This window comes from Rattus norvegicus, chromosome 2 (genome assembly GCF_021556685.1).
Source record: "Rattus norvegicus strain SHRSP/BbbUtx chromosome 2, alternate assembly SHRSP_T2T, whole genome shotgun sequence".
In the NCBI taxonomy this organism is placed as follows: Eukaryota; Metazoa; Chordata; class Mammalia; order Rodentia; family Muridae; genus Rattus; species Rattus norvegicus.
Genome location: NC_141535.1, coordinates 18,869,432 through 18,941,520, shown reverse-complemented (window position 1 = coordinate 18,941,520; position 72,089 = coordinate 18,869,432). Strand labels below are relative to the sequence as shown.

The 72,089-nt window shown below is 37.5% G+C and overlaps 1 pseudogene; it reads right to left on the bottom strand.

Annotated features, from left to right (window-relative positions):
• Window positions 1-44,086: 44,086 nt before the first annotated feature.
• Vdac1-ps1 (voltage-dependent anion channel 1, pseudogene 1) lies at window positions 44,087-44,975 on the bottom strand (annotated as a pseudogene).
• Window positions 44,976-72,089: the final 27,114 nt, after the last annotated feature.

The following is a 72,089-nucleotide window of genomic DNA, read 5'->3' as shown; positions in this document are numbered from 1 at the left end:
TTGTATCTTTACAATGTGAGATAAATGGCCTGTAATCCCAGTACTAGGAAATTGAGTACAGGAAGACTCAGATTAATGCCAACATGAGCTAAATACAGATACTCTGCCTCAAAAGGAATGGATCACTAACACATGATACTGTATGGCTAAACTTCAAAAACAATATGAACTGAAAACGCATGACAGAAAATGTCACAACATGTAGAACTCTATGTAAATTAATATCCAGGTAAAGATACCTTTAAGGAAAAGCAGCAGAAGATAGGGTGGCAGGATATGGAGGGAAGGATGTGGAAAAAAAATGAGTAGCAGTTGCTAATGAGGGCATGTTTCTTTCTGGGTGTTGAAAATTTTCCAAAGTTAGGTTGTGGATGTAAAAGTATGAATATATTTTAAATATTGAACTCTAGAGAATGTGAGACAAAATAAACCATTTCTTTCTTACATTGTCATTGATATATTATCATGGCAGTGAGATAAGAAACACAAAAATATTTTAAAAGGGATCTTTTTTATTTAGTTGTCTAATGAATAAAAAATGAATCATGCCTCTAGTGTCAATTTTGTATTTCATAAGATATATTTATAATTGTAAATGTGAATATATATGTATATATTTTTTTCTGATACTGCAAATTCAGACCAGCACAAAAGAGTTCATTCAAAGGCTTCCACAATCAATAGTATTATTATAATTCTTAAAATATTATCCAGCATTTTTCTCTTTGACCCAATTACTGAAAAGATATAGCAGGGACTTTCTAAAATCTTTCTCTTCCTGCTCATTCAAATAAAAATCATAGCTATTGGATTATTCAGGCACCAAATACAATATTGAAAACTAATCAGTTTTAATTAAATCTTAATAGAAAATACCATTAAGGTAGTCAAACATCACTGAAAATGAAAGCACTGTTAAATTTCAATGATAATGGATCAGCAGGATTAACATAAGGAAAATGGCCATCTTACCAAAAGCAATCTACAGAGCCAACATAATCCCCATCAAAATCCCAACACAGTTCTTCAAAGACTTGGAAAAAGCAATTCTCAAATTCATCTGGAAAGGTAAAAAAAAAATCCAGAAGAGTGAAAACAATTCTTATCAATAAAAGAGTGGCTTAGGGAATCACCATCCCTAACCTCAAGCACAGTGTAATAATGATAAAAACGGCATGTCCAGAGACAGACAGGTTGATCAATAGAAGAGAATTGAAGACCCAGAAATAAAGCTACATACTTACATGTACTTGATCTTTGACAAAGAACCGAAACATATACAATGAAAAAAAATGCATCTTCAATAAATTCTGCTGGTCTAACTGGCTTTATGTATGTAAAACAATGAAAATAGATACATATTTGTCACCTTGAACAAAGCTCAAGTTTAAGTAGATCAAGGATTATAACATAAAACCAGATACACTCAATCTAATAGAAAAGTGGGAAAGAGCCTTGAACTCATTGGCACAGGGGGAATTTCTTAAACAGAAATTTCTGAAACAGGAATTTCTTAAACAGAGCTCCATTGGCTCATGCTCTAAGATCAAGAATGGATAAATGGGACCTCATTAAACTGGAAAACCTTCTGTAAGGTAAAAGACATAGTTAATAAAACAAATCAGCAACATAGAGATTGGGAAAATTTCTTGAATAACTCTACATCCAATAGAGAGCTAATACCCAAATATATAAAGAACTCAAGAAGCTAGCCACCAAAAAAATAACAAACAACCCAATCATAAAACGGGGTATAAAACTAACTGAGAATTCACAACAGAGGAATCTCGAATGGCTGAGAAACACCTAAAGAAATGTTCAAAGTCCTTAGTGATCAGAGAAATACAAATTAAAATGAACCTGAGATTCTACATTACACCAATTAGAATGGCTGAGATCAAAACCTCAGGTGACAGTACATGGTATTGAGGATGTGGAGAAAGAGGAACACTTCTCCATTGCTGGTGTGATTTCAAACTGCTATCACCACTCTGGGAAACAATGTGGAGGTTCCTCAAAAAGCTAGAAATAGATTTACCTGAAGAACCCATAATACCACTCTTGGTAATATACCCCAAAGATGACCTTCAGGCCACAGGGGCACATGTTCTGCTATGTTCCTAGTGGCCTTGTTTGTGATAGGCAGAAGCTATCAACCAGATAGCTAGACAACCCAGATGTCCCATGACAAAATAATGGATATAGAAAATGTGGTCAATTTACTCAATGGAATACTACTCAGCTATTAAGAATGAGGACATCTTGAGTTTTGCAGGCAAATGGATGGAACTAGTGATCTAGGTGGGAAAGGAGACAGGGGGAGTAGAAGTTGTGAACATGATCTAGTATTGGGTGAGTGAAAAGGGGTGAAGCTCTGAGGGCCAGCAGAAGGAATGGAAACAGGAAACTTGGAGAGGTAGGAGGTGGGGAGACTCTCCAGAATGTACCACAGTCCTGGGACTTTAGAAAAAGTGGCCTACAGTGGGATGCAGGAACTTGTAGAGTTCACCTCCAACAGAATGACATCAACAGAGGGCATCAAGTGAGGGAAATTTTCAAAGTGAAAATTCTGACCCATAATTGTTCCTGTCAGAAAGAACTGCAGTGACAAAAATGGAGAAGAGCCTGAAGACAAGGAAGTCCAGTGACAGGCCCAAAGTTGAATCCAGCTCTAAGGGAGGCCCTGAGACCTGACACCATTACTGAGGCTATGGGGCGCTCACAGAAAGGGACCTATCATGAGTGCACTCCACAAGACCCAACAAGCAGTTTACACGGTCAGATGCAGATATTTGCAACCAAACAATGGACAGAAGCTGCTGACCCCTGTAGTTGATTTAGGGAAAAGGTGGAAAAAACTGAAGAGGAGGAAAGCCTATAGGAGGACCAGCAGTCTTAATTAACCAGGACTCCCGAGATCTCTCAGACATTGGATCACCAACCTGGCAGCATATACCAGCTGATATGGGACCCCTAACACATACACAGCAGAGGACTAACTGGTCTAGGTTCGGTGAGCAAAGATGCACCTAACCATCAACACAATGGAGGCCCCAGGGAATTTAGAGGTCTGGTGTGTTGTGTATTGATTGTTAGGGGGGGGATACATCTTCATGGAGACAGGGCGTGGGGAGGAAGTATGTGATGGAGAACAGTCAGTGGGTAGACCAGGAGGAAAATTAAATATGCAGTGTATAAAATAAAATAAAATAAAATAAAATAAAATAAAATAAAATAAAAAATGGATTCCTGACTGCAATCCCTAGACAATTTATCTAGCACATATTTTTTGGAGTATATGCTTCTATTTAGCTATTGAAATATTTCTGATAAATTTTGTATATTTAAAACATTCAAATCCATGGAAATGAAAAATAGTTAGACCAAAGTTTTCCTCATACAGTACTTTATTTTACTATGCAAAATAGTCCATTGGAAGCATAATTGAGCGAAGTTGTTAAAGACTACATTAAAAATCCATTTCATCACAACTGCACAACTTTTGAGTGGATGCTCAATGGTATTTCTAATATAAGTGCTGCTCAAAAGAGCTACTTGTAAAAGTAAATTTAAGAATTACTTTAATAATTTTACCATTTTTTGAGTATATACACTTTAATTCAAGAAGGACAATTAGGTAGTCTGTTCAGAACATTTTTAATTTCAGCATTAAATTCTTAGTCCTTTAGTCAATGTACTGTTGTTTTATGTCACCAAATACGGTTGCTTTGATATGCCAAGTATTGCTATCACAATTTCATTTTTGTCCTATCTCTATTCTTCATTTTCCTCTCTGAGTAGTTGATCTTTGCTTCTTTTTGGGTTTTTCTTTTTCCAAAACTTTATCTGCCTGCCTACCCAGTTTCATCCCTTATCACTAGATAGAAGAAAAAGGATAGAGGAAAGAGAGAGAGAGAGAGAGAGAGAGAGAGAGAGAGACAGAGACAGAGACAGAGACAGAGAGACAGAGAGAGACAGAGAGAGACAGAGACAGGAAGGGGAGGGAGAGAGGCGAGACAGGGACAGGGAGAAGGACAAGGAGGGGGAAGTGGAGGAGGAGAGTAAGGCAAAGAAAAAGAGAGAGACAGAGGGAGATTTAGGAGGGTGATCTGAATTTACAACCTTTCCTTTTGTTTCTTCTTTGAGCACTAACTACTAACAAACTGCAACACCCCCTAAACAACCACTAACCACCAAGCCCACCTCTCAGGATTCTAGCAGTTATGTACCCTCTGCAAAGCTGCCAAATGTCACACAATGTCTCGGTTTCCTATAGTTGCTGCCTCTTACTCTTTTTTTATTGCCTCTGTGCCTCTCCCACCTTGCCCTCCTCTGACTTTACCTTCATTTTTTTCTGTTCTTTATCCTTTCAGAGAATGCAGGTAAAGAAAAAAAATCTCAAAACAAACAAACACACAAACAAGCAAAAATATCCCAGAGGAAGTCTATGCTGAAAAACTGTGATTTGATTTTTTCAAGCTGTAACCTGACACAGACACAAAGACTTACACACATGCACACACACACACACACACACACACACACAAAATTGTGAGCACACATGAATGCACACACACAAATAATAGATATTTATATACACACGAAAAAAAGTAAAGAAACAATGCTTTCTAGTTTTGTTGTTATTCTGAATAAAACATCATTTTACTAAGAAAGACTGAGAATTTCATTTAGCCTTACTTTGCTTTCAATGTCATTAATAAGACCTCTTCTAGATGTTGTTTATAATGTAATAAACTCAAAACATTTAAATAAGAATTAATTTTGAAATCAAAGAGAATGCTACCATTTCTCCTGAGCATATGATGATTTTAAAGGCATAGAAATTGGCCTTAATATACTTGATTTTTAGTTGTATGGAAATGTCCACAAAATCATTATTCAAGCATGTGCTACAAAAGTTTCTATTCTGCCTCCAGGATTATAACTGTGATGGATATGCTCATGGACATGAATATGTGCATACTTAGGTGAGACATCATTTTCCTTGCAATCATATCTGCATTATCATTCTTACAAAAGTGTGACAAGTAGTAGGCAGAGCTGTTGTTTTCTGTGTAGGAGGAATATCTACATGAAGTAAATCTTTAGAGGACTACCTAAGATCATTCTCTTACATGCCTTGATCTTAGAAAAGCACTAATAATCTGTGACCTCTAAGGAAGGCAGGGAGAGCAAACCAGGAAAATTATTTTCAGATAATAGGGGCTTCTGTGTCCCCTGCTCTATAGTGAACCCACTGTCCTGCAGAGAACAGATTTTCTTCTCTTTGTTTTTCATGATCACACTTGTCTGTTTCTGTTACCATGGTAATAGTCAACACAAAAATGAAGTATTTAGAAAGGAATTGGGTATTTAATTTTTTAAAAAGTTAAGATTTTTAAAGATGATAAATGTTTGTTTTAATTTATTCTTTATAAGCAAAAAAGGAGAAAATAAATAATGTTCCAGTCATCAGTTAAAATCTGTGAGACTGTTTCTAATTCTCAACACTAAGTGATTATTTATACTCATGAAATATATTACTAGTGGATTGGCAAATTTCAAATCTGAGGAGCAGACAAACTTAGAGATGTTCACAGAAATTCCGGGCAAGTCGGGATCTCAGTTTCTCAGAATCTCAGTTTCTTCATCTTTAAAGAAGCAGTACATTTTTTTGTGAATAGAAATGAAGTTTAAATGGCACACAGTAAGTATGGAATCAGTCTGAAAATTATAAATACGATTGCTGCAATCATAAAGCAAAGGACAGGTGTTGGGGATTTAGCTCAGTGGTAGAGCGCTTGCATAGCAAGCGCAAGGCCCTGGGTTCGGTCCCCAGCTCCGAAAAAAAGGAAAAAAAAATAAAAAATAAAGCAAAGGACAACTAACATTCATCATAACTATTGAACAAAATCACTTGGCTTAATTCCAAAGCCTTCAGGAAAGACTAAATATGGATCACTTTTGGTTACTTTTGCTTATGTAGAAACATTCACTAGGCAACTTCCTTTTATTATTTAGAAATTTTTAACAGTTTAAAAAAATATGGGATTAACATAAATACTTAAAACAATGTGCATCACACACAAATAGAAAAATTATTTTGTTGTTGTCAAGTCTACATGTTTTCAGAATATATTATGCAAATAGCTCAATGAGCAAATAAAACAAACACAGGCAATGTCCTCAGGGATTTTATGTTATCTGTCGAAAGTATGCAAACCTAATTATTTTTTCATTTCTTGTTTTCATGACCAAACTTTTACAGTGTCAGATAAACAAAAGCTATATAAATTAACATTACAAAGAATAAATCAGAATTCACAGAAATATATTATGCAAATTTATTTTAAAGGTCTGAATTCTAAGTTCTAGTATTAGAGCAGAAAACTGTATTACATATAATTCAAAAATAGTAAATAATTGAAATTCAAAGTATGTTCATTTTGGCCTTTGAAATATAGTGAAGCACAGTGTTTCTAGAAGAAAAATAGGCATCAAATTATATTATAAAATAAGCACAATGAAAAGGTACAACTCTGTGTGAACAAGGACACATCCTTAAACATGACATGAACAGAAACAATAGCTCCAAGTTTGAAAACACTCACATGATAGTCAATGCAACATTCATTCTCAAAGTGGAATCAGGCATCAAAAATCAAAATCTGCCAGTAGAGCTTGATGGCTTGTGCTTTTTCTCTTTTTACACTTTCTTTAAAAATCGTAACAGTGTTTTTGCCCTTCTTGTCCTTATGTTCTTTATTTGAATTTTTAAGACTGTAATGTGATTTTATTTCTGCCTTCCCTTTCCTTGCTCCAATGCCCGATACTGTATTTTTCCTCATTCCCTTTCAAATTTATGGTCTATATTTTCACTAATTATTAATATATATGTGTATATAAATATATATGTAGGAGATATATAGCTAATCCCTCACCAGGATATGTAAAATGTTATTTTAATATATGTTTTCAGGCTGAGGATTTTCCACTGACAAACCAAAGAGTGTCTGGAACTCTTTGTGTAAGGCTGGAACTCATATGCTTTTCCTCTTCCAGTTTGCCATATTCCTAGGGGTTCAAGCCTATTTGGCAGTCATATTGTTGAAACTTTATGGGTATATATCTAAAAGTATTATAAGACATGTGTCCATGATCCTATGGCTTTTAGAGTCTTCTCCTCTTCTCTTCCACAATGTTACCTAAGCCTTAGGTGTATGAGATGCTTTAAAGATGAATCCATAGCCCTCTGCTGTGATTAGTTGTTAGTTGCTTTTCTGTAATAGCCTTTGTCTATTGCAAAAAGATGTTTTGTTGGTGAGGAGTGAATGCTACTTATGTCTGTGGCACTAATTTTCTCATGGCCTTTTTCCTTTGACAATTGTTACATATACATAATACATATGTATATGCATAGATGGATACATAATACACACATATGTATGTATTTTTCAAACATATATGTATGATATAGTTCATATACTTTCACTTTTATGTATGGGTTCTTTTTTGCATTTTAGTGTTATACTTTTTACATTGCATTTTCTTTCTTTTTTATTGGACATTTTATTTATTTACATTTCAAATGTTATCCCCTTTCCCAGTTTCCCCTCCCCAAACCCTCAATCACATCCCCTTCCTCCTGCTTCTATGAGGTGCTACCCCACCCATCTACTCACTCCCCACCCCTACACACAAACACACATTCCCCTACACTGGGGCATTAAGCCTTCACAAGACCAATGACCTCTCCTCCCATTGATGCCTGGCAAGGCCCATCCTTTGCTACATATGTTGCTGGATCCATGTGTCATCCATGTGTACTCTTTGGTTGGTGGTTTAGTCCCTGGGAGCTCTGGGTTGACTGTTTGGTTGATATTGTTGTTCAATCTATGGGGTTGCAAACCTCTCCAGCTCCTTTAGTCCTTTCTCTAACTCCTCCATTAGGGGCCCCATTCTCAGTTCATGGTCGGCTACAGGCATTGGCCTCTATATTTGTCAGGCTCTGACAGAGCCTCTCAGGAGACAGCTATATCAAGCTCCTGTCAGCATGCACTTCTCAAAACCAGCAACAGTGTCTGGATTTATTGACTATATTTGGGATGGGTCCTTAGTTAGGGCAGTCTCTGGATGACCTTTCCTTCAGACTCTGCTCCATACTTTGTCTCTCTATTTCCTTCTGTGAGTATTTTGTTCTCCCTCATAAGAAGGACTGAAGCATCTGCACTTTGATCTTCCTTCTTCTTGAGCTTCATGTGATCTGTAAATTGTATCTTGGATATTCTGAGCTTTTTGGCTAATATCCACTTATCAGTGAGTTCATACCATGGGTGTTCTTTTGCAATTGGATTAAGATTTCCTTGTGGAGTTCTGGCTGTCCTGGAACTCATTCTGTCCACCAAACTTGCCTCAAACTTACAGAGTGCTACATGTCTCCCAAGTGTAGGATTAAAGATATGTTCTACCATCACCTACCTATGACCCGTATTTTAAGGACGATATAACTGTCTAATATTTTTTCTAAAAAAATTCATATATGGAGGCAATGTATTTTTATCCTATCCTATCTCTATTTTCCAACCTCCCATAACAACACTCTCTGATATTTTCCTTTCACATTTTTATATCATCCTCTTTCTAATTTGATATTTTAACTGAGTTGGTCTAATTAATGTTATCTAAACTTATAGAGGAGTTTGACATCCACTAGAATACAATCAATTTTCTTAAGCAGTTCCATTCCTCAAAAATTATTCTTTCCTCAGCAGCCATGTTAACAACCAATACATATGTATTAGGGATGGTATTTTATAAGTGTCTCTGTAATCCATGCTGGAATTCTGAATGGACTGGTCTTATACAATTCTTGTGCAGCTATACTTAGATATTTTGACTATAGGAATGAAAGAGACATGTGTACACAAATCAGCAGTTCATTTCAAAGCAGTCTTGCATATCCTAATACAATTATATTCTTTCTACTTCCTCTCTCTCACACACACACAATGCCCCTGCAGCCTTTTTGAAGATGGAAATAACAGTGATGTAATTAGGAATTATTTAGGGATGAGTTCTCATAGTCACTTATCCTCATTCTATAACAGCTTATGAGTGTCTACATTGACCATATCCCACTGATATAAAAACCATCTTTGTAAAGGTGGAGAACAATTCAGGACAGTGAATATAAACATCAATATTTAGAAGAGAATTTGGTGGTATGAAGATTTAGCCAAATGTCAATACCTAGGACCTCTACTATCCTTCCTTGGTCAAGGATTTTAATGATTGGTTTTACATCACCCAGCATTATATATCTCCAGAGAATCAGACCTCAAACATGATCTCTATCTTAGTGATTATCCACAAAATCACCATGCTATTTCTACATAGTAGTCATATTTTACCTAGCACATGAGACCTCATTTGTTCATCATGAGTCTTATTTTCTATGACTAGAATCCTATTCAGAAAGTACTCCATCTTCCTATAAGTTTTTCTATTTATTCTGACAGTTTCTGGGTCAAGTCTGAAGTTTGAAATATTTGATCCCCATGAAGTTGAAGTTTATAAAAGACAAGAATCACAGCTCAATTTTGTTTCTAGAAATGTTGACAACCATTTCTTAGTACCATTTTTGAAGAAAATGTTTTTTCTATGTATATTTTTGTAATTAACATTTCTGTTGATGTGATAATACACCATGATCAAGGCAAATTATAAAAATTTGTTTATCTGAGGCTTATAGTTTAAGTATATTAAGTTTCTCATATTCATGGTGGGGAGCATAGCAGCAGGCAAACAGACAGGCTACTGGAGTAAAATATGAGAGCTCACATTTGATCACTAAATAGGAAACAAGTAGAGCAAACAGACAATGGCATGGGCTTTTGAAATAAAAAGCACCATCACAGTGACACACCTCTTCTAATACAGTGAGACCTCAGATTCTTTTCAAAGTTTTTCACCAAGTTGGAATTGAGTCCTGAAATATATAAGCATTCTCAGTTTCATGAGGTCATTTTTTGTAATTCTTTACCTTATTCCCTGAGCCACTGGTGCTCTATTCAGGAACTTTTCCCCTGTGCCAGTGTGTTCAAGCTTATTTCCCACTTTCTTTTCTATTAGCTTCAGTGAGTCTGCTTTTACATTGAGGTCTTTGATTCATTTGGACTTGTTTTGATTCAGAGTGAAAAATATAAATCTATTTGCATTCTTCTATATATAGACATCCACTTAGAAGAGCAACATTTAGGGAAGATGCTCTCCCAGTTCCATTGCATGTTTTTGGCTTAATTGTCAAAAAAATAAGTGTCCATAAATGTGTGAGTTTCCTTCTGGGTCTTTAATTCTATTCCATTACCTTACCTTTCTGTTTCTATACAAATGTCATGAAGATTTTATTACTATTTCTCTGTAGTTAAAGCTATAGGTTATAGATGGTGAATACCTCCAAAAGTTCTTTTACTATTCAAGATTTTTTTGACTATATTTACAATTCAAGTTCTTTTGGCTAACTACCATTTTCTGGATTTGTTCTACAAAGTTGAAAATTGTTCTTTCAAGGTCTGTGAATAATTTTCTTGGAATTTTGCAGGAGACTGCATTGAATCTGTAAACTGCATTTGGTAAGATGGCCATTTTCTTTCTTTTTTTTTTTTTTTTTATTAACTTGAGTATTTCTTATATACATTTCGAGTGTTATTCCCTTTCCCAGTATCCGGGCAAACATCCCCCTCCCCCCTCCCCTTCCTTATGGGTGTTCCCCTCCCAACCCTCCCCCCATTGCCGCCCTCCCCCCACCAGTCTAGTTCACTGGCGGTTCAGTCTTAGCAGGACCCAGGGCTTCTCCTTCCACTGGTGCTCTTACTAGGATATTCATTGTTACCTATGAGGTCAGAGTCCAGGGTCAGTGCATGTATAGTCTTTAGGTAGTGGCTTAGTCCCTGGAAGCTCTGGTTGCTTAGCATTGTTGTACATATGGGGTCTCGAGCCCCTTCAAGATCTTCCAGTTCTTTCTCTGATTCCTTCAACGGGGGTCCTAATCTCAGTTCAGTGGTTTGCTGCGGGCATTCGCCTCTGTATTTGCTGTATTCTGGCTGTGTCTCTCAGGAGCGATCTACATCCGGCTCCTGTTGGTCTGCACTTCTTTGCTTCATCCATCTTGTCTAATTGGGTGGCTGTATATGTATGGGCCACATGTGGGGCAGGCTCTGAATGGGTGTTCCTTCATTCTCTGTTTTAATCTTTGCCTCTCTCTTCCCTGCCAAGGGTATTCTTGTTCCCCTTTTAAAGAAGGAGTGAAGCATTCACATTTTGATCATCCGTCTTGAGTTTCATTTGTTCTAGGTATCTAGGGTAATTCAAGCATTTGGGCTAATAGCCACTTATCAATGAGTGCATACCATGTATGTCTTTCTGTGATTGGGTTAGCTCACTCAGGATGATATTTTCCAGTTCCAACCATTTGCCTACGAATTTCATAAAGTCATTGTTTTTGATAGCTGAGTAATATTCCATTGTGTAGGTGTACCACATTTTCTGTATCCATTCCTCTGTTGAAGGGCATCTGGGTTCTTTCCAGCTTCTGGCTATTATAAATAAGGCTGCAATGAACATAGTGGAGCACGTGTCTTTTTTATATGTTGGGTCATCTTTTGGGTATATGCCCAAGAGAGGTATAGCTGGATCCTCAGGCAGTTCAATGTCCAATTTTCTGAGGAACCTCCAGACTTATTTCCAGAATGGTCTTACCAGTCTGCAATCCCACCAACAATGGAGGAGTGTTCCTCTTTCTCCACATCCTCGCCAGCATCTGCTGTCACCTGAGTTTTTGATCTTAGCCAATTACACTGGTGTGAGGTGAAATCTCAGGGTTGTTTTGATTTGCATTTCCCTTATGACTAAAGATGTTGAACATTTCTTTAGGTGTTTCTCAGCCATTCGGCATTCCTCAGCTGTGAATTCTTTGTTTAGCTCTGAACCCCATTTTTTAATAGGGTTATTTGTTTCCCTGCGGTCTAACTTCTTGAGTTCTTTGTATATTTTGGATATAAGGCCTCTATCTGTTGTAGGATTGGTAAAGATCTTTTCCCAATCTGTTGGTTGCCGTTTTGTCCTAACCACAGTGTCCTTTGCCTTACAGAAGCTTTGCAGTTTTATGAGATCCCATTTGTCGATTCTTGATCTTAGAGCGTAAGCCATTGGTGTTTTGTTTAGGAAATTTTTTCCAGTGCCCATGTGTTCCAGATGCTTCCCTAGTTTTTCTTCTATTAGTTTGAGTGTATCAGGTTTGATGTGGAGGTCCTTGATCCACTTGGACTTAAGCTTTGTACAGGGTGATAAGCATGGATCGATCTTCATTCTTCTACATGTTGACCTCCAGTTGAACCAGCACCATTTGCTGAAAATGCTATCTTTTTTCCATTGTATGGTTTTGGCTCCTTTGTCAAAAATCAAGTGACCATAGGTGTGTGGGTTCATTTCTGGGTCTTCAATTCTATTCCATTGGTCTATCTGTCTGTCTCTGTACCAATACCATGCAGTTTTTATCACTATTGCTCTGTAATACTGCTTGAGTTAAGGGATAGTGATTCCCCCTGAAGTCCTTTTATTGTTGAGGATAGCTTTAGCTATCCTGGGTTTTTTGTTATTCCAGATGAATTTGCAAATTGTTCTGTCTAACTCTTTGAAGAATTGGATTGGTATTTTGATGGGGATTGCATTGAATCTGTAGATTGCTTTTGGTAAAATGGCCATTTTTACTATATTAATCCTGCCAATCCATGAGCATGGGAGATCTTTCCATCTTCTGAGGTCTTCTTTAATTTCCTTCTTCAGTGTCTTGAAGTTCTTATTGTACAGATCTTTTACTTGCTTTGTTAAAGTCACACCGAGGTACTTTATATTATTTGGGTCTATTATGAAGGGTGTCATTTCCCTAATTTCTTTCTCGGCTTGTTTCTCTTTTGTATAGAGGAAGGCAACTGATTTATTTGAATTAATTTTATACCCAGCCACTTTGCTGAAGGTGTTTATCAGCTTTAGTAGTTCTCTGGTGGAACGTTTGGAATCACTTAAATATTCTATCATATCATCTGCAAATAGTGATATTTTGACTTCTTCTTTTCCGATCTGTATCCCCTTGACCTCCTTTTGTTGTCTGATTGCTCTGGCTAGAACTTCAAGAACTATATTGAATAAGTAGGGAGAGAGTGGGCAGCCTTGTCTAGTCCCTGATTTTAGTGGGATTGCTTCAAGTTTCTCTCCATGTAGTTTAATGTTAGCAACTGGTTTGCTGTATATGGCTTTTACTATGTTCAGGTATGGGCCTTGAATTCCTATTCTTTCCAGGACTTTTATCATGAAGGGGTGTTGAATTTTGTCAAATGCTTTCTCAGCGTCTAATGAAATGATCATGTGGTTTTGTTCTTTCAGTTTGTTCATATAATGGATAACGTTGATGGTTTTCCGTATATTAAACCATCCCTGCATGCCTGGGATGAAGCCTACTTGGTCATGGTGGATGATTGTTTTGATGTGCTCTTGGATTCGGTTTGCCAGAATTTTGTTGAGTATTTTTGCGTCAATATTCATACGGGAAATTGGTCTGAAGTTCTCTTTCTTTTTTGTGTCTTTGTGTGGTTTAGGTATAAGAGTAATTGTGGCTTCGTAGAAGGTATTCGGTAGTGCTCCATCTGTTTCAATTTTGTGGAATAGTTTGGATATTATTGGTATGAGGTCTTCTATGAAGGTTTGATAGAATTCTGCACTAAACCCTTTCTGGACCTGGCCTTTTTTGGTTGGGAGAACTTTAATGACTGCTTCTATTTCCTTAGGAGTTATGGGGTTGTTTAACTGGTTTATCTGTTCCTGATTTAACTTCGGTACCTGGTATCTGTCTAGGAAATTGTCCATTTCCTGAAGATTTTCAAGTTTTGTTGAATATAGGTTTTTATAGTAAGATCTGATGATTTTTTGAATTTCCTCTGAATCTGTTGTTATGTCTCCCTTTTCATTTCTGATTTTGTTAATTTGGAAACACTCTCTGTGTCCTCTCGTTAGTCTGGCTAAGGGTTTATCTATCTTGTTGATTTTCTCAAAGAACCAACTTTTGGTTCTTTTGATTCTTTCTATGGTCCTTTTTGTTTCTACTTGGCCATTTTCTTTATGTCAATCCTACCAATCCTTGAGCAAGGGAGATCTTTTGATATCTTTGTTGAATTCTTTCTTCAGCGACTTGAATTTCTTGTCATACAGGACTTTCACTTACTTGGTTATAATTGCACCAAGGGATTTTATGCTATTCATGGTTATTGTGAAAAGTATGGTTTCACTAACATCCTTCTCTGCACATTTATCATGTGAAGTATTCTTATTTCTTAAACTTTGTATACTTTCCCTTTGCTGAAGGTATTTATCAGCTATAGGAGTTCTTTGGTAGAATTTTTAGGGTCACTCTTGTATACTATGTTATCATCTTTAAATAGTGATTTGGTTAGGCAAAGGACACTGTCAATACTACAAAATTCAGCCTACAATTGGGAAAAGCTCCTCACTAACCCAACATCAGACAGAGGACTAATATGCAAAATGTATAAAAAATTTCAAGGAAATAGACTCCAAACAAGTAATTAACCCAATGAAAAAATGAGGTACAGAGATAAACAGAGAAATCTTAAATGGCTGAGAATCACTTAAAATCTCATCTTTGAAATCAGCAAGAACGTTTCAAAAACCAGAAAATCAAAAAGGTGAGACTTCCTGCCTTCCACCTGAAAGTATTTCCTTCTTTTGTTCTAGAGCTTTTAGGTGTTTTGTCAAGCTGCTGATATATGCTCTCTCCTGTTTCTTTCTGCAGGCACTCAGAGCTATGAGTTTTCATCACTCAGAGCTGAAATCAACCAAGTAGAAACAAAAAGGACCATACAGAGAATCAAAAGAACCAAAAGTTCATTCTTTGAGAAAGTCAACAAGATAGATAAACACTTAGCCAGACTAAGGAGAGGACACAGAGAGTCTCTCCAAATAAACAAAATCAGAAATGAAAAGGGAGACATAACTACAAAATCACAGGAAATTCAATATATTAATTAGATCCTACTACAAAAGCCTATATTCAACAAAACTTGAAAATCTACAGGAAATGGACAATTTCCTAGACAGATATCAGCTACTGAAGTCAAATCAGGAACCGATAAAACATTTAAACAACCCCATAACTCCTAAGGAAATAGAAGCAGTCATTAAAGGTCTCCCACCAAAAAGAGCCCAGGTCTAGATGGGTTCAGTGCGGAATTCTATCAGACACTCATAGATCTCATACCAATACTATCCAAACTATTCCACAAAATTGAAACAGATGGAGCGCTACCGAATTCCTTCTATGAAGCCACAATTACTCTTATACCTAAAACACACAAAGACCCCACAGAGAAAGAGAACTTCAGACCAATTTCCCTCATGAATATTGATGCAAAAATACTCAATAAAATTCGGACAAACTGAATCCAAGAGCACATCAAAACAATCATCCACCATGATCAAGTAGGCTTCATCCCAGGAATGCACGGATGGTTTAATATACGGAAAACCATCAAAGTGACCATTATATAAACAAACTGATGGAACAAAACCACATGATCATATCATTAGATGTAGAGAAAGCCTTTGACGCTGGAGAGATGGCTCAGTGCTTAAGAACACCGACTACTCTTCCAAAGGTCCTGAGTTCAAATCCCAGCAACCACATGGTGGCTCACAACCATCTGTAATGAGATCCAATGCCCTCTTCTGGTGTGTCTGAAGACAGCTACAGTGTACTCAAATATAATAAATAAATAAAATATTAAAAAAAACAAAAACAAAAAACATTCTTTAAAAAAAGAAACACAAAGAGAAAGCATTTGACAAAATTCAACACCCCTTCATGATAAAAGTCCTGGAAGGAATAGGAATTCAAGGCCCATACCTAAACATAGTAAAAGCCATATAGAGCAAACCAGTCTCTAACATTAAACTAAATGGTGAGAAACTTGAAGCAATCCCACTAAAATCAGGGACTAGACAAGGCTGCCCATTCTCTCCCTACTTATTCAATATAGTTCTTAAAGCTCTAGCCGGAGCAAACAGACAACAAAAGGAGATCAAAGGGATACAGATTGGAAAAGAAGAAGTCAAAATACACTGTTTGCAGATGATATGATAGTATATTTAAGTGATCCCAAAATTTCCACCAGAGAACTACTAAAGCTGATAAACACCTTCAGCAAAGTGGCTGGGTATAAAATTAACTCAAATAAATTAGTAGCCTTCCTCTACACAAATGAGAAACAAGCCGAGAAAGAAACTAGGGAAACAACACCCTTAATAATAATCCCAAATAATATAAAATACTTGGGTGTGACTTTATCCAAGCAAGTAAAAGATCTGAATGATAAGAACTTCAAGACACTGAAGAAAGAAATTGAAGAAGACCTCAGAAAATGGAAGTATCTCCCATGCTCATGGATTGGCAGGATTAATATAGTAAAAATGGCCATTTAATCAAAAGTGATCTACAGATTCATTGCAATCCCCATCAAAATACCAATCCAATTCTTCATAGAGTTAGACAGAACAATTTGCCAATTCATCTGGAATAACAAAAAAACCAGGATAGCTAAAACTATCCTTAACAATAAAAGGACTTCTGGGGGAAATCACTAACCCTGAACTCAAGCAGTATTACAGAGTAATAGTGATAAAATCTGCATGGTATTGGTACAGAGACAGACAGATAGACCAGTGGAATAGATTTGAAGATCCAGAAATGAACCCACACACCTATGGTCACTTGATTTTTGACAGAGGACCGAAAACGACCATTGAATAGAAGAAAGATAGCATTTTCAGCAAATGGGGCCGGTTCAATTGGATGTCAGCATATAGAAGAATGCAGATCGATCCATCCTTATCACCCTGTACAAAGCATAAGTCCAAGTGGAACAAGCACCTCCACATCAAACCAGATACACTCAAACTAATAGAAGAAAAAATGGGGAAGCATCTGGAACACATGGGCACTGAAGAAAATTTCCTGTACTAAACACCAATGGCTTATGCTCTAAGATCAAGAATCGACAATTGGGATCTCATAAAACTGCAAAGCTTCTGTAAGGCAAAGGACACTGTGGTTAGGACAAAACGGCAACCAACAGATTGGGAAAAGATCTTTACCAATCCTACAACAGATAGAGGCCTTATATCCAAATTATACAAAGAACTCAAGAAGTTAGACCGCAGGGAAACAAATAACTCTATTAAAAAAATGGGGTTCAGAGCTAAACAAAAAATTCACAGCAGAGGAATGCCGAATGGCTGAGAAACACCTAAAGAAATGTTCAACATCTTTAGTCATAAGGGAAATGCAAATCAAAACAACCCTGACATTTCACCTCACACCAGTGAAAATAGCTAAGATCAAAATCTCGTGTGACAGCAAATGCTAGGATGATGTGGAGAAATAGGAACACTCCTCCATTTTTGGTGGGATTGTAGACTGGTACAACCATTCTGGAAATCAGTCTGGAGGTTCCTCAAAAAATTGGACATTGAACTGCCTGAGGATCCAGCTATACCTCTCTTGGGCATATAACCAAAAGATGCCCCAACATATAACAAAGACACATACTCCTCTATGTTCATAGCAGACTTATTTTTAATAGCCAGAAGCTGGAAAGAACCCACATGCCCTTCAACAGAGGAATGTATACAGAAAATGTGGTACATCTACACAAGGGAATATTATTCAGAAATCAAAAACAATGACTTTATGAAATTCATAGGCAAATGGATGGAACTGGAAAATATCATCCTGAGTGAGATAACCCAATCACAGAAAAAATACACATGGTATGAACTCATTGATAAGTGGCTATTAGCCCAAATGCTTGAATTACCCTAGATGCACAGAACACATGAAACTCAGGAAGGATGACCAAAATGCGAATGCTTCACTCCTTCTTTAAAAGGGGGACAAGAATACCGTTGGCAAGGAATAGGGAAGCAAAGTTTAGAACAGAGGCAGAAGGAACACCCATTCAGAGCCTGACCCACATGTGGCCCATATATATGTATACAGCCACCCAATTAGATAAGATGGATGAAGCAAAGAAGTGCAGCCCGACAGAATCCGGATGTAGATCTTTCCTGAGAGACACAGCCAGAATGCAGCAAATATATAGGCAAATGCCAGCAGGAAGCCACTCAAGTGAGAACGGGACCCCCATTGAAGGAATCAGAGAAAGGACTGGAAGAGTTTGAAGGGGCTCGAGATCCCATATAAACAACAATGCCAACCAACCAGAGCTTCCAGGGACTAAGTCACTACCCAGAGACTGTACATGGACTGACCCTGGGCTCATAGATAGCAATGAACAGCCTAGTAAGAGCACCAGTGGAAGGGGAAGCCCTTGGTTCTGCTAAGACTGAACCCCCAGTGAAGGTTATTGTTGGAGGAAGGGTGGTAATTGGGGGAGGATGGGGAGGGGAACACCCATATAGAAGGGGAGGGGGAGGGGGATTTTAACCTGGAAACCGGGAGGTATAACAATCGATATGTAAATAAGAAATTCTCAAATTAATAAAGATGGAAAAAAAAAGGTGAGGCTTAAAATATTTTAAATGGGACCTACAGACACAAAGTACATCAGAGTGACTAAATAGCTTGGAGAATTGATTCATGTTCATTTTATAAAACATTCCAATTTATGATATTAAGAATATACTTCAGAGTACTAAATTGGTATTTAATATAGAATTTAATAAGCAAGTATGACAATAATTCAGTTAAACAAAATGTATTTTATACTTACTTATATAGTTATGTTAATGGTGATGTCAAAATTACCAATATTGTGAAGAGATTGTTGCAATGAATATGGATTTTTAAAATTTATGGTTGGTATACATATCAGGATTCAAAATTTCCTGTCCATAAATACAAACTGACCACAACATGTTCTCAGTGCATATTAAGATTGCTGTGACATCAAGTGTATTGGAGACAGAGTGAAAAAAATTCAAGTTGAATAAAATAGTTTTACTTGGCAAACTTACTCATCCTTACTCATAACAAAATTGCAAATCAAAATGACTCTGAGATTACACTTTACACCAACCAGAGAGGTTACTCAAGCAACAATACATGGTGGTTGAGAATGCAGAGAAAAGGGAAACAATCTGCTATTGCTGGTGGGATTGTAAACTGGTATAACCATTTGTGAAATTAATATGGTAGTTCCTTAAAAAATTGGAAGTAGTTCTACCTGAAGACACAGCTATACCTTCCCTGGGCATAGTTGCTCAGCATACCACAAGGGCATGAGCTCCACTATGCTCATAGCAACTTTATTTGGAATATCCAAAAACTTTTAAGTAACCCATATATCCCTAAACTGAAGAATAGATAGTGAAAATGTGATAAATATATCCAGTGGAATATTATTTACCTATCATAAACAATAACATCATCACTTTTTCAGTCAAATGAATGGAGCTAGAATGCATCATTCTGAGTGAGATAACCCAGACCCAAAAGTACATGAATGGAATGTACCCACTGATTAGTGGATATTAGCCAAAACGTTCAGAATACCCATGACACATCTCACAGACCTAAAGACATTAAAAAAGAAGGAAGGCTTCAATTTAGGATGCTTGAATTCCACATCGAAGGGGGAACAAAATAGTCATGGGGGTCAGAGTGAAGGAGGAATCTGGATGGGAGAGGAGAGGGTGATAGGAATATCAGGAGAGGATTAAGCAGCAAGGGGAGAAATAGAAAAGAGGCCCAGAGGGTCAGGAGAATAAATGGAAATATGCAGCTGCCAGGGGAGAGGGCAGGAGAAACCTCTATGAAGTTTTAGAGACATGGGGTGAGAGAAGCTCTAAGGAGTCAAAGCACGTGACCTTAGTCAAAATTCCCAAGAGTGAGAATATGGAAACTGAAGGGACAGCCTCCAGTAGCAGACAGGACCCCTGTGGAGGGATGGGGACAACATCAACCTACATGTAAAAAGTTTGGACCCAAAATTTGTCCCGTCTAAAAGAAATGTAGGGACAAAGATGGAGCAAAGGCTCAAGGAATAATCCACTAGAGACTACCTCAACTGGAGACCCATCCAATGGGCAGGCACCAATCCCTCACCCAATTAATGATACTATGTTGTACTCACAGACAAAAACCTAGCATAGTTGCCCTCTGAGAGGTTATACATAGCAGCTGACCATGATAGATGCAGATATCCACAGGCAAACATTGGACAGAGCCCAGGAATGCCTATAGAAGAGTTAGGGGAAGGATTAAAGAACATGGTAAACCCACAGGAAAATGAACAGTGCAAAGAATCTGGATCCCTGGGAATTCCCAGAGACTAAGCCACCAACCAAAAAGTACACAAGGACTAATCCAAATCCCCTGGCACATATGTAGCAGAGGAAAATCTTGTCTGACCTCAGTGGGAGAAGATTTACTTAATCTCGCAAAGATTTGATGCACCAGGGTTTGGGGTTATGGAGGAGGTTGCCCTTTCAGAGGTGAAGGGAGTGGGTAGAGGTGAGGAATTCTGAAAAGGGAACCAGGAGGGAGGCATCTGTGATATAAATAAATAAATCAGCCCCCTCGATTCCCTCATCTCTCATCTCCCATCCTTTGTTTTTTATTGAAACAACTTTTCAGGTAGTAAATTTGTATCACAGTTTCTCTTCTTTCATCTCCTCTCAAATCCCATTCTCCTTCATACCTTTTAGCTCCATGCCTTCTTCCCCTCTCTCTCTCTCTCTCTCTCTCTCTCTCTCTCTCTCTCTCTCTCTCTCTCTCTCTCTCTCTCTCTCTCTCCTTTATACATACCTCTTCTTGCATATGTCTCATGGCTCTAGAATTTCTAACATCATTGGGTCTCCACAGCAATTGAGGCATCACTTTCTCAGTTTCACAAAATGTCTCTTTAGAGCTTCCGACCTTCTCACAGTTTCATTCAAGGACTCACCTACAGCATAATTTAGGATCAGTGAATATCTGAAACTAGACAGAGCCATGTTTCCTGCCTCTAAAAATATCATGATGTGGATGACAATATCAATTTCAGCTGTCTACTCAAGATAGTCCCTTAACTCATTGAACTTCATTAGCACCAGGTTTTGATTAGAGCTGCTTTCTAAAACTAGAAATCTTGGGCTGTATTTCACGAGTTTAAGGGTTAGGTATATGGGATCTTGAAGTCACTGCTCTTTTCATGAGCATGCACAGAAAGCATCTTTGTTACGGTGTTAACCTGCTTAACAAATAAAGCCTCCATTATAGCACAGGGTTGGCTTAATAAAGCTTTATAGTGCACATTTTCTCTCCATCCTGTGTATTTTTAAAATTTATTTTTTACCATACTTGATTGTTTTATCAATAGTAGACCTGTATTATCAATAATAACTAAATCACAAAATCAACATTATATTTTTTCAAATTGAATCCATCAGATAATTTAGGACTTGTTTTTAATTTAGTTTCATTGAAGTACTCAATGTATGGAAGTATATAAACATTCAGATTTTTACCAAAATATCACAAGAATGGCTTTTAGCCTGGATGCTAATATTTTTGCCCTCCAAAACAACTTGAGATGGCTTTCAACTGCTCACTGTCTTCTAGCCTCATACAAGATGATCTTTTAAACTCTGCTTAAAGGATTAACCAAATTTTGTAGTCCAAATTTCCAAGGTATTTTAAATTCTTCCAAAAAAATTAAAAAGAAAAGAGAAAGAAAGAAACAAAGAAAATGTACCATGGTAAGTTTCTCCATAGCAATAACTCATTCTCTGTACTAACTTCTATTTTTGTAGTTATGTTTTTGTTGCTATGATAAAACTGCTAAAATGATTGAAAGCTACCTACTGGAAAAACAGCTTTCTTTGGCTTTTAGTTCATAAAGATAAGAATTCATCTTGGCAAATAAACACATAGCTATTGGTAAGCACTGTGGTTATAGCAGGAAGCTGAGCATTCATATCTTCAACTAAAAGCACAAAACAGAGAAACTGAAATATAAGTGGTTTGAGTCTTTTTTTTCTAAAAGTCTGTTCCCAATCATGTACTTCTTCTACAAAGCTTGCAATTCCTAAACTTTATCGAACAGCACCATAAAATGAACCCAAACCTATGGGAAGCTTCCCTATTCAGAATATCACAGACCCTATAGACTCTACCCAAATCTGTATCAGTAAAATATGCACAAAATAAATAACACTTCTATATTAAAAACATATCGACAAACACATTGAAGAGAAATTACCAAAACAATCCTATTCATGATAGCTATAAAAATAAATAAATTGAATGCCTTGGAATCAACCTTCCAAAAAAATGAAAGACTTCAAAATAAAAATTCCAAGTACCCAGGTAATTGGGCTTAAATGACTTCCCCTTATTTGTACCCAAATTCTTTGAGAAAAGTATTACATGAAGAGAAGCCTAAAGCAATTATACAAAAATTAAAATTATGGTATACATGATTAGTCCTACTTAAATATTTTAGCATAGTAATTGATTTAGTATTCTATTCCATGTCCTTAATATGAGATTTACTATTTCAGTTACATTTCTATTTCTGTGAAGATAAACCACAAACATACCAATTTTTTTTTGAGAAAGTGCTTAATTGCAAGCTTGCTTAAAGACACAGAGGGCAAAATCACATCTATGATGGCCATGATCATGACTGCAAGCAAAATTTTGTGCTAGAGCAATAGCTGAAAGCTAACATTTTATTCACAAATAGCACACACACACACACACACACACACACACACACACACACACACACACAGATAGACAGACAAAATGAGAATCATGGAATAGGAGGGACCTGAGTCAGACATTGTACTTTGAATCTCAATCCCCATCCTCAGTGACATATCTTCTCCAACAAGGCCATTCATCCTAATCCTTCACAAAACAGTTTGATCAACTATGACCAAGCATTTAAATATATGAACCACTGACATGTTCTCATTTAAACTGACTCTGATATACATTGTGACAGCACTTATAATTCTTTTTGTTTTTAGTTCAACATTCCATATTCAACTTTACTAATCTCATTTTTCAGATAAGTAAAAATGAGAACAGTGAGATTAATACTGTGTCCCAAATATGAATTATTAAAACAGAATGTTGTCTTTCTCATGGCTAGTTTCACAGCTTATGCATTTTCACTTTATCACTATATTCAATTCATCTTTACAGTAACAAAATGCTGCTACAGGAATACTAGTTAATTTATCTTCATTTTTACCTATGCACTGCCATATGTCAAAATTTAGGCCTGCCAGTCTTCTGTCACTGTGATGAAATACCTGATAAAAATCAAAATAATGTAAGAAAGATTTCAACTCTTTAAAATTTAAGTATTTTAATCGTTGATCACTTGGTTTTAATGTTTTCAGGCCAGTGGTAACATGGAATATCTTGGCAGGAAGAAAATGATATAGTGATGCTGCTGACTTTTAAAAAATAATTTATTTATTTATGTTACATACTGAATACATGTTTCCCCTCCCTCCTTTTCTCATAATCCCTCCATCATTCACCACCCACATCTTCCTGTCCTCATGTCCTCTCTTGCCATATCAAGGTGCAGTTGGCATAGAAGCATCTTCGGCTATTATGGCTAGGCAAAGCAGCCCAGTTAGAGCAAAGGAATCCAAGGTACTACTGCTCAGTTTATAGTAACCAGGAAAGAGAATGAAAAGGGGGTAAAAATGAAGAGAATCAGAACTCTTATGATCCACTGACCTATACCTCTGAATACTACATCATTGTATATCAAACCTTATACACGTGAGTTTTAAATGGGTAGTTAAGATCCAAGCAATACCAAGTAAGGGAGTTTTAAAATAATGTATTCCAGTTACTGACCCACCAGCGGGTCCAGTTATTCAGGGTTCTGAAGAGGTGCTACCTGAGGGTCAAGGGGGTGAGAAAAGAAGGAAACCAAGCAAGGTTCTGTTGTGAAGGTCTCATTTATTGGGGTGAGCATTACATCTTATAAGGCATTCAGATAGGGGGAGTGACCTTTGTGAAAGACAAAGGAGGGAGGGGCGAGGGTATTCAGGTAGTGATAGCAAGAAGCAGAGAGGTCAGGCGGTAAACGAAGAGGTCAGGAGGTGGAGACATCTAGTGTTTTCTCAGGAGACATCTGGTATTTGCTCCGGCTGAAGCATTCCGTGATTGTTATCTTCCTGTGCCACAAATTCATGGGAGAGGCTTTTGTCCAACAATCTCAAGACTTTTTGGCAGTCATCTTAGGGCTGAGTATCTTTTACCATACAGCCCAGAGTCACGTAGCCACTTTGAACTATACAGTCACAAAGCGGCCAGGCCCAAATCCAATACGGCTCCCTACAAAGTTACTATTTAATATTACCGAGAATATGTTTAATGTATACTATTTTTCTGGACCATTAAAATTCAATTGTGACAGGCAACAAAGTAAATTACTGTCATCTGAAAGAAGAGGAAAAGACTCACTTTGTTATTTTTACTTAAAAGATCCGAACCTTTTAAAGATATATGCCTTACCTTTCACTAAAGAGAAGAGATAGTATAGTAAGTTAGTGTTGCAGTAACCTCTCCAAATGGAATATGCCTGCGCAAAGAAAACACAACTCGATTAAAGTAAGTACAAGTTTGCGCATAGATTGGGCAGATCTACAACTACACTATCCCCAGCCCTGAAATCCCTCATAACTTGAAGTTTCTCCATGCCATGTCCTTCAGCTCCCTCTTCCTCCTCTTCCTCTTCTTCCTCCTCCTTCTCCTCTTCTCCCTCCTCCTCTTCTTCTTCCTCCTCCACCTCCTCCTCCTTTTCCTTCTCCTCCTCCTTCTCCTCTGACCCCTTGTTTCTCCTCCTTCCCTCCAACTTCCCTTTCCCTGCCCATTCACCAGCTCTTGTTTTTATTTTACAAATTAGACTGGAGAAGGTTCTGATAAAGCCACCTAAGTCCAAGCAGCCTTCCTTGGGGCAGCAGAATTAGGATCAAAATACAGATAACTCCAGGGCAAACAACAACAGGCTAGGATTGATTTTCATTAAAATACTTCAGACAAAAACCATTGTCTTTCAGTTTTCTGTTCATTTTCTTTCTTTCCACTTTACAAATTTGCTAGAGGACAAATCTTTCTTGTGTCTCCTTGTAGTGATCTTATTAATTAGAATGAATATTTTAAAGATTAAATAAAGTAAGCATGTAAAACTTAGTACTGACTTGACTTAGTAAAACATGGGAAATTTCAATAAAATTATAGCATCTTAACATTTGTAGATTAGTATAAATGTTATTCAATATTTAAAAATAAAAGTTCATTAGTCATGTTTGTAGTCGTTATTTTTCTTTGCTACGTAGACAATACAGAATGAAGAGTATAACCTGGACTACAGTTGAAGAGCACAGTGTATTATAGTGGGAAAGTCAAAATTGTAAGAGCTCTAGGCAGCCTCAAAATCATGTGTGTCCACAGTCACACAATCATGACAGTGATGAATGATGATGCTCAGTTCATTTTGTCCTGTTTATTTAGTCCAGTCCATTATTCCATGAAAGTGTCCTATCCATATTTAGAATATATCTTTCTACCTTCATAACGCAAATGCAGAAAATTCCTCATAGCCATATACAAAGGTCTGTTTCTACGATGATTCTAACGTCAAGTTGAAAATCAAGATGAACTATGAAATGCACCCTCATAATCACAGTGCTTGGACAAATGAATTAAGAAGACAGCTTTTGTTACATAAGGAGACATACTCTAAGCAAAATCTAAACAAAATCAACAAAACACAAGAAACAAAAGGGCAAAGATTTTTTTTCTCTTACTCTTTAGGCGTTTTTCTTCTACTTTCTTCAGATAATAAAAAAAGAAAACATTGTGAAAATCTATTGCCACTGTTCAGTATAATTAATTTTATATTTTGTGAACAAAGACTAGTTTGTATCTATCCGTTCAACTTTCTCTTTTGAAGTCTTAAGTTGTTTAATATTTTACTTTAGTGGAAAGTAACAAAATTCTAGCCACACAGATGAATCAACTCATTTATTCAGCATTATTTTAATGAATACCCAATATGCCTCAGAACCTGCCCATATGTTTGAACTGAAAAGATGATAAAATAATTCATTTGATTATTGGATACCTTTTGCCTTTTAGAATTCCATTGGTACCCACATTAAAATTAAGGATAAGTACAACTTTGCAAATTGATGTATATTTTGTTTAAAGTCTTAGCCTCCTTTGAATCCATGTATCCTTTCAACATGAATTTATATTGCCTAAGAATAAGGACTTGTCTGGAACATCTAAAATAATCTTATTTATTACAATGTAAGTATAAAATTGATTTAGATATTTCTACTTACATGAAAAAACTATTTTGTGGTGACTTGTAATTTTCTCACCCAAATTGCCTCCACGAATTAAATGATTCTCAGTATCCTATTATTTTTTATAAAGTTGCTCATATTTTGATATAATTATTTTATGTGCATAGCATTTTGTTTCATGTATGAATATGCACTGAGTTTAAGCCTGATGCCCACAGGCCAGAATATTGTGTTACATCACCCCCTGGAACTAAAGCTACAACATTTTGTGAGCTATCATGTGGATACTCATAGCAAAGTTGAGTCCTCTGAATGACCAGAAAGAATATGTATTTATCTCTTAGTCTCCAGTGTCCTCATGCTTTTTATTCAATCTTAAAAGTTATTGTGTGAGCCAGAATACAGCAAATACAGAGGCGAATGCCAGCAGCAAACCACTGAACTGAGAATAGGACCCCCATTGAAGGAATCAGAGAAAGAACTGGAAGAGCTTGAAGGGGCTCAAGACCCCATATGTACAACAATGCCAAGCAACCAGAGCTTCCAGGGACTAAGCCACTACCTAAAGACTATACATGGACTGACCCTGGACTCTGACCTCATAGGTAGCAATGAATATCCTAGTAAGAGCACCAGTGGAAGGGGAAGCCCTGGGTCCTGCTAAGACTGAACCCCCAGTGAACTAGTCTGTTGGGGGGAGGGCGGCAATGGGGGGAGGGTGGGGAGGGGAACACCCATAAGGAAGGGGAGGGGGGAGGGGGATGTTTGACCGGAAACCGGGAAAGGGAATAACACTCGAAATGTATATAAGAAATACTCAAGTTAATAAAAAAAAAAAAGAAAAAAGAAACAGCAAGCCAAGAAAAAAAAGAGTTATTGTGTGGAAATCACATTGCAAATAAGTATTCCACTTGGTATGTTTCTGAGCTTTGATGATAGACTATTTTTTTTTTCTTAAGTAGAGGTACTATTCCTTCTAAACTGAAGAATCTTATATCTCAAAAAAGAGATATGTTATATATAATATTGGCCGTGTCCCATGCATCTGGATCTTGGAAACCTAACTGGAAACAAGAAGAAATGGACAGAAGTAATATAATCCTAGGTTAAAGTGGGGCATAGGTTCAGATGGAGACATACCATCAGCTGAGAAATTCAACATATTTATTGTATAAGAAATAAGAATGGAGTTGGTTAATCTTCATAGGGGTTCATTGTATAGAAGCACTTTTAGGTAAATATGGTCATGTAGGACAAGAAATTGTGATTTGTATTCTTTGCACATACTATTTTTAGTTAAAGGCTAACCATCAACATTCATTTTCAGTCTTGAGGGAGGCATTACGACTCTGCTAGGACTGATCCAGTGAAGATCTGTTTATTCCCATGAGTCTAGAATATTGGGTTCTTTGACATGGCATATTTGTATCAACAATATGCAATCACTTAGCCATTCTCCATATATATCATCATTATTCGGTATATTAGGAGTCAGAAATCTATATTTGCTACTGAGTCTAAATTTTGCCCAGTTTATTGTCACAGCAAAAATGTATATACTAATACCCTATATCTTATACAAAACCTCTTAATTCCCCAACGTTTTTTTCCTTCTAACACCAAAATTTGTGAAAGTATCTGATTACAAAGAATATATTTCTCTCTTCTCATTTATATTTTGTCCAGAAAGGTTTGATATCCCACTGCCACACTACATATAACTAGCTTAGCAACTACTAAATTACCAACCTTAAATAAACAGCAGAAGATCAGAAGCAGTCACGACTCATTAAACATCTTTTGTTTTTTTCTGATAGTTTACCCTTCCTTTACTCCTATCTTCTTGTTTTCTTCATAAAGGTTAAATGATTGTGACATATTGTCAATAAAATATTAAATTTTGTTACAGTAACCTGTTTCTATTTAATTTTATTATCATGTATGGATTATTGGAGTCATTAATTATTTAAAGTATTGTAAAGGCGTTGAAAGGTAAAAATGACAGCTATAATCTTATTGTCAAAATATATATCCATCTAATTTTACAAATGCATACACACACAAGCAAACAAACACACTCGCACATACACACATACACACACACACACACACACACACACACACACACACACTCTCTCTCTCTCTCTCTTACACATGCGTGCATGTGTGAACAGATAGCAAAGAGCCTTGCAGGTCTTCCAGAACTCCTGAAGCTTTCATTATTTTCGTAAATATTTTTATTTTACTTATTTTTATTTATTTTTATTATTCTCTCATATATTACCTCCTGCTTACAGTTTCTTTTTCTTCCTCTTCTCTGGTATCTCTTGCCTACCTCCTGTATCTGCTAAATTCACAACCTCTCTCCTGCTACTCAGAAAAGAGCAAGTCTCCAAGGGAAGACAATATGGCAGTTTATCAGAAAATTGGACAAAGATCTACCTCAAGACCCATTTATACCTGTGCATATCCCCTAAGGATATGCCATCCTACCACAAGGACACTTGCTCAATTATGTTCATAGCAGCTTTATTCATAATAGCCAGAAACTGTAAACAACCTAAATGTCACTGTACAGAACAATGGATAGAAAAAATGCTGTGAATTTACAGCATGATGTACTTCTTAGCTGTTAAAAATAATGGCATAGTAAAAACTTGCAGGCAAATAGACAGAACTAGAAAAAAAAATCATCCTGATTGAGGGAACCCAGACACAGAAAAACAATGTTAGTAAGTATTCATTATAAATGTATACTAACTGTAAAGTAAAAGACAAATCATGTTATGGTCTACAGACCCAGAGTGGCTAAATAGCAATGAGGGAGAAATGGTAAATGGTACTCAGGAGAGTTAAATTAAAATGAAATCTGACTCTCAGTCTAAGTAAAAATCTCAGCTATTAGAGGGTTTCTTTCTGAGCACAGCTGATGTTCTGAGCAGCTAGGAAATAGTGAGTGAAGTTGTGCATTGAACCAATTCTTACATCAATAGGTTGAAAAAACAAATGGATATGAATAATATACAGACAAAAAAGTACAATAAAACTGTTGACCAATGAACATATATAGAAAACAGTAGCCTGAAGCTGAAATGTTATTCCCAACTCAGTTGGTAACACAAGAAAATTGAATTGAAATAAAAGAGAAGCAAAGAAATGTTATGAAAAGTAGGTACCCAAAGATTTAAACTAAATACTTAAGTTTATAGAAAGATGGAATTCCATCAAGGTAGAAAATGAGCCTAAGAATAGTTGAATATCTAAACAATGCATTTTAAAATAGAGATTATAAAATAATATCTTGGAAAACTTTTAATGATGTCTGATTCTCTAATAAACAAATATGTTCAAGAATATACAGATTCTAGAAGAAGATAAGGAAAAACTTTCTCCTATTAAAATTATCCTAGAGAGTCAGTAACTGACACCAAGGGTAAATAATTCGATGATATAAACATACAGTCAATCTCATAAACATAAAATCAAATAATTATTTTTTCCTCTAGTTCTTCTCTTGTTGAATATTATTTTATTTACATTCCAAATGTTATCCTCTTTTCCAGTTTCCCCTCCAGAAACCCACTATCTCACCCAGCTTCTATGAGGGTTCTCTCATAGAACCCCTCCTTCCTACCTCCTCGACTTGACATTCCCCTGCACTTCGACATCAAGCCTTGACAGGACCAAGGGCCTTTCCTCCCACTGGTGCCTGACAAGGCAATCCTCTACTATATGTAGCTGGAGCCATAGGTCCATCCTTTTGTACTCTTAGTATGCTGTTTTAGTCCCTGGGATCTCTGTGGGGTCTGATTGGCTGATATTGTTCTTCTTATGGGCTTGCGAACCCCTTCAGCTCCTCCAAACTTTTTGTCTAAGTCCTCCATTGGGGACCTGGTTCAATGGTTCACTGCAAGAATCCTCCTCTGTATTTGTCAGACTCTAGCAGAGCCTCTCAGGAGACAGCTATATCAGGTTTCTATCAGTATGCATTTCTTAGCATAGGCAATATTGTCTGCTGCACTGCTGGGAGTCTAGCTCTCTCCTGGTCACATCTGAGCACAGAGAGCTGTGGCACTGGGTCAACTCTGGACACAGACAGAAACCGTAAATAATTTTTAAAATGACCTCAATACCTATGACCTTGCTAGCTTTGTAAACATGGGCTAGGCTTTCAGCAACAGTCACATTTTCCTTTCTGTTGAGTAGGCCGTATGTCCAGTTAGATAGCATTTGGTTATTTAGGACATCTGAGTGCTGCTTAATGCACATTCAATGGTATTTTCCCATAGTAATCATTGACATAATTCATCAGTGTTGCAACTGTCAATGATGCTTTAATTGCTTCACTCTGTTATTAGATTGTTAAGTAGCCTTTGGTACCAAAGAGGGTAAAGTGTAAGAAATATGCTTTCATGTCTGATACACCTTGAATCATCTAACTCTTGCATCATAAAGGGTCAGTATCTGTAGCAAAAAAGACCCACAAATACATAGCTGATTTAAAAACAAACAAACAAACAAATAAAACAACTCTATTCCAAAAACCCCGAGGGAGGGAGAGCGTGACACCCAGAAGTGCAGGCAATCCAAAGACTGCAGGACAGGATAGACTGACACTTCTGCCTACATTTTCCCACATCCCTGGCACAAGAAGAAACTGCATAGTGTCTCTGGACACAGGAATATAGAAGCAGTCAACTGCAGGAGCTCCACAGGCCAGACTGTGTCCAAATCTGAACAGAACCAGTCAAGCAGTTCCCTGCACCCAAATCCTATAGAAGGGAGCTAGACCTTTAGAGGGTCAGTCACTCCAGGGGAACCAGAGGAGACTACTCTCTGCCCACATTTCTGACTCAAGAGGAAATCGGCTAGTGCCATCTGGGCCCCATGCGCACATGGAACTAGGAACAGGACGGGCAGGGCCCTTCTGGTTGATGCCCTCACAGAGAGCTGAAAGCCAGTTCTGAGCAGTAACTACAGGCCAAGACCAGAGGTAAGACCAAATTTCTGTTCCAAGTGACTTGTCTGATGGACTCAGGATACACAAAGGCAGAATTCCTCTGGGACTGGGCACTTCCAGTTTCAAGTTGGTGCCTGAACCTCACGGATGCCTGCAGCACAGCTCCCTGATCCCAACCCCTGAGAGAGAGAGCTGAACACCAAGAAGTACAGACAATCCTGAGAATGCAGGACAGGAGAGACTGACAATTCTGCCCACTTTTTCCCACATCCCTGGCCCAAGAGGAAACTGCACAGTGCCTCTGGGCACAGAAATATAGGCGCAGTCAACTGCAGCAGCCCAACAGTCCAGTTCCCAGCACCCAAATCCTGTGGGGCTCCGGAGAGGAAGCTAGACCTTCAGAGGGGCAGACACTCTTGGGAAACCAGAGGAGACAACCCTTTGCCCGCATTCCCAACTCAAGAGGAAAACTCCTTGTGCCTTCAATGCCCCCTGTGCACAGGGACCTATGAGAAGTAGGGGCAGGACCCTTCTGGTTCCAGCAAACATAGAGAGATGAAAGCCAGCCAACAAGAATGACTACATGCCTGAGAGCAGAACACTCTTTTCCCATAACTGGCTGAAAGCAAACAGGAAAACTGGTCTACAGCAGTCCTGACACACAGGCCTAGAGGACAGTCAAGCCACTGTCAGAAACAGCAAGACAAGCTAACACCAGGGACAACCTGATGGCAAGATGCAAGCACAGGAACCGACACAACAGAAACCAAGAATATTTGGCATCATCAGAGCCCAATTCTCCCACCAAAGAAAACAATGGATATGCAAACACACCAGAAAAGCAAGATCTAGTTTTAAAATTCCATTTTTATCATGATGATGGAGGACTTAAGAAAGTCATAAAAACTCCCTTAAGGAAATACAGGACAAGACAAGTGAACAAATAAAAGCAATAAAGAGGATACAAAAAAAATCCCTTAAAGAACTACTGGGAAAAATCCCAGCAAATCAGTAAAAGGAAATAAACAAAACCATCCAGGAGTTAAAAATGGAAATAGAAACAATAAAGAAAGCACAAAGGGAGACAACCCTGGAGATAGAAAACCTAAAGAAGAGATCAGCAGTTATAGATGCGAGATTCACCAAGAGAGTACAAGAGATAGAAGAGAGAATCTCAGGAGCAGAAGATACCATAGAAAACATTGACATGACTGTCAACGAAAGTATAAAATGGAAAAAGGTCCTAGCCCAAACATACAGGAAATCCAGGAAGCAATGAGAATGTCAAACCTAAGAATAATAGCTATAGAAGAGAGTAAAGACATCCTACTGAAAGGACCAGTAAATATCTTCATCAAAATCATAGAAGAAAACTTTCCTAACCTAAAGAAAGAGATGCCCATAAACATACAAGAAGCTTACAGAACTCCAAATAGATTGGACCAGAAAAGAAACTCCTCCCATCACATAATAGTCAAAACACCAAAATCACAAAACAAAGAAAAAATATTAAAAACAGTAAGGGAAGAAGGTCAAGTAACATATAAAGGCAGACCTATCAGAATTACAACAAATTTCTCACCAGAGACTATGAAAACAAGAAGATCCTGGGCAGATCTCATACAGACCCTAAGAGAACACAAATGCCAGCCCAGGTTACTGTATCCAGATAAACTCTCAATAAGCATAGATCAAGAAACCAAGATATTCCATGACAGAACCAAATTTCTGTCATGGATTACACAATATTTTTCTACAAATCCAGACATAAAACGGATAATAAATGGCAAGGCCCAACACAAGGAGGAAAGCTATACCCTAGAAAAAGAAGAAACTAATCTTTTTTGCAAAAAAAAAAACAAAAAGAAAAGAGGCACACAAACATAATCTCACCTCCAAGTATAAAGATAACAGGAAGTGAGAATCACTATTCCTTAATATCTCTCAACATCAATGAACTCAATTCCCTAATAAAAAGACACAAATTAATGGACTAGATACATAATGAGGAACCAGAATTTTGCAGCATTCAGGAAACACACCTCAAAGATAAAGACAGATACTACCTCAGAGTAAAAGGCTGGAAAACAGCTTTCCAATCAAATGGTCTGAAGAAGCAAGTTGGATTAGCCATTGTAATATCAAATAAAATCGACTTTCAACCAAAAGTCATCAAAAAAGATAAGGAAGGACATTTCATATTTATCAAAGGAAAAATCCACCAAGATGAACTCTCAATCCTAAATATCTATGCTCCATATACAAGGGGAATTACATACATAAAAGAAACCTTACTTAAGGTAAAAGCTTGCACTACTGCACACACAATAATACTAGGAGATTTCAACATCCCACTCTCATCAATGGACAGATCATGGAAACAGAAATTAAAAAGAGAAATAGATAGTCTAACAGAAGTTATGAATCAAATGGTCTTAACAGATATTTATAGAACATCCTATCCTAAAACAAAAGGATATACCTTCTTCACACCTCATGGAACTTTCTCTAAATTTCACATATAATCAGTCACAAAACAGACCTCAACAAATACAGAAAGATAGAAATAATCCCATGTGTCCTATCAGACCACCATGGACTAAGGCTGGTCTTCAATAACAATAATGAAAGAACACTAACATATATATGGAAGTTGAAAAATGCTCTACTAAATGATAACCTGGTTAAGGACGAAATAAAGAAAGAAATTAAAGACTTCTTAGAATTTAATGAAAATGAAGATACAACATAATCAAATTTATGGGACACAATGAAAGCTGTGCTAAAAGGAAAACTCATAACTCTGAATGCCTACAGGAAAAAACAGGAGAGAATGTATATCAGCAACTTGACAGCACACATAAAAGCTCTAGAACAAAAAGAAGCAAATACACCCAGGAGGAGTAGATGGCAGGAAATAATCAAACTCAGGGCTTAAACAACTAAGTAGAAACAAAAAGGACTATACAAAGAAACAACAGAATCAAAAGCTGGTTGTTTGAGGCAATCAGCAAGATAGATAAACCCTCAGCCAGATTAACCAGAGGGTACAGAGAGTGTGTCCAAATTAACAAAATCAGAAATGAAAAGGGAAAAGAATAAAAGAAAATTATAAAATTCATCAGATACTACTACAGAACCTTATATTCAACAAAACTTGAAAATCTGGAGGAAATGGACAATTATCTAGACAAATATCAGATAGCAAAGTTAGTTCAAGAACAGATAAAACATTTAAATAACCCCATAACTCCTAAAGAAATAGAAGCAGTCATTAAAAGTCTCCCAACCAAAAAGAGCCAGGACCAGATGGGTTTAGTGCAGAATTTGACCAGACTTTCATAGAAGACCTCATACCAATACTGTACAAACTATTCCACAAAATTGAAACAGACTGACACTACTGATTTCCTTCTATGAAGCCACAATTACTCTTATACCTAAACCACACAAACACTCAACAAAGAAAGAGAACTTCAGACCAATTTCCCTTATGAATATTGATGCCAAAACACTCAATAAAATCTTGCAAACTGAATCCAAGAATACATCAAAATTATCATCCATCATGATCAAGTAGGCTTCATCCCAGTTATGCAGGGATGGTTTAATATACAGAAAACCATCAGCGTAATCCACTTTATAAACAAACTCAAAGACAAAAAACCACATAATCATTTCATTAGATGCTAAGAAAGCATTGGACAAAATTCAACACCCTTCATGATAAGTGTCCTGGAAAGAACAGAAATTCAAGGTCCATACTTAAACATAGTAAAAGCCAAACGCAGCAAACCAGTAGCTAACATTAAACTAAATGGAGAGAACCTTGAAGCAATCCCACGAAAATCAGGGACTAAACAAGGCTGCCTACTCTCTCCCTACTTATTCAATATATAGTTCCCAAAGTCCTAGCCAGAGCAATCAGACAACAAAAGGAGATCAAAGGGATAAAAATTGGCAAGGAAGAAGTCAAAATATAACTATTTAAAGATGATATGATAGTATACTTAACTGACCCCAAAAGTTCCACCAGAAAACTACTAAGCCTGATAAACAACTTCAGCAAAGTGGCTGGGTATAACATTAACTCAAACAAATAAGTAGCCTTCCTCTACACAAAAGATAAACAGGCTGAGAAAGAAATTAGGAAAACAACACCCTTCATAATAGTACCAAATAATATAAAATGCCTCGATGTGAGGCATTTAACCAAGCAAGTGAAAGATCTATATGATAAGAACTTCGAGTCTGTGAAGAAAGAAATTGAAGAGGATCTTAAAAGATGGAAAGATCTGCCATGCTAATAGATTGGCAGGATTAATATATTAAAAAATGCCCATTGTACCAAAAGTGGTCTACAGATTCAATCCAATCTCCATAAAAATTCCAATCCAATTCTTCATAGAGATAGAAAGAACAATTAGCAAATTCATCTGAAATAACAAAAATCCCAGGATAGCTAAAACTATCCTCAACAATAAAAGGACTTCCGGGGAAATCACCATCTCTGACCTCAAGCAGAATTACAGAGCAATAATAAACCATCTTCTGAAATCTTGTTCAATTTGTTTCTTGAGAGGTTTGAAGCTCATGGATTGGCAGGAGTAATATAGTAAAAATATCCAAAATAGCCCTTCAACAGAGGAATGGATACAGAAAATATGGTACATCTACACAATGGAATTGTACTCATTTATCAAAACCAATGACTTTATGAAATTCATAGGCAAATGGATGGAACTGGAAAATACCATCCTGAGTGAGGTAACCCAATCACAGAAAAACACATGGTATGCAGTCATTGATAAGTGGATATTAGCCCAAATGCTCGAATTACCCAAAATGCACAGAACACATGAAACTCAATAAGGATGACCAAAATGCTGATGCTTCCCTCCTTCTTTAAAAGGGGAACAAGAATACCCTTGGGAGGGGAGAGGGAGGAAAGGTTTAGAAAAGACACTGAAGGAACACCCATTCAGAGCCTGCCACACATGTGGCCCATACATATACAGTCACCAAATTAGATAAGATGAATGAAGCAAAGAAGTGCAGGCTGACAGGTACCGGATGTAGATCTCTCCTGAGAGACACAGCCAGAATACAGCAAATACATTGGCAAATGCCAGCAGCAAACCACTGAACTGAGGGGGGTGCCCCTGTTGAAGAGAAAGGACTGAAAGAGCTTGAAGGGGCTCGAGACCCCATATGTACAACAATGCCAACCAACCAGCTTCCAGGGACTAAGCCACTACCCGAAGACTATACATGGACTGACCCTGGGCTCCACCTGCATAGGTAGCAATGAATAGCCTAGTAAGGGCTCCAGTGGAAGGGGAAGACCTTGGTCCTGCCAAGACTGAACCCCCAGTGAAGGTGATTGTTCAGGGAAGGGAGGTAATGGGGGTAGAATGGGGTGGGGAACACCTATATAGAAGGAGAGGGGGAGGGGTTAGGGGATGTTGGCCTGGAAACTGGGAAAGGGAATACCAATTGAAATGTAAATAAGAAATACCCAATTTAATAAAGATAAAGAATGACAGTATTAATCCCAAATTTTGTAACAATATAAGAAATTCATACCAATGGAAACCTTAAATCTGTATCAAAATAAATTTTGTACCAATGTAAGAAATTAAAGAAAAACATTCAAAATTAAAAGAAAAAATCTAGTTTGACATTTCATCTTACAACAGTCAGAATGACCCAGATTATATAAGAGACTAAAAAGAGATGGATACAAATGAGAGTGGAGGTGAAGAGAAATTGGGAGGTGTTGCGGAAGTAGAAACCATAAATAGGACATATTTCATGAAAAGTCAATTTTCAATAAAATAAAATTAAAAATAAGGACAGAAGTACATTTAGTTTTTTGGGAATTTTTAACGGAAAATATTTTAGATTTGGTTTTGAAACAAAATTCAATAGATACTTCAGGCTGATTTCAAATTTAGAAAAAATTTCCTGTATTAAAATTTCAAGTACTACTGTATGTGCATGTTTGTGTACATGTATACAGAAGCCAGAGGTAGAATTTCTTCACATTTTCCTTTTCCTATTTTTTTTTTTTTTAGAAAGAGAGAAAGGATCTCTTTCTCTGAAGCTGTAAGTTTACCCATTTGATGATGCTTACTGGTCACTTAAATGAAAAGCTGTACTTGACTCAGCATCTTTACTACTGGGATTACAGATGTACAGTAACTAGATTTTTATTTAATGGCGTGTTTCTGTGTGTTTGTGTGTGCGTGTGTGTCTGTGTGTGTGCCTGTGTGTGTTTGTGTGCACACATACCCATGTGTGAGTATGTGCTGTATACATCTGTGTATGCTGTGTGTGTCGGTGGGTGGTGTGCTGAATTAATCTGATCTTTTGTCCTCATGACTCTGTGACAACTATATCACTGATTCTGACATTCCTCAGTCTTTTACCACAATTTTTTAGCAGTTTCATTAGAAAACTTCTTATGAGTTTCTGCTTTTTAGCTTCAATTGAGTTGTTGTGGTTTATACTTGGATGTTTTATGAGATCTAGATTGGATAAAAATTTAAATATTAGGTAAATTAGTTCATTAAGAAACAACAATAATATAATGTTTAGAAAAATAGTAGTAAATTATTGGAAAAGTAATTATCTGTATTTGATATGTTTTCTAGAGACTATAATATATGGAAGGCAAATTCACTGAGGATTATGGATTTCTGGGTTCTTGCATTATAGTACTATGTAAATTTTAAAAGATATGTTTAAATACAAATTAATGAGAAATTATTTAAGATAAATTTTGAACATGCTAATCAGCTATTCCAACCTGATTGTTACTCTAGATTATACCAAGATTGATTATACGATAGGGAGGTCACCATAAGTGCAAGATTTTTATTTTTTAGAAGTAGTTAATGACAAAAATCTTTAATATGAAATAAAACACACTTTATAATTATTTGCATTAATCTGATAAAGTATCTTACAATTTTAAATAATACAGATTATTTTTCATTTGGACCTTGGTCATTTTCTTATTTGGTATAAATACATATCAAGGTATAGATATTGATATTTATTTTCTATGTCTTTAGATAAAAGCTTTAACAAATTCAATATGCAATAAATTAAGTATGCCTTTTATTCTGTTCAGTGTCTCCAATAGGTTGCATTTAATAAATAATATATATACATATATATGTATTGTACTACTGTAAACGTTGAGTGACTAGTTTTTGCAGTTTTCAAAGACATAAATTAAGATGAGACTTGCTTTTGAATGTTTTCTTCTGCTTCCCACATACTCAAGTGCTAAACTAAAGGCAGGATGCAAACTCTGTTCTTTTTTTTTTCTTTTTGCATCTGAGTTTAGTACATTTTGTAATGGAGTTTCTGAACTTAGTTTTCTTTAAAGCCTTCTAGTTCATTGATCATTCATTCAACATTCTCCCCTTTGCTCACAAAGTAGGAAACTCAATTTCTATGATGGTTAATGTAACTTTTGACAATTTAATGAAGAAATTTCTCAAGAGTCAGAGGGTAAGAAAAGAGATGGTTTTTTCCTCATATCAGAAAGCAGCACAGAAATGATAAATATGTGGTTTTCGGTCCTCGGTATTGTAACCTGGCCTGCCTGGCCTTAGTTAAAAATTGGTAATTATATCAGAGAATTCCCTATACAATTACTATTGTTTTTTCATTTTCTCGTTGTTTGCTACCTCTATTAAAGAGGACTAAGAAGTGTCTACAGCTAGATTGAAGCAGAGTCTATGCTTTCTAACATCTATTTTCTTAGGACTGTACTTCCTCACCTTTAGCTGTTCAGGGAAATTAATTTAAATAATTAACTTATAGAACAACTTCAATCTGCATTTTACTATATTGGGAAAACATGGATCAGAGACATAACCTTGGATTAAAAAAATGAAATGATGGTGATTGAGCTCAGTCCCTGTTTCCTTCATAATTTTATTTAAACATAGCTTAAAGCATATATTTTTAAAAGGCAAGAAATGGTACTCTATAGCACTCAAAAATATGTCCCAGACAGACTCAATTGTCTAGACAAATTCTGATATAATGACAGGTAATATCCCACGTCTCAGAACAATGCTTTAGTAGTGACCTACAAGTACAAGCTAATTACAGTAACTATAACTACATGATCCAAATGATGCTGAGTACATTATCTGAAGAAGTATGAAAAAGGCATGTTTCTCATTCAACCAGAAAGTCACTATGGACAAAAAAGGTAAATGTAATCACAAACCTGCCTAAAGAGAGCTAACATCCATCAGGAAGAACTAACCAAATGACAACTTTGAAATGCCAATCATGAGCTGGAGTTTCATGCCTTTTTCCTGGATGAGACTTTAGTTCATTTTTGTTTTCAGATATATTATAGAATTTTATGAGCCCAAACCATACTTTATTCTGCTGGGTCCTGTCTCTTCTTGTCAAAGTATATTTTCTTGAAAGCATCTTGTACAAACAATGGGAAGAAATATTTCATATGATAACTTGCAAGTACCAGTATATTGATTCATCTGGACCAATAATATGATCTATCATTTGGGTTCATGGTAAGTGGTGAATTTTCTATCTAGAAATGTATATCATTACAGAACCTTCACACTTCACAGTAACTAAGAAAAGGCATGATGATTACTTACTTACACTAACCTTGTTCTATGTCAGTGTTTTTCAACATGTCAGTTGAAAATCCTTTGGTGGGCCAGATGATCCTTTCACAAGGGTTGCATATAAGATATTCTGCATATCAGATATTTACATTCCAATGCATAACATTAGCAAATTACAGCTATAAAGTAGCTATAAAAATAATTTTATTGTTGGGGTCACCACAACATGAGAAACTGATTAAAGAATCACAATATTAGGAGGCAAAGAACCATTAGCCTTGATCTCAGATACTTTTTTTCTGTGATGTTTTTATAAGAAACAAAAAATTATTTTGCATCAAATTCCGAATAAGGTCAAACACTCACGTGAAAGGAGAATATCATCGATGTTGGTTAAAGTTTGTTTATGCCCATGGTGTCTTTTTTTTAATAACCTTATTACTGCATTGTGTAAATGAGCCACATTTTCTTTATACATTCTTTAGTTGAGGGACCTGTTGATTGTCTCCAGTTTCTGGCTATTACAAACAAAGCTGCTATGAACAGAGTAGAACACGTATCCTATTGGGATGGTGGAGAATCTTTTGGGTATATGCCCAGGAGTGGTATATCTGGTTCTTGAAGTCAAACTGTTTCCAGTTTTCTCAAAAACCACCAAAATGACTTCCACAGCGATTTACAAGTTTATACGACTGCCAACAATAAGAGATCATTCCCCTTTCTCCATATCCTTTCCAGCATTTACTGTCCTTTAAGTTTTTCTTCTCCATAGAATGTAGGATTGAAGCATCTACATTTTTATCTTCCTTCTTCTTAAGCTTCATATGGTTTATGGGTTGTATCATGGGTACTCTCAGTTTTTAGGCTAATATCCACTTATCAGTGAGTACATACAATGCTTGTTCTTTTGTGTCTGAGTTACCTCACTCAGGATGATATTTTCTAGTTCCATCCATTTTCTTGAGAATTTCATGAAGTCACTGATTTTAATTGTGGAGTAGTACTCCATTGTATACCCCATATTTTGATTAGGCTATTTGATTTATTGGTGTCTAAATTATTGAGTTCTTTATATATTTTTGATATTAACCCTCTGTTAGGTATAGTGTTCATGAAAATCTTTTCCCAGTCTGTAGGGTACAGTGTTATTCTATTGAAAGTGTCATTTGACTTAAAGAAGCTTTTTAGTTTCATGAGGTTCCATTTATTAATTGTTGATCTTAGTGCCTGAGCCCTCTTTTCAGAGAGTTGTCTCCTGTGCTGCTGATATCAAGGATATTCCCTACTTTCTGTTCTATTAGATTTATTGTATCCAGATTTATGTTGAGGTCTTCGTTCCAATTGAAATTGAGTCTTATACAAGGTAATAAATGTAGATCTATTTGTATTCTTATACATGCATACATTCAAGAAAACAGCACCATTTGTTGAAGATGCTCTCCATTTTCTATTGTAGGAGATACACACCATTTTTAGTGGCAGGTTCCATTCCCAAAAGTACATGGTCCACACAAAAAGAATTCAAAGGCATCGGGCATCTTTGGATCTTCTTTTTGTTAGAAGGTCTTCCTTTCTCTCTCTTGTTTTCTTTTTCTTTCTTTCTTCATACCTTACGTGTCCTTTACATATGTATTATGCTTCCAATCTTTTGATTTTACAGCATTCCTATGGGTATACAAGTGTGTGTCTTTGTGTTTATGTATACTTCTCAAGGATTTCTAAAGCTATTTTTCTTCTGTTTCTTTGTTTGAGGTCCACCCTGAGCCTGAGAGATGATGCTGTGAAAGGGGTGAATGGGAATAGCAGGAGAAAGACTTGAAGTCAATGTTGTAAGCCAATAGCACTGTAATCTGCTTGAGCTAGCTCTCTCTGTCAGAACAAAGCCAGCTTTTATTTACTACAATTGCATAAACTACTTCCTTAGAAAGTGTATATCAGTTTAATCATTTACCCTAGATGGTCTATGGAGATGATTCTAGCTGAGACTCCTAACAATGAGAGGTATGGATCCCAAAGAGACCACTCCTTGTAGTCTCACATTGGACAGATAAGGAGAGCAACCAGCCAACAAAACTTTTGATCCAAAATGTGTCCTGCCTATAAGGTATACAGGAATAAAGGTAGATCAGAGACATCGGGATTAGCCAACCAATTACTACCCCAAATTGAAACTCATCCCGTGAGCAAGAACCAATCCCTGACACTAATAGTGATACTCTATTATGCTTGAAGTCAGGAGCCTACCATAACTGTCCTCTGAAAAGCTCCACCAAACAGTCAAAGGAAAGAGATGCATAGACTCACAGTCAAACATTAGATGGAGCTCACAAAGTGTTATGGAAGAGTTGGGGGAACGATTGAGGAACCCAAAGAGTACAGCGACACCACAGGGAAACCAACAAAGTCAAACAACTTGGACTCCTGGGAACTCCCAGAAGCTGATCCAACCACCAACCAAATGGCAAACTCAGGCTGGAACTAAGCCATCTGCACAGATGTAAGAGATGTGCAGCTTGGTCTTCATCTGGATCCTCCAGCAAGTCAAGTGGAGACTTTCCCTGTTGCTTGTTTGCATGCCTGCAGATCCTGTTCCCCTAACTAGGCTACCTTTCTGGCCTCAGTGAGAGAAGTATCACCTAGTACTACAGTTACTTGATATGCCATGGGTGAGGAGGGAATGGGTGGAAAGGATGGTGGGGTGGAGGGACAGATGGGGCGTGGGGGGTTGGGAGGTGTGGGAGAGTACTATGTGTGCTGTGAGAACAGAGAAATGAGTATGGATCTGAGTGAGGAGTACTGGGAGGAAAGGGGGGCTGATGTTGGAATGTACAGTGAAGGAAGGAAGGAAGACAGAGAGCAGAAAGAGAGAGAGAGAGAGAGAGAGAGAGAGAGAGAGAGAGAGAGAGAGAGAGAGAGAAAATTGCTGGTTACCATTAGTGAGATTGTTGGAGAAACTAATTTTTCATTTGCAAGTGGCTATCAGTTTGAGACCCCTTACTGGGTTCCCATCTGGTGCAGACTCGTGTGGGCCTTGTACATATTTCCACAAACTCTTTTAGATTCTTACTCTGGTTGTAGGGCATATGTATATTGCATTTAACACACTGGTATTAAGAATATATTTATAGTCTAAGTTCTCCTACAAATAATATATATATATAATCATAATTAACTTTCATTTAAACTTATCCTTTTTCAGAGTTAGGCTTGATTTGTTTTTTGTTTGTTTACTTGTTTTGTTTTTTGTTTGTTTTTTGAGGTTTCTGTATTTTATTCAAGTTTTATTTTAATTGATGTTAATTACAGCATTTGAAGGGGAGGAACTAATTCCACACAAAGTGGAAGACTGTATAATGTACTCATTAAACTGCTAAAAATAGTGGTGTGGCTACAAGAGGAGTCAATTAAGACCCTTGTCAGGGTGTGACCACAATCTCCCACCCAGCTCAGAGCTGGAGAACCAGGAAGCTATTTCATACTCTGGTGCAATGGTGGGAAAAAAGGAATTAAAAATAATAGAAGAAAGAAAGAAAACCACACCACAACACAAGGAAGAATTAAGGCCTGAATGATTGGTTCCATCATGCCACCCTCTTCACCCTAAAGTGTCACATAAAAAATAGCTAACCACACCCTAAAGACTACTTTGGTGAGAAACAGGTAACGGATGGGCTAGGATGGGAACAGAGCATAACCTTCTGTCTAACCAAACATCCCTTTCACATAGGTGTGTATATGCTTCCAAGCAGATAGGATCGGGACACCGGGGTTCAATGTTCAGGAATTCACAATTTCATGTGTGGACTGGATACAGATTTACAAAGGGTTCACACACTCCCAGCTTCCACATGTAGCCTGGCATCTCTAGAGGTGCTCCTCCCTAACCCATGCCTACAGCTAAAAAGGACCCTTCCTGGAATGGGGTTTCCGCAGTACCTCTGAAATGGTAAACACCTTAAAGCTGAGTCATCCTTAGCCTGGAGGTCTAACGTGGTATTTATCAACTCTCGCATACCCAATATATAACATTAAAATGTACACTAAATTCTGAAGGTCGCTATGCTGCAAAATAGCTTAAAATTAATCATTGTACAATATTCATTTTTGCTTGAAATTCTAGTCCTAAACCGAGCTTGTGGCCAACCGCATTGAGGTTCTTGACATCCAGCAGGACTGTCAGCATCAGTTTGACACCTGGTTTTAGAGTCTGCCTGTACCCTAAGCCAATTAGACTGGAGTTGTTCACTTTGGCCGAAAAGCACGCATCAGGGTCCACCTGATACTTGGATGCTATTCCAAAACGAGTGTTACTGTTTCCTTCAGTCCACGAGAGAATGACAGCAGTCTCCAACTTCGTGTTCACCTTCTGGTAAATAAAGCCACCAAACTCCGTCCCATTATTCACATTAGTATGAAGCTGGAATTCGCCCATCCTGTAGCCAACTGCAAAGTTGCTCTGAGTCACTCGGGACTTTGAGGTCCCAAAAGTCATCTAGTTGCCAGCCAGCCAACCCTCAGAGCCAAGCACCAGGGTACCCCGGATTGAGGGCCCAGCGACGTCAAAGTCCACATCATAGCCCAGGCTGTCAAACTCCCTCTTGTACCCTATCTTGATTTTAGCATTTTTCCCCCAGTGTCAGGTGAGAAAGATGAATCAAAGGTCAGATTCAGTCCATGAGCAAGCTGGTCTTCCACGGTGATCTCAGTGCCCAGGGTGTTATCTGTGTTCCACTTCTCAGAAAACGTCAGCCCATATTCGGTCGCTGTACTTGGTTTCCAGACCGCCATTCACTTTAGTGATCTCCATGTTGGCAGAGCCTGAGCTAGTAAATTCCAATCCATTCTCAGACTTCGTTTACAAATCAAATTTTATTAAGCCACTTGGTGAAGACGTTCCTGGTGGACTTGCCAAGATCAGCGTATGTAGGAGGGACAGCCATGTTCTCAGAGGCAGTGATGGCAGGAGGAGCAGCAGCTACCGCGGGGGATCGATTTCTTTATTTATATTTCATTGTGTTGAGTTAAATTGTAGTTGTCAAAATGTTAACATTAGGCTGCCGCTGCAGAGAGCCCCTGGGCAGCACCCCACGAGCGAACCTGAGCCTCGGGACCACAGGTAAGACCAAATTTTCTGCTGCAAGAAAGCTGCCTGGTGAGCGTGGGACACACCGAAGCAGAATTTCTCTAGGACCAGGCACGTTCTGTGTTTACCGGAAGTCCCACACCTGCGGATCCCGGCCCGCAGCAGCTCTCTGCTCCCAGACCTGGTGAGAGAGAGACCCAACCGCCTGGTCAGGTGGGCACTCCTGAGGCTGCAGAGCGGAAGAGACCACCAACACTGCTCACCCCTGCCCACATCCCTGGCCCAAGAGGAAACTGTATAAGGCCTCTGGGCTCCCGTGGGGGAGGGCCCAGGAGCGGCAGGACCCCTGCCTGAGACACCAGCGGAACCTGAAAGAAACAGACAGGATAAACAGTTCTCTGCACCCAAATCCCATGGGAGTGAGAGCTAAACCTTCAGAGAGGCAGACAAGCCTGGGAAACCAGAAGAGACTGCTCCCTGCACACACATCTCGGACGCCAGAGGAAAAAGCCAAAGACCATCTGGAACCCTGGTGCACTGAAGCTCACAGAAGGGGCGGCACAGGTCTTCCTGGTTGCTGCCGCTGCAGAGAGCCCCTGGGCAGCACCCCACGAGCTAACCTGAGCCTCGGGACCACAGTAAAGACAAAATTTTCCGCTGCAAGAAAGCTGCCTGGTGAACTCAAGACACAGGCCCACAGGAACAGCTGAAGACCTGTAGAGAGGAAAAACTACACGCCCGAAAGCAGAACACTCTGTCCCCATAACTGACTGAAAGAGAGGAAAACAGGTCTACAGCACTCCTGACACACAGGCTTATAGGACAGTCTAGCCACTGTCAGAAATAGCAGAACAAAGTAACACTAGAGATAATCTGATGGTGAGAGGCAAGCACAGAAACACAAGCAACAGAAACCAAGACTACATGGCATCATCGGAGCCCAATTCTCCCATCAAAACAAACATGGAATATCCAAACACACCAGAAAAGCAAGATCTAGTTTCAAAATCATATTTGATCATGATGCTGGAGGACTTCAAGAAAGACATGAAGAACTCCCTTAGAGAACAAGTAGAAGCCTACAGAGAGGAATCGCAAAAATGCCTGAAAGAATCGCAAAAATCCCTGAAAGAATTCCTGGAAAACATAAATAAACAAGTAGAAGCCCATAGAGAGGAGACACAAAAATCCCTGAAAGAATTCCAGGAAAACACAATCAAACAGTTGAAGGAATTAAAAATGGAAATAGAAGCAATCAAGAAAGAACACATGGAAACAACCCTGGATATAGAAAACCAAAAGAAGAGACAAGGAGCTGTAGATACAAGCTTCACCAACAGAATACAAGAGATAGAAGAGAGAATCTAAGGAGCAGAAGATTCCATAGAAATCATTGACTCAACTGTCAAAGATAATGTAAAGCGGAAAAAGCTACTGGTCCAAAACATACAGGAAATCCAGGACTCAATGAGAAGATCAAACCTAAGGATAATAGGTATAGAAGAGAGTGAAGACTCCCAGCTCAAAGGACCACTAAATATCTTCAACAAAATCATAGAAGAAAACTTCCCTAACCTAAAAAAAGTGATACCCATAGACATACAAGAAGCCTACAGAACTACAAATAGATTGGACCAGAAAAGAAACACCTCCCGTCACATAATTGTCAAAACACCAAACGCACAAAATAAAGAAAGAATATTAAAAGCAGTAAGGGAAAAAGGTCAAGTAACATATAAAGGGAGACCTATCAGAATCACACCAGACTTCTCGCCAGAAACTATGAAGGCCAGAAGATCCTGGACTGATGTCATACAGCCCCTAAGAGAACACAAATGCCAGCCCAGGTTACTGTATCCAGCAAAACTCTCAATTAACATTGATGGAGAAACCAAGATATTCCATGACAAAACCAAATTTACACAATATCTTTCTACAAATCCAGCACTACAAAGGAAAATAAATGGTAAAGCCCAACATAAGGAGGCAAGCTATACCCTAGAAGAAGCAAGAAACTAATCATCTTGAAACAAAACAAAGAGAATGAAAGCACACAAACATAACCTCACATCCAAATATGAATATAACGGGAAACAATAATCACTATTCCTTAATATCTCTCAATATCAATGGCCTCAACTCCCCAATAAAAAGACATAGATTAACAAACTGGATACGCAACGAGGACCCTGCATTCTGCTGCCTACAGGAAAAACACCTCAGAGACAAAGACAGACACTACCTCAGAGTGAAAGGCTGGAAAACAACTTTCCAAGCAAATGGTCAGAAGAAGCAAGCTGGAGTAGCCATTCTAATATCAAATAAAATCAATTTCCAACTAAAAGTCATCAAAAAAGATAAGGAAGGACACTTCATATTCATCAAAGGAAAAATCCACCAAGATGAACCCTCAATCCTAAATATCTATGCCCCAAATACAAGGGCACCTACATACGTAAAAGAAACCTTACTAAAGCTCAAAACACACATTGCACCTCACACAATAATAGTGGGAGATTTCAACACCCCACTCTCATCAATGGACAGATCATGGAAACAGAAATTAAACAGTGATGTCGACAGACTAAGAGAAGTCATGAGCCAAATGGACTTAACGATATTTATAGAACATTCTATCCTAAAGCAAAAGGATATAACTTCTTCTCAGCTCCTCATGGTACTTTCTCCAAAATTGACCATATAATTGGTCAAAAAACGGGCCTCAACAGGTACAGAAAGATAGAAATAATCCCATGCGTGCTATCGGACCACCACGGCCTAAAACTGGTCTTCAATAACAATAAGGGAAGAATGCCCACATATACGTGGAAATTGAACAATGCTCTACTCAATAATAACCTGGTCAAGGAAGAAATAAAGAAAGAAATTAAAAACTTTTTAGAATTTAATGAAAATGAAGATACAACATACTCAAACTTATGGGACACAATGAAAGCTGTGCTAAGAGGAAAACTCATAGCGCTGAGTGCCTGCAGAAAGAAACAGGAAAGAGCATATATCAGCAGCTTGACAGCACACCTAAAAGCTCTAGAACAAAAAGAAGCAAATACACCCAGGAGGAGTAGAAGGCAGGAAATAATCAAACTCAGAGCTGAAATCAACCAAGTAGAAACAAAAAGGACCATAGAAAGAATCAACAGAACCAAAAGTTGGTTCTTTGAGAAAATCAACAAGATAGATAAACCCTTACCCAGACCAACGAGAGGACACAGAGAGTGCGTCCAAATTAACAAAATCAGAAATGAAAAGGGAGACATAACTACAGATTCAGAGGAAATTCAAAAAATCATCAGATCTTACTATAAAAAACTATATTCAACAAAACTTGAAAATCTTCAGGAAATGGACAATTTCCTAGACAGATACCAGGTATCGAAGTTAAATCAGGAACAGATAAACCAGTTAAACAACCCCATAACTCCTAAGGAAATAGAAGCAGTCATTAAAGGTCTCCCAACCAAAAAGAGCCCAGGTCCAGACGGGTTTAGTGCAGAATTCTATCAAACCTTCATAGAAGACCTCATACCAATATTATCCAAACTATTCCACAAAATTGAAACAGATGGAGCCCTACCGAATTCCTTCTACGAAGCCACAATTACTCTTATACCTAAACCACACAAAGACACAAAAAAGAAAGAGAACTTCAGACCAATTTCCCTTATGAATATAGAAGCAAAAATACTCAAAAAAATTCTGGCAAACCGAATTCAAGAGCACATCAAAACAATCATCCACCATGATCAAGTAGGCTTCATCCCAGGCATGCAGGGATGGTTTAATATACGGAAAACCATCAACGTGATCCATTATATAAACAAACTGAAAGAACAGAACCACATGATCATTTCATTAGATGCTGAGAAAGCATTTGACAAAATTCAACACCCCTTCATGATAAAAGTCCTGGAAAGAATAGGAATTCAAGACCCATACCTAAACATAGTAAAAGCCATATACAGCAAACCAGTTGCTAACATTAAACTAAATGGAGAGAAACTTGAAGCAATCCCACTAAAATCAGGGACTAGACAAGGCTGCCCACTCTCTCCCTACTTATTCAATATAGTTCTTGAAATTCTAGCCAGAGCAATCAGACAACAAAAGGAGATCAAGGGGATACAGATCGGAAAGGAAGAGGTCAAAATATCACTATTTGCAGATGACATGATAGTATATTTAAGTGATCCCAAAAGTTCCACCAGAGAACTACTAAAGCTGATAAACAACTTCAGCAAAGTGGCTGGGTATAAAATTAACTCAAATAAATCAGTTGCCTTCCTCTATACAAAAGAGAAACAAGCCGAGAAAGAAATTAGGGAAATGACACCCTTCATAATAGACCCAAATAATATAAAGTACCTCGGTGTGACTTTAACCAAGCAAGTAAAAGATCTGTACAATAAGAACTTCAATACACTGAGGAAAGAAATTGAAGAAGACCTCAGAAGATGGAAAGATCTCCCATGCTCATGGATTGGCAGGATTAATATAGTAAAAATGGCCATTTTACCAAAAGCAATCTACAGATTCAATGCAATCCCCATCAAAATACCAATCCAATTCTTCAAAGAGTTAGACAGAACAATTTGCAAATTCATCTGGAAAAACAAAAAACCCAGGATAGCTAAAGCTATCCTCAACAATAAAAGGACTTCAGGGGGAATCACTATCCCTGAACTCAAGCAGTATTACAGAGCAATAGTGATAAAAACTGCATGGTATTGGTACAGAGACAGACAGATAGACCAATGGAATAGAATTGAAGACCCAGAAATGAACCCACACACCTATGGTCACTTGATTTTTGACAAAGGAGCCAAAACCATCCAATGGAAAAAAGATAGCATTTTCAGCAAATGGTGCTGTTTCAACTGGAGGGCAACATGTAGAAGAATGCAGATCGATCCATGCTTATCACCCTGTACAAAGCTTAAGTCCAAGTGGATCAAGGACCTCCACATCAAACCAGACACACTCAAACTAATAGAAGAAAAACTAAGGAAGCATCTGGAACACATGGGCACTGGAAAAAATTTCCTGAACAAAACACCAATGGCTTATGCTCTAAGATCAAGAATCGGCAAATGGGATCTCATAAAACTGCAAAGCTTCTGTAAGGCAAAGGACACTGTGGTTAGGACAAAACAGCAACCAACAGATTGGGAAAAGATCTTTACCAATCCTACAACAGATAGAGGCCTTATATCCAAAATATACAAAGAACTCAAGAAGTTAGACCGCAGGGAAACAAATAACCCTATTAAAAAATGGGGTTCAGAGCTAAACAAAGAATTCACAGCTGAGGAATGCCGAATGGCTGAGAAACACCTAAAGAAATGTTCAACATCTTTAGTCATAAGGGAAATGCAAATCAAAACAACCCTGAGATTTCACCTCACACCAGTGAGAATGGCTAAGATCAAAAACTCAGGTGACAGCAGATGCTGGCGAGGATGTGGAGAAAGAGGAACACTCCTCCATTGTTGGTGGGATTGCAGACTGGTAAAACCATTCTGGAAATCAGTCTGGAGGTTCCTCAGAAAATTGGACATTGAACTGCCTGAGGATCCAGCTATACCTCTCTTGGGCATATACCCAAAAGATGACCCAACATATAAAAGAGACACGTGCTCCACTATGTTCATCGCAGCCTTATTTATAATAGCCAGAAAATGGAAAGAACCCAGATGCCCTTCAACAGAGGAATGGATACAGAAAATGTGGTACATCTACACAATGGAATATTACTCAGCTATCAAAAACAACGAGTTTATGAAATTGTAGGCAAATGGTTGGAACTGGAAAATATCATCCTGAGTGAGCTAACCCAATCACAGAAAGACATACATGGTATGCACTCATTGATAAGTGGCTATTAGCCCAAATGCTTGAATTACCCTAGATCCCTAGAACAAACGAAACTCAAGACGGATGATCAAAATGTGAATGCTTCACTCCTTCTTTAAATGAGGAAAAAGAATACCCTTGGCAGGGAAGGGAGAGGCAAAGATTAAAACAGAGACTGAAGGAACACCCATTCAGAGCCTGCCCCACATGTGGCCCATACATATACAGCCACCCAGTTAGACAAGATGGATGAAGCAAAGAAGTGCAGACCGACAGGAGCAGGATGTAGATCGCTCCTGAGAGACACAGCCAGAATACAGCAAATACAGAGGCGAATGCCAGCAGCAAACCACTGAACTGAGAATAGGTCCCCGATTGAAGGAATCAGAGAAAGAACTGGAAGAGCTTGAAGGGGCTCGAGACCCCAAAAGTACAACAATCCCAAGCAACCTGAGCTTCCAGGGACTAAGCCACTACCTAAAGACTATACATGGACTGACCCTGGACTCTGACCTCATAGGTAGCAATGAATATCCTAGTAAGAGCACCAGTGGAAGGGGAAGCCCTGGGTCCTACTAAGACTGAACCCCCAGTGAACTGGTCTATGGGGGGAGGGCGGCAATGGGGGGAGGGTTGGGAGGGGAACACCCATAAGGAAGGGGAGGGGGGAGGGGGATGTTTGCCCGGAAACCGGGAAAGGGAATAACACTCGAAATGTATATAAGAAATACTCAAGTTAATTAAAAAAAAAAAAAGAGAGAGAGAGAGAGACTTGAAGTCCCATGGTGTAGCGAGGCCTGGTAGTGAAGGGGTTGGGAGTGGGGACATCCTCTTGGAGGGATGGTGACTTATGGGATGAGGAGTAGTCGGGAGGTAGACCAGGAGGTAGGTGCAGTCTGGAATGTAAAACAGGATTAAATAATAAAAATAAAATTTTAATTCTAAAAAAAAATGTTAACATTAGAAAACAAGACATGAACACACACATAGTATAGACAAATGAAAAATATTTGTTTTTCTCAGAGAACTTTAGAACTTTTAACATTTTATATATACTTACAGATGTATGTGTAACTATACTTGTGTGAGCTATTCATGAAGACAGGTGCCTAGCATATGCATCATCAGAGAAGCTTCACGAAGTAACTGATGGAAAAGGATGCAGAGACCCACAGGCAAACAGTAGGCTTGGGGGATACTCCAGAAGAATGGAAGGAAGGACTGGAGAAGCCAGAGGGTCATAGACACCAAAAAAATATCTTAGAATCAACTAATCTGGTTCCCGAGGTGTCAGTGGAGACCAACAACCAACCAGCCTAGCCTGCAAAGGACTGATATAGGTCATTTGCACATATGTAACAGTTCTACAGTTTGGTCTTCATGTAGGACTCCCAACAGCAACAGCAGGAGGGGCTGTCTCTGACTCTGTTACCTGGGTTTTGATTCCTTTCCCTTAACTGGGTTTCCTTATCTAGCCTTAATTACAGAAGATATGCCTAGTGTTACTGCAACTTGATATGCCTAAGTGGGTTGACATCCATGGGAGTACTTCCTTTTTTAAAAATAATGGAGGAAGAATAGATTGGTGGGGGTGTCTGAGAGAGGAGAAAACTGTGATCAGGATCTAAAATAAATGAATAAGTAAATTAATAAAAAATAAAATTAGTCTAAATAAAAAGAAACTATACTACACCATACCATCATAGTGTAGTATTTCAAATGCAGTCAGATGCACAATTCTCTAAGCAGAGATTTGCGTTTCTGTGATTGAATTCCTCCAGCAATGGCACTGCTTTATTATTCTGAATTTCTTAAACTCCCTATTCCTTTCTTTCTACAAAACAATACTTCTACACCCTACTAATGTTATCCTAAATTCTTCAGTGAATCAAGAGACTCCATATATAAAGGGAATATTAAATAAAAAGAACCTTCCCTAATTATGGTTTTATTGCTATGAAGAGACATGGTGACCAAGACAACCTTCTGGGTAACAGGTTCTGAGGCTCAGACCATTATTATCATGGTAGAGAACATAGTATAGTACAGGCAGGCATGATACAGAAGGAGCTCAGATTTCTACACCTTGGTCTAAAGACAAACAAAAGAAGACTGACCTCCTTAGACAGCTAGGAGGACAATGTTCTTTTCCACAATTGGTGGCAACTGAGAATAAAAGGAAACCTTCAAAGCCCATGCCCAGAGTAACATATTTCATCCAAGAATTCCACACCTCCTAAGAGTACCACTCCCTACAGACCAAGCATATTCAAACTACCATTCCCCCTTCCAGTTCCAGCTACATCTCTTTATACTCTCCCTCCAACCCAACGTTACTCCATCTGATTCTTCTATTTCCATCTCTACTCACCACCAGTCTGCCCATAAAATTCATTTTATTTCCTCCTATCAGAGAGAGCCTTTAGACACTTACCTTTTACCCAATCTCTCTGGCTCTATATATTGTAGCTTAGCTATCATTTATTTAACAGCTAATACCCAATTGTAAGTTAATATACCATATTTATCTTTCTGTGTATTGGTTACCTCACTCAGGATAATTTTCTTTTCTAGGTACATCCATTTTCCAGATGTCATTTTTTAAACTGTTAAGTAATACTCCATTGTGTGAATGTACCACATTTTCTTTATCCATTCTTAGTTGAACATTGTCTAGGTTATTTCCAATTTCTCACTATTGTCAAAGAATCTGCAAGGAGCATGGTTGAACAAGTGTCCTTGCAACAGAATGAAGGATGCTTTGGATATATACCCAGGAGTAGTATAGCTGTGTCTTTAGGCAGAATGATTCCCATCAATCTAAGAAAATGTCATATTGATTTGTCTAGTAATTGTACAAGTTTTCATTCCTACCAACAATGGAGAAGTGTTCCCCTAGCTCCATATTCACCAAAATGAGCTATCATCTATATTATTGATCTTACCCATTCTCACAAGTCCAAAATGAACTCTCCAATTAGTTTTGATGTGCATTTCTTTTATGACTAAGGATGCTCAACATTGCTTTAACTTATTGAACAATTCTTTATGCAAATGAAAATGGACCGAGGGGGGAAAAAACAGGGATAAACTCTTTTCAAAATGGCTTCAAATAATAAAAAATATTTTGGGATAACTTTAACCAAGCAAGTCAAATACCAGTAAAAGTACAAGTTTTTGAAGAAAGAAATTGAAATTATCACAAAATGGAAAAGTCTCCTGTGTTCAAGGGTAGGAAGAATTTATATAGTAAAAATGTCCAATTATGAAAAGCAATCTATAGATTCAATGGAATCTCCATTAAAACATCAACACAATTCGTTAATGATGTTGAAAGAAAAATCATCTACTTTTTGTGGAACAACAAAAATTACAGGACAGCTAAAACAATTCTTATCTATGAAAGAACTACTGGAGGTTCCACCATTCACAATTTGAAGATGTATAATGAAGCAATAATATTAAAAACCACATGACATTAGCATGAAAACAGACACATTTTTCAACTGAATCTATCAAAGACCCAAACACAAATCTACACACATATGGATACCTGACATATTTTTATAAAGAAGCCAGAAATACTAGAAAAAAGACAGCATCTTCAACAAATGGTGCTGGTCAATGTCTGATTGTAGAGAATACAAATGTGTCTATATTTGTAACCCTGCAAATATCCCAAGTCAAAGTGCATCAACATAAAATTAGATGCATTCAGCCTGATAGAAGGCAAAGCAGGGAATAGCCTTGAGTATACTGAAATAGGTGACAACTTCCTGAACAGAACTTCCATAGCTCAGGCACTAAGATCAATAAATGGGACCTCATGAAATTGAAATACTTCTGTAAGGCAAATGATATCACGTCACATCATCAATTAGACTGATCAGCAGCCTACAATACATATTTACAGAATGGCAAAAGATTTTTACCAACTCTACATCTGAAAAAGGACTATGTATGCTCAAGAAAATAGATAACATAAAACCATATAATCTAATTTAAAAATAGCAAGGAATGGCCATCCAAAGACTGACACTCCTAGGGATCCATCCCATATATAGATACCAAACCCAGACACTATTATGGATACCAGTTTTTGCTGACAGGAGGAGCCTGATATGACTGTCTCCTGAGAGGCTGTACTAGAGCCTGACAAATATAGAGGAAGATGCTTATAGTCAATCGTTGGACTGAGCACGGGGTCATCAATGGAGGAGTTAGAGAAGGAACTGAAGGAGCTGAAGGGGTTTGCAACCCATAGGAAGAACAAAAATATCAACAAACCAGACACCGCAGAGCTCATAGGGACTGAACAACCAACCAGTGAGTACACGTGAAGGGATCCATGGCTCCAGCTTCAGATATAGCAGAGGATGAACTTGTCAGACATCAATGGTAGGAGAGGTCCTTGGTCCTGTGAAGGCTTATACCCCAGAGTTGTGGAATTCGAGGGCAGGGAGATGGGCTTGAGCGGGGGGGATGGGTGGGTAGGGAGCAACCTCCTAGAAGCAAAGGGAGGGGGATGGGATAGGGGGTTTCCAGAGAGGAAACTGGCAAAAGGGCTAACATGTGAAGTGTAAATAAATAAAATATCCAATAAAAAGAAAAAGAAAAAATGGCAATAGATTTAACAGAGAACTATCAATAGAGGAATATTTTTTTTATTAACTTGAGTATTTCTTATATACATTTCGAGTGTTATTCCCTTTCCCGGTTTCCGGGCAAACATCTCCCTCCCCCCTCCCCTTCCTTATGGGTGTTCCCCTCCCAACACTCCCCCCATTGTCGCCCTCCCCCCAACAGTCTAGTTCACTGGGGGTTCAGTCTTAGCAGGACCCAGGGCTTCCCCTTCCAATGGTGCTCTTACTAGGATATTCATTGCTACCTATGAGGTCAGAGTCTAGGGTCAGTCCATGTAGAGTCTTTAGGTAGTGGCTTAGTCCCTGGAAGCTCTGGTTGCTTAGCATTGTTGTACATATGGGGTCTCGAGCCCCTTCAAGCTCTTTCAGTTCTTTCTCTGATTCCTTCAACGGGGGTCATATTCTCAGTTCAGTGGTTTGCTGCTGGCATTCGCCTCTGTATTTGCTGTATTCTGGCTGTGTCTGTCAAGAGCGATCTACATCCAGCTCCTGTTGGCCTGCACTTCTTTGCTTCATCCATCTTGTCTAATTGGGTGGCTGTATATGTATGGGCCACATGTGGGGCAGGCTCTGAATGGGTGTTCCTTCAGCCTCTGTTTTAATCTTTGCCTCTCTATTCCCTGCCAAGGGTATTCTTGTTCCCCTTTTAAAGAAGGAGTGAACCATTCACATTTTGATCATCTCTCTTGAGTTTCATTTGTTCTAGGCATCTAGGGTAATTCAAGCATTTGTGCTAATAGCCACTTATCAATGAGTGCATGCCATGTATGTCTTTCTGTGATTGGGTTAGCTCACTCAGGATGATATTTTCCAGTTCCAAACATTTGCCTACGAATTTCATAAAGTCATTGTTTTTGATAGCTGAGTAATATTCCATTGTGTAGATGTACCACATTTTCTGTATCCATTCCTGTGTTAAAGGGCATCTGGGTTCTTTCCAGCTTCTGGCTATTATAAATAAGGCTGCGATGAACACAGTGGAGCATGTGTCTTTTTATATGTTGGGGCATCTTTTGGGTATATGCCCAAGAGAGGTATAGCTGGATCCTCAGGCAGTTCAATGTCCAATTTTCTGAGGAACCTCCAGACTGATTTCCAGAATGGTTGTACCAGTCTGCAACCCCACCAACAATGGAGGAGTGTTCCTCTTTCTCCACATCCTCGCCAGCATTTGCTGTCACCTGAGTTTTTGATCTTAGCCATTCTCAGTGGTGTGAGGTGAAATCTCAGGGTTGTTTTGATTTGCATTTACCTTATGACTAAAGATGATGAACATTTCTTTAGGTGTTTTTCAGCCGTTCAGCATTTCTCAGCTGTAAATTGTTTGTTTAGCTCTGAACCACATTTTTTAATAGGGTTATTTGTCTCCCTGCTGTCTAACTTCTTGAGTTCTTTCTATATTTTGTATATAAGGTCTCTATCTGTTGTAGGATTGGTAAAGATCTTTTCCCAATCTGTTGGTTGCCGATCTTTCCTAACCACAGTGTCCTTTGCCTTACAGAAGCTTTGCAGTTTTATGAGATCCCATTTGCCGATTCTTGATCTTAGAGCATAAGCCATTGGTGTTTTGTTCAGGAAATTTTTTCCAGTGCCCATGTGTTCCAGATGCTTCCCTAGTTTTTCTTCTATTAGTTTGAGTGTATCTGTTTTGATGTGGAGGTCCTTGATCCACTTGGACTTAAGCTTTGTACAGGGTGATAAGCATGGTTCGATCTGCATTCTTCTACATGGTGACCTCCAGTTGAACCAGCACCATTTGCTGAAAATGCTATCTTTTTTCCATTGGATGGTTTTGGCTCCTTTGTCAAAAATCAAGTGACCATAGGTGTGTGGGTTCATTTCTGGCTGTTCAATTCTATTCCATTGGTCTATCTGTCTGTCTCTGTACCAATACCATGCAGTTTTTATCACTATTGCTCTGTAATACTGCTTGAGTTCAGGGATAGTGATTCCCCCTGAAGTCCTTTTATTGTTGAGGATAGTTTTAGCTATCCTGGGTTTTTTGTTATTCCAGATGAATTTGCAAATTGTTCTGTCTAACTCTTTGAAGAATTGGATTGGTATTTTGATGGGGATTGCATTGAATCTGTAGATTGCTTTTGGTAAAATGGCCATTTTTACTATATTAATCCTGCCATTCCATGAGCATGGGAGATCTTTCCATCTTCTGAGGTCTTCTTCAATTTCTTTCCTCAGTGTCTTGAAGTTCTTATTGTACAGATCTTTTACTTGCTTGGTTAAAATCAAACCGAGGTACTTTATATTATTTGGGTCTATTATGAAGGGTGTCGTTTCCCTAATTTCTTTCTCGGCTTGTTTCTCTTTTGTGTAGAGAAAGGCTACTGATTTATTTGAGTTAATTTTATATCCAGCCACTTTGCTGAAGTTGTTTATCAGCTTTAATAGTTCTCTGGTGGAACTTTTGGGATAATTTAAATATACTATCATATCATCTGCAAATAGTGATATTTTGACTTCTTCTTTTCCGATCTGTATTCCCTTGACCTCCTTTTATTGTCTGATTGCTCTGGCTAGAACTTCAAGAACTATATTGAATAAGTAGGGAGAGAGTGGGCAGCCTTGTCTAGTCCCTGATTTTAGTGGGATTGCTTCAAGTTTCTCTCCATTTAGTTTAATGTTAGCAACTGGTTTGGTGTACATGGCTTTTACTATGTTTATGTATGGGCCTTGAATTCCTATTCTTTCCAGGACTTTTATCATGAAGGGGTGTTGAATTTTGTCAAATGCTTTCTCAGCGTCTAATGAAATGATCATGTGGTTCTGTTTTTTCAGTTTGTTTATATAATGGATCACGTTGATGGTTTTCCGTATATGAAAACATTCCTGCATGCCTGGGATGAAGCCTACTTGCTCATGGTGGATGATTGTTTTGATGTGCTCTTGGATTCGGTTTGCCAGAATTTTATTGAGTATTTCTGTGTCGATATTCATAAGGGAAATTGGTCTGAAGTTCTCTTTCTTTGTTGGGTCTTTCTGTGGTTTAGGTATAAGAGTAATTGTGGCTTCATAGAAGGAATTCGGTAGGGCTCCATCTGTTTCAATTTTGTGGAATAGTTTGGATAATATTGGTATAAGGTCTTCTATGAAGGTTTGATAGAATTCTGCACTAAACCCGTCTGGACCTGGGCTCTTTTTGGTTGGGAGACCTTTAATGACTGCTTCTATTTCCTTAGGAGTTATGGGGTTGTTTAACTGGTTTATCTGTTCCTGATTTAACTTCGATACCTGGTATCTGTCTAGGAAATTGTCCATTTCCTGAAGATTTTCAAGTTTTGTTGAATATAGGTTTTTATAGTAAGATCTGATGATTTTTTGAATTTCCTCTGAATCTGTTGTTATGTCTCCCTTTTCATTTCTGATTTTGTTAATTTGGACGCACTCTCTGTGTCCTCTCGTTAGTCTGGCTAATGGTCTATCTATCTTGTTGATTTTCTCAAAGAACCAACTTTTGGTTCTGTTGATTCTTTCTATGGTCCTTTTTGTTTCTACTTGGTTGATTTCAGCTCTGAGTTTGATTATTTCCTGCCTTCTACTCCTCCTGGGTGTATTTGCTTCTTTTTGTTCTAGAGCTTTTAGGTGTGCTGTCAAGCTGCTGACATATGCTCTTTCCTGTTTCTTTCTGCAGGCACTCAGCGCTATGAGTTTTCCTCTTAGCACAGCTTTCATTGTGTCCCATAAGTTTGGGTATGTTGTACCTTCATTTTCATTACATTCTAAAAAGTTTTTAATTTCTTTCTTTATTTCTTCTTTGACCAGGTTATCATTGAGTAGAGCATTGTTCAATTTCCACGTATATGTGGGCATTCTTCCTTTATGGTTATTGAAGACCAGTTTTAGGCCGTGGTGGTCCCATAGCACGCATGGGATTATTTCTATCTTTCTGTACCTGTTGAGGCCCGTTTTTTGACCAATTATATGGTCAATTTTGGAGAAAGTAGCATGAGGTGCTGAGAAGAAGGTATATCCTTTTGCTTTAGGATAGAATGTTCTATAAATATCCGTTAAGTCCATTTGGCTCATGACTTCTCTTAGTCTGTCTACATCACTGTTTAATTTCTGTTTCCATGATCTGTCCATCGATGAGAGTGGGGTGTTGAAATCTCCCACTATTATTGTGTGAGGTGCAATGTGTGTTTTGAGCTTTAGTAAGGTTTCTTTTACGTATGTAGGTGCCCTTGTATTTGGGGCATAGATATTTAGGATTGAGAGTTCATGTTGGTGGATTTTTCCTTTGATGAATATGAAGTGTCCTTCCTTATTTTTTTGATGACTTTTAGTTGAAAATTGATTTTATTTGATATTAGAATGACTACTCCAGCTTGCTTCTCCTGACCATTTGTTTGGAAGGTTGTTTTCCAGCCTTTCACTCTGAGGTAGTGTCTGTCTTTTTCTCTGAGGTGTGTTTCCTGTAGGCAGCAGAATGCAGGGTCCTCATTGAGTATCCAGTTTGTTAATCTATGTCTTTTTATTGGGGAGTTATGGCCATTGATGTTGAGAGATATTAAGGAATAGTGATTATTGCTTCCTGTTATATTCATATTTGGATATGAGGTTATGTTTGTGTGCTTTTCTTCTCTTTGTTTTGTTGCCAAGACGATTAGTTTCTTGCTTCTTCTAGGGTATAGCTTGCCTCCTTATGTTGGGCTTTACCATTTGTTATCCTTTTAGTGCTGGATTTGTAGAAAGATATTGTGTAAATTTGGTTCTGTCATGGAATATCTTGGTTTCTCCATCTATGTTAATTGAGAATTTTGCAGGATACAGTAACCTGGGCTGGCATTTGTGTTCTCTTAGGGTCTGTATGACATCAGTCCAGGATCTTCTGGCCTTCATAGTTTCTGGCGAGAAGTCTGGTGTGATTCTGATAGGTCTGCCTGTGTATGTTACTTGACCTTTTTCCCTTACTGCTTTTAATATTCTTTCTTATTTTGTGCGTTTGGTGTTTTGACTATTATGTGACGGGAGATGTTTCTTTTCTAGTCCAATCTATTTGGAGTTCTGTAGGCTTCTTGTATGCCTATGGGTATCTCTTTTTTTAGGTTAGGGAAGTTTTCTTCTATGATTTTGTTGAAGATATTTACTGGTCCTTTGAGCTGGGAGTCTTCACTCTCTTCTATACCTAATCTTAAATGGCAGACAAACCCTTAAAATTGTTTTCTATTTAATAGTTTGTTTTGAAATTTTTTGTTTGTTTGCTTTTTCTCTTTTTTAAGATATAGTACAACAATATGAATTTTGGTTTGTAGGGATGTGGGATTCTAGAAAGATTTCTCTTCATGATCAGGCTATATTGATAAAAAGAAGAAAACTGTATAGAAACAAGGTATATTTTGGTAGTGTTATAGAAAGATTTCCATTATATATACAATTTCATAACATTTTACTTCTCCTTCAACTCCTCCTAGATCCAGCCCACATACTTACCCAATTTTTTGTTCTTTTTATGTCTTTCAAAAATTAAGACAAACAATGAAAAAAATCAACAGTACAAAAGGCTAGAAAAAAACAAAAGGTCCACAAAAAAATCATTTAGTTTATATTGTGTAATTGAGTTACCCATATGAATGCGACTTATCCTAAAGAGTAGTTCATATAACCTGTGAATGTCCAGTGAAGAAAACTGATTTTCTTCTTCCTGGTGGTTTATCAACTGCAAAAAACTTGTTGGTTAGGGGTAGGCTTTCTGTTCATGACCCCTTCTCTGTGCTAGGACTTTGGTTTGTTTGAACCTGTATAGACCTTGTGAGCAACCCCAGAGTTTCTGTGAGTTTCTAGGTCTCACTGGGTATAGATGATACTTTTTTCCCCCTGACATTATCCATCAACTCTGGTTCTTATAATCATTCTGTTGCCTGTTTGGCATTGATTGCTGAAGTTTCAGAAAATAGTTGTGATAAAGACATCAAATGTAAATATATAAATATAAAGATATTTAGAACTGCATGGTTCAGTTTTTTTTCCTGTCGTCATAATGCCCAGGTTTTGGTTTCTGTATTATTTACAGTCTATTAAAAGAAACTTCATTGACGGTAGCTGAACAATGAACTGATCTATGAGTATAGTAATATGTCACTAGGAATCATATTGTTGTTATATTTCATTAGCAAAATAGGATAGTATCTTTTCCCTTGTCCCATGACCTAGGTTCAGGTTTCAGATTCTTGGCCACATTGCTAATGTCAGATATGGGTTCCATCTCACAAAGTATGCAATAAAATTTGTCTAATTGCTCCCATTATATTTGTGACTTTGTTACAGATCTATGTTGGAGGTTTCTGTGTTTGTAACTGAATGATGTTGATGGTGACTTTTCTCCTCAGGTCAGCATGGAAATACCTCCAGGTATCATGAATGTTAGTGAGGAGATGTGAAGTTTCTGGTTGGGCACTAGCCAACATTCTTCGTATTGAAAAATGTAACTTGTCTCTTCATAATAGGGAATTATGGTTATGGACAATAGTCAATATACTTGGCAATAGACTGTGATGTTGTATGGTTAGGGACCCTGTGGGGTATATTGGACAATGACTCAAGCAAAAGTACGACACTCTTGGTACTGGAGGCTTTACTTGGTCCTATGACTTATTAGAACATTATCCATTAAGACTCCTTTAAAATTATTTCATATCTATATTTGTTACAAGGTTTCTATAGTAGTAATCCTATGTGGCTTTTTAAGAGGCATTTAGTGTTAGCTGTCACTGCCATATATCTCATTTACACTGCCATTCCAATCTCTTCTCTATTGAATCATTGAATTTTCGCTTTTCCTTTATCTGATGAAAACACTATACTGTGTCTTCCATTCCTTGGATGGTCCTCTCCTCCCCTTACTAGTAACAGAACAAAAAGCAATCTGAATTTAATCACACACACACACACACACACACACACACACACACACACACACACACATATATATATGTAAATATATATATATACTATATATAAGATAATATTTGCATTTCAGGGTCTGAGTTAGCTCACTCAGTATGCTTGTTTCTTTCTGCTTTTATTTACTTTCAAATTTCATTTTTACTTATAGCTGAATAATATTCTAATACATATGTGTACCATATTTTAATTATTCATTAATCATTTGAGGGACATCTACACTATTATCAATTTCTGAAGAAACTACTAATGAACAACGACAAGAAAGAATGTAATAAAGAACATATGTTTCTCAATTGATTCACTAATTTGAAAGTGAATTACAGTACATAAATAAAAAAGCCAAATATGTAAAATAGTGAAAAAATTAATTTGTTTACAACTAAGTTACTGCAATTGTGTGATGAGAAGTTATTTGTATAATCTGTATTTGATTAGTTATTTTATTTTAGTAGACTTTCTTAATATGTTCTTTAAGTGAGATAAATAGATTAAGTACTTTTTCGAACATATTTATATTATACGTCCTCCCATTCAGTCAAAAATTCTACATATGCAGCTATGACTAAGATATAGAATCAAGTACTTAAGATTAGCTTGCAAGTTTTTCATTTCCCTTATACATTCCTTAGATCATTTTGTACTGGTCTCTGCTCAAGAGACACATGATAAATACTGACTTGTTATATGGATCAGTGCTCTCTACCTATGTAAGCACAGGGAGTTATTTCTATTAAATCGTCACTCCATTTTCTATAAGATTTCTTGTCTACCTAGTGGGACACACACCCCTGTAATGTCAGAGGCAGCCTCTCATTGCTAAAAGCAGCAAGACATACTGTGCACAGAAACCATGCCCTGCAAAGATGAAGACATAATGAGAGCAGGGTAATGAGCAGAATAACAGTGTGCCACACAAGACAAATTTTCTTCCCCTGGAAGCAATGCCTACAGAGAATACAAATGAGAAAACACAATACTTCAAACTGCTTGGCGGCGATATATTTTCTTATCAAGCAACGCATTTCTTATCATGATGGAAAAGAAAATGGATCCCTGGCTAATGCTGATAAGTTAAGAGCGATAATGTGATGCAGTAAACATTAATACATCATCCTCAGCTAAGTCACAAATGGAAATAAGATAACAACAGAGAAAAGTATAAAAACAAAACTGTATGCCCTTCATAAGAAGGAGACCAATAGAACCTAGTGATGACAGTTCTCATCCATTAAGAAGATTCAAAATCAGCTTCACAGAGTTTGAAACCCAAAGTTAAAATTCTATTTCTTCCTTAAATCAACATACTAAGTATCTAATAAAGCTAATATACAACAGTTTGGCCAGGCATAGGAAAAATATGGGTATTATGGTGTCCAATAATAAACTGAAAAGTGAAGTAGAAATTTTCACTATCAAAGAAATATTTGGTTTTGATTATGTAATTATTTATTAAAATGATGTTTTATTTATAATTATTAGTGATGGTATTATAATGTTCTATTGTGGAGATTTTGGAGAAATGTTGGGGTGTTGTTAATTAGAAAGCATTCAAATTGGTAATATTCACTGATTCTACATGGGGAGATCTCTACCTAAGTCAAGAAAGCTTTACCTGTCATTAGATGCCCAATCTGCGGAAGCATTACCCAAATCCTGCCCTCTCATTTCAGTTCTTTCTGATGTCACCCAGTCCCTATTGAGATTCTTTGTTATGTTTTGTTTTTAAATTATTTTTGTTTACTAAAAATAGATTTTTTTTTATAACCAGGCATTGTGCATAGAAACTGTGTCCTACAAAGATGAAGACATAATGAGAGCAGGATAACGAGCAGAATAACAGTGTGCCAACACAGGACAAATCTTCTTCCCTGGAAGGAATGCCTATACATCTTGAATCCCAGAACTTGGGAGGCAGAGGCAGGCAGATCTCTTGAGTTGGAGGCCAGCCTAGTATATAAAGATACAGAGTGAGTCCTGAATCTGCCGAGGCTACACAGAGTAACTCTGCTGAAAAAAAAAGAAAAGAAAAGAAAAGAAAAGAAAAGAAAAGAAAAGAAGAGAAAAGGAAAAAGAACAGGTTACTAGGAGAAAACAACCAAACATGACTCTAGCCAACCAAAAATAAACTAAGATAAAACAAAAACATCACATTGAGGCTAGACAGTGCATACTAATAAGAAGAAAAGAGTATCAAGAGTAGGCACAAAAATGGGAGACTCATTCATTCTCACCATCAGGAGTTATATATAAAAAAAATTTCTAAAAGAAGCTAATTTGTCTCTCCTAGTAAATTACACAGATCCTTGTTTAACTAATGTTAAAATGAAGTAAACTTCAATGCTTGTGATATGGGAAAGCTTTTCAATATCAAGAGTATCAATGAAGGCTATTTCATGGAAAACAGGACAATTGACAAAGGTGAAATTACAGCAGCCATAACACTAATTGTTTTATTTTCTAAATACTCTTAGAATGATAAAAGTATGAACAAAAATAAAGCCTTCATACAGCAGAAGGGAAGGACATGAAAAACTACTGGGACACTGGAAGTGAATGGATCTCAACACTGAAGACATTTACCAAAAAGAATGAAAGATCCTAGCAACGCTAACAGAACTTGTTATGAAGATCACCAAGATAGAGGTAATATTTTTAATACAAGGAGAATGTTAAGACTATGTCTACACCAACTTGATCTTCAAGTGTATATTTTCTCATTTCCCAGGAGTTTTCTAGGAATCTCAAAAATAAATTTTAACCTTTGCTTGTATAACACTCCCTACAATCCTTGTAACTTCAAGCTTTATGTTGTTACCTGAACTATTTTTTAATCTATTAATGTATTTATTTACTTTGTATCCTATCATCAGTTTTCATTTCTTCTCTTCTCCAAGTCCCCTCTCCACCCCTGACCCTCTTTTCCTCTGAAAATAGGAAAGACCCCCTTTTCTTCAGAAAATAGAAAGCCATCCATGAGTAGTAACTAGCCCTGGCATTTCAAGCTATTGTAAGTCTAGGCTCAACTTTGCCTATTGAAACTAGAAGAAGCTGCCCAGTAGGAGCAAAGGTTCTTGAATACAAGCATCATAGTCAGAGACAAACACTACTCCCACTGTTAGGAGTCCCACATGAAGACCCAGTTGCACAACTGTTGCATATATGCAAAGTGTCTAGATCCCATGCAGGCTTCTGGTTAGTGGTTCATAATCTGTAAGTCCCTATGGGCCTAGATTTGTTGTTTCTGTGGGCTTTCTTGTGATATTTTGATTTTTCTGGCTCCTACAATCTTTCTTTACTCTATTCCACAGGATTCCAGTCTCTGACTAATTTTGGTTGTAAGTTTCTGCATCTTTTTCCATCAGTTGCTGGTGAAGTCTCACAGATGTTGATCAATTATCTTAGACTTCTGTCTGGGAGTAGGAGAGAATATCATTAACAGTGTCTGGAGTGGACTCCTTCTCATGGCACTGGTGTCGTGCTGGAACAGTCACTAGTTGGCCACTCTGTTAATTTCTTCTCCATCTTTTTTGCTGTATATTTTATAGGCAGGACAAATTGTAGATCACAAGTTTTGTGGCTGGATTGGTGTACCAATCCCTCCACCTAAAATCTTGCCTGTTACAGGAGATGTTCTCTTCATGTTCTATATTCTCATCTGTTCATGTTCCATATTCCCCACGGCTAGAAATTTCAGTAAGAGTCATCCTTTGGATTCCTAAGAGTTTCCCTTGCACTTGATTTCTAGTTCATCAAAGACATGGTCCCTCACCATTCTAGTTGTCTCTCCCTGTAATCTCTCCTTCTGTTCCTCCAACATTTGGCCCTTCCTGTGTCATCCCCCCTGAAGAGTCCCCCTGTCTTATCTGGAGCAAAGGAACCACCATATGATATATTCAGGTTCCTTAGAAACTTTGACGTGCAACTACAGATGCCACACAAACAAGTCTACATAGCTAAAAATAGTGGACTGTGACTTCCTCTTCAGAAGCCCACAATCATGCTTTTTTGTGCATATTGCTCTTTCCTTATGATTCTCTCCTTCTATAAACCTCTCTTCTTAACAGCTATATTAAAATGTCTTTTAAAAAGCACTACCTCTGAAATTATTTATTTTCATTTGTGGAGGAGTCAAGAATATGGCTTTATCTACTTACATCAATGTGAAACAACTGAAAATTCAGTGAATCCTCATAGATTTGCCATCAAAGAAAACTTTGTCTTAACATCATTTTATTTATTTTGTCAAGTCAAGTCCAGCATTATGTCATTTATATATACTTTTCAGTATTTTTAACATTTTACATACTTTCAAGATTTGATTCCCTAGGGGTTGATGATTGATTAATTCAATGATCCAATTATGAGTCTTTCAGTCATTCAATTTCACTACTTTTAAATATTTATATTACAAAACTCATTATGAAACATATTCTATGCTAATTATAAATATGTTTATATACTTATTAATTGCTTAATTATATCTTATTTGTATGTACATAATTTAATATTTGAAATTTTATTTTAGATATATATTTATTTACTTTTATACTTTTTTAATATGCCTTGCATAAGCACGGCTATACTTCATTCTATAAATCAATGAAATTACATTCTTAAAAATTACTTCAATTATACTCCAAAATAAACTCCAAGATAATTATTTGGTTAATATTTAAATGAAACAAAAAATTTAAATATCTTAGCATAATTTCTGTTTAAGGGTTAAATATTGGAGCCACCAAGATGGCTCAACAGTTAAAGTTGCTTAAGCCTGAAAATGTAAGTATGCAATGACATTCTTGAGTTTCTGAATACATTCCTTGCAAACCAAGTTAATACTGAAGTAGATAAACCATCTGCACAGCTTTTCTTTAGCCTCCACATTTATGGCATTCTCTTCCTCTCTTAAACACACACACACAAACACACACACACACACTCACACACACACACACACACACACACACAAGCGGGCATGCGTGCTAGTAAATACTGAAATGAAGATATAAGATAAAGCAATTTTCATTGAATATGAAAGGTATAAAAATAAATATTTTTTAAGAGTAGGTCACAGATGTCACCATTACTTCAAGTGCGTGTGTGTGTGTACACAATTTTCACTGTTTAAATATAAACACTGTTGGAAAGTGTTTTATTAAATGAACATTTAAAAATCAAATATACTACTACCTTCCTCAACTGAGAGTTAGGACAGTTTAAAATATGTGCTGCCCACATAGCCACAAGGAAAGAATAGGAGAAAGCTGGGTAGGCTTTGTTCATATACTAGTAGAGGAAAGTTAGAAGAGTCAGGTTTAGACACTAAGATCTCCCAAGCAGCCCCATCTCCACAGCTGCTCTTATTTATATAAGGTATTTATCTTATTAATCAAAGGCTACACCTTCTGTTGGAGGCCTACATATGGATGTTGGAAGAAAGATGACTCAGTCTTCTTCACTTGCTAGCTCTTACTTGCCTGCACATCTGCTGGAACCTACTTTTTAGGATTCCAGCTTGTACAGGAGACCAGATGAAAGAATTAGCCTCATGAGACTAAACAACTACTAGTTTCTTGGACTTTCCATTCATAGCTGCCCATTGTTGGACTAGTTGGACTGCAGATGACAAGTCAGTACAATAAATTCCCTTAAGATATTCCATAATTTCTGTGCCTCTAGTTTATACTGACTAATATTGAATGATTATATATTAAACATTAATAATGTGTTATATGTCTACATTTTAAAAATATGCATGTTTGATCTTTTCAATTTATAGTTCTTATTTCAATCCTCTAATATCTTAACTTCCTTACCTCAGGCCAATTGGTGGGCAATTTTGAAATTGAAGGTCAATGTCAGTGAAAGTCTTCAGGAAATGCTTCAATTCGACTTAGAAGGAGGAACAAAATAATCAGTGGAGGCAGAGAGTAGGAAGGAACTGGTGGGAGTGTGTAGAGGAGGAGAAAAAGGGGTCAAAATCAGGTATTGTGGGGTGGAGACTGGAAAGAAGCTCAGAGCACCAGAAGAATGAATGAAAATATGCAGCTGCCCGGGGTACAGGGAATCTCTAGAAAATGTAGGAGACCTGAGATGGGGGTGGTTCTCAGGACTCTGTGGGTGACATGAGCTGAAACGTCCAAAAATGAAGATATAGTGCCTGAAGAGACCAATACCCCACTAGAGGGATAGGGACACCAACCTGGTCAAAAGCTTATGACCCAAAATTGTTTCTGTCTAAAAGGAAGGAAGGACAAAAATAGAGCAGAGACAGAAAGAATGGCCAAACATGGAACAACCCAAGGTGGGATCCATCCCATGGGCAGGAACCAAACCCTGACACTATTACTGATGCTATGTTTACTTGGGGATAGGAGTCTAGGATGGCTGCTTGCTGAGAGCTTCTATGAGAACATGATTGAGGCAGATGTAGATGCTCAGAGCCAAGCATGGATTGAGGTTGGAAATTCTATGGAAGTTAGGAGAAGAATTGAAGTATCCGAAAGGGATGGCAACCCCATAGGATTACCAGCAGTAACCAACCCAGAAACCTGGGAGCTAACAGAGACTAACTCAGCCCTGAGGTTGATTACTTAGTGCATCTACTCCTTTTGTGTATATGTAGTTCATTTTGTTCTAGAGATTTTAGGTGTGCTATCAAGCTTCAAATGTATGCTTTCGCCAGTTTCTTTTTTGAGGCACTCAGAGCTATGAGTTATCATCTTAGTGCTGCTTTCATTGTGTCCTATATATTTGGGTATGTTGTTCCTTAATTTTCATTAAATTTTAGAAAATTTTAGTTACTTTTTTTCTTCCCTGACAGAGTTATCTTTGAGTAGAATGTTGTTCATCAACCAGGTATATGTGGCCTTTCTGTTGCTTTTCTTGTTATTGAAGACCAACCTTAGCCTGTGGTGATCTGGTAGGTTGCATGGGATTATTTCAATTTTCTTAATCATTATCAATCTTACATCTGATAGAGAGCTAATATCCAATACACACACACACACACACACACACACACACACACACACACAGAACTCAAGAAGTTGCACAGGACAGAACTAAATAACCCTATCAAAAATGGAGAACGGATGTAAAGAGAGAATTTTCAACTGAGGAATATTTTGTGGCTGGGTAGCACTTAAAGAAATGTTCAACATCCTTAGTCATCAAGGAATTGCAAATCTAACTGACCCTGAAATTCTACCTCATGCCAGTCAGAATGGCTAAATTCAAAACAGATGCTTGCAGATGCTGGCAAGGATGTGAATAAAGAGGAAAACTCCTCCATTGTTGGTAGGATTTCAAGCTGGTACTACTACTCTGAAAATCAGTTTGGTGGTGTCTCAGAAAATTGGACATAGTACTTCCCAGTTATCCCAATCCTAGGCATATATCCAAATGATGGTCCAACATGTCATAAGAACACATGCTCCACTATGTTCATAACAACCTTATTTGTAATAACCAGAAGCTAAAAATAACCCAGATATCCCTCAACAGAGAAATTGATACAGAAAATGTGGTACATTTACACAATGGAATACTACCCAGCTATTAAAGTCAATGACTTCATGAAATTTGCAAGCAAATTAATCTAGGAAATATTATCCTGAGGTAGGCAACTCAATCACAAAAGAACATACATGATATATACTCACTGATTAGTTAATATTAGGCAAAGAGCTTGGAATATCCATAATACAACTCATGTACCACATGAACCTCAAGAGGAAGGAAAACCAAAGAGTAGATGCAGAAGCCCTACTTAAAAGGAAAGTAGAAGATGGGAGGGCTTATGAGGAAGAGAGGAGCAGAAGGGGAAAAGGGGGGGAAGAATCAGGTGGGAAGAGATGAGAGATGTACAGGGGTTCAGGAAATTGAAAAGAGTTGTGTAGCAATGGGGGATGGGGAACTTAGGGTAGCAATCAGAAACTTCCAGTTGCCAGGAAAGCAAGAGCCTCCCAAGACCACATGGAATGACATTACCTGAAATACCCCACAAAGTGGTGAGCCCTGATGAGACCATATCTAGAGTTTAGGCATGGCCTCCGGTTGAGAGATGGGGCCATCCACCCATCTCCAAAATGTTAACACAGAATTTCTCCTGTCTAAAGGAAATACAGGGACAAAGAGTAGAGCAGAGAATGAAAGAAAGGACATGCAGAGGGAGCCCGTGGTGATCCATCCTACATGCAGACACAAAAGCTAGACACTATTGTTGATGCCAAGAAGTGCTTGCTGAACAGGAGCCTGATACAGCTGTCTCCTGAGAAGCTCTGCCATATCCTGACCAATCCAGATCCTTCCAAGGGAGGAGGGAGGAGTTAAGGGAAGGACTTAAGAAGCTGAAGAGACCTTAACTGGCATCAATAGGGCGTGAGGGGCGGCCCTTGGTCCTGTGAAGGCTTAACGCCCCAGTGTAGAGGAATACTAGTTTGGTAAGGTGACAGTGGGTAGGTGGGTTGGGAAGCACCCTCATAGAAACAGGGTAAGGGAAGATGGGTTTGCAGAGAGGAAACCCCAGGAAAGGGGACAACATGTGAAATGTAAATAAATAAAATATCCAGTGAGAGGGGAGGATTCATGATGTGGCCACTTGGGGCTACAACTTGGTCCCCAAATACTGGTTCAAGACAGCTCGAATAAAGACTTTCAGTAGGCTAAAAAAAAATAAAATAAAATAAAAATAAAGAAGCTAGAGAAAGTAATAGAATTCAAAAGATGAGATAATTTACATGAGAAAAACCAAGCCCTAAAATTTAGTTTCAAAACAGTAATCAAAGAAATGTGCCTTACTACTTTTCTGGATAACCTATCTCACCTCTGTTCTCATATCACTAAGTAGTAACATGACATGTCTTCAACATTTGACTTTTCCAAAGCAGAAAAGCTAAGTGAAATCTAGTAGTTTATTTGTCCTTTTCAAATATAATGAAAATAGAGTACCCACCATATAAAAAGAAAGCAATCTACAAAGAAAAATATGCTAAGAAGATGAAAAATATGCTATAAACCTCAATCCACCGAAGCTTTTTCTCCCTACTGAGTAAGGAAGCTTTTTCCATGTGTCTTTTGAACTTTCTGTTAAATTGGAGATAGTGCAGATAAATTACTCTCTATCTGCAAAGAAGGTTGAGTCTGCTTTAATTATTGTCAACCTCTTTTCTCTTTTGAAAGCCAACATAATCCTCATATTCATGCAAAATATAGCTTGGATTATTAAAGAAGGAAAAAGGTAAAATGTATTTTTTAATCATAATTACTTTAAATCTCCAATTTAAAAACATTATTGAACTTACGTTTTGAAAACTCTTCTTTGAAAGTGGAATGTTATTTCATTTGTAGTATTGATATTTTGGGTGGTATTGAATGCACATCCTTCAATGTTTAAATATATGAAAATCTTTTTACTTTAAAATTTAAAAGCATATATATTGCTAGCATTTCCACCAAATTGAAGTGTTCGCTTTCCTTTCGTCATACCTTATTTCTCTTTTTAGTTTTATTTGTTTGTTGTGATAAGATCATTTACTCCCATACTAGTCTCAAATGTACTATGTAGCAAA